This window comes from Cimex lectularius, unplaced genomic scaffold, assembly GCF_000648675.2.
Source record: "Cimex lectularius strain Harlan isolate CLEC.00 unplaced genomic scaffold, Clec_2.1 scaffold329, whole genome shotgun sequence".
NCBI lineage: Eukaryota > Metazoa > Arthropoda > Insecta > Hemiptera > Cimicidae > Cimex > Cimex lectularius.
Genome location: NW_019392912.1, coordinates 149729 through 221817, shown reverse-complemented (window position 1 = coordinate 221817; position 72089 = coordinate 149729).

Genomic DNA, 72089 nt, shown 5'->3' with positions numbered 1-72089 from the left:
TTGAAACTTTTTTGTATTGAAGGAAATAATTTTTTCAATGATTGTTTAATGACAGAAGGTTTAGCTTGCTTGAACACAACTTATATTAATTTTTAAGCACAAAATATTCTGTCTCACATGAGAAAAATCAAATGTAAAGACCAAATGTATTTTCCGAGAGTGTCTGTAAGTGCAGGGCTGAGTGATTGGAGGGGTGTAGGCGTTAATTGAACATCAATACCACTCTTTCGCGATGCCTGATTTGAATTTTAAAAACGCTCCTTCTTTTCCCCTTCCAAATAATTGCCCTCGCCATCATTCTACGGGAGAGGAAACACAAATTGAAATGAGATTTTTCCCCGTTTTTTTTCACCATGCTCTCTCCACAAGTCGTAGCTCCAAGTCGCCCCTACCAATCACGACGATAGTTAATTGTACGGAAACCAGGATATCGGTCTAATCCAATTTCCCTCAGTTTATTCCTCTCTTTTCCACGGCTAATTTCCTTCTACAGACAAAGAACAAAAAAACCAAGCCCAGCCTCTTTAAATTAGGGAACGGTTCTATCTTTGCCGATTCCCGAATAATTGTTAAGGGATCCGCCCGCGGCTCCACCTATCTCCATCCTATTAAAACTTTTCAAATTCGCCTTGAATATTTTCTTTCTTTAATAACCTTCGCCCTAACCACCGTGCAATACACATCTTATTAACCTTCCAACTGTTATTGTTAGGTGTTTTTCCGAAGTTAGGCCCCTCATAATAACAATAGTCGACACACACGAAAACACACCCGCCTGGTATAAACTTCAAGGTATGATACCAACTTTCAACCAGAGCCTTCCAGCGAGGACTATGATGTCCCTCATAAGCGTATAAAATTGTCAACAGACAAGCTGCGATGTACGTCATCCTCTGGCACTCACCAGCACTTCTTCAACGGTAAACTTGTAGTTCTTGAGTTGGACTTCATCCAGTCTTTCTTCCCAATAAATCTGTTTAAATTACGAGAAAATATGTTTTATCGTAATTCTAAATTGTTATATACAATGGGTTAACTTACCCTTCACGCAATCGAAGGCTTATCAATATGAACGCTGGAGAATTACTTTTTATATACCTATTTATATTGTGATCTATTTTATGAAGGTATTTTAACTACGAGGTTATACGAACTCTCGGGATGTCGGTGTCTTTGAAAAAAGCCCATTTGAAAGAATGTCGGGTTCGAACTTTGCACCTTTTCCTGCCAGCAATTGTCCATTGCGACCTTAACAAATATATTGAGGAAAAGACCGTTTTTTAAGTCTAAAGTAAGGAAGTGTGTTTTCTGAGAGTTGATGAATACATGTTGAACGGTATACTTTACATATTCAGTTAGTAACTGTGGCGTGAAGCCACTTAAACGTAAACCTGCGAGGATGATAACCATCTCATTGGGTTTTGATGTTTTAGAGAAAGCGTGATTTGAAATTAAATAGAATTAATATCAATTTAAAAAATGTTAATTTGAAATTAAAATGGATTAATTTAAAATTAAAAAGTGGTAATTTGAAGGTAAAAAATGTTAATTGGAAATTAAAATGGGTTCGTTTCATGCAAAAAAAGAGTTTAATTGGAAATTAAAAGTGATAATTTTAAAGGAAAGAAATGTTAATTTGAAATTATAAAGGGTACATTGATGCAAAAACGCGGTTTATTTAAAACTAAAAAGTGATAATTTGAAGGGAAAAGTATTAATTTGAAATTAATAAGAGTTCAAACAAATGTGAGAAGGCTTTATATGTGGGGCGCCGGCGATGACCCTGGTAGTTAGCCGGCAAAAAAAATATTAAAAAAAAAAAAAAATAAGAGTTCATTTGATGCAAAAAGTGGTTAATATTTTGAAATTAAAACGGCGTAATTTGTCGAAAAAATGGTTAAATGGCGCGATAAAAGCTATATCTAAAAAATCGATTAAATTATCAACAAAAACAACACAGAATGTGGAACAACTATAGAGTATTTCATAATTGAATATAAAAGTTGGTTCCCTAAGAGATGCGAGAAAAAATAAGCAGTAATAAACAGAAACTGGATGCAGTTTCTCTAACTCAATGAGAGAACTTTAAAGAACCACATACCCCAAAAAAATCGCCATTGCTTACGTATTTTTCATCTGAAACTGAGGTCGTTTATAAATTCTTTTTTAAATTTTTTATATAATGAGTTACAGTAAAAGAACCTGTCGTTCCAACTGATAATAAAAGCTTTGGAAAACTTCAGAAAATCACAACGTATGACATATTAAATCCCGCAAAACCGTATATACTGTGAATGAGGTTTTAAGCGAAATGGAAGATTTAATTTGTATTGATGAAAAAACTTTTATAACATAAAAAACTGATTACTTCCTGCTTGTCCCTTAATCCTTAGGGTTATCCTAGTCTACATTCTCATATGTGTCCTTTAGATGTAGCTTGAAAATAACAATAAGAAAAATTATAATATGGGAAGTCTATAAATTCATAGGTAAACTTAAGAATTTCAAAATATTTTATAATAGATGGCCATATAAACAATTATTTATTTTTATATTTCTTACTTATGTGTTGTTTATATAGTGAATGAAGTAATAATTTTGTTTATGACTTTTGTCAAAATTGGTACATTGAATGTTTTATTTCAATAGGCATAAGTTTTCCCACGAAATTGATAATGACTAACCACATTTTTTCTATTTGTTTTTATTTATTAGTTATGTCTTTTGAAATTTTGTTTGCTCTACTGACCACTACTAACCTAACCTTTTAAACAAGATGCCAATGCGCTCCTATCAGATAACTAATTGTAAGACATTTTTAACCCAGCAAAATAACAGAAAGTGTTCAAACAGTGAACCTAAGCGTTTATGAAAGTAAATGTGATCCTTTAATTAGGTAAGGGTATGGAATTCCATTTCTGCTTACAAATTAAATGTTTACCTGAAAATGAAACGGGAGAAATAGCTGGGCTGTGCCCCGGGTAGAAATTAAATTAATCCCCATAGCATTTTTTGCAAATAGAACCCAAGGTGGAGTTTAAAAGATTTTTCATAATTTGTGTTTTACACGGTTTCTTTTCCCTGCCAGGGCTGCGTTCTATTTGACACACCTGCCAACAACGATTTTTCTTTTTTTGTACATCCATTTTTGTGGCGAGAAAAAATGTCCTATGTTTATCTGACATCATGCCAAATCCAGTGGCGACCGCGCTGAAGAAAAAAAAACGAATTATCTCACTCGAAATAACCGAATTTCGGTCAAAAACGTTAGGTATGCCAGTTTTTTTCCGAATATTTGCTCGACGCCAACTAAAAATAAATAATCAATTTAGCCACTTTACGCGTAAACAAAGCCAAATATGCTAGAACCCAAAATATAAAGTATTACATCTTCATTTTCCATAGTTTCCCTAAAAATTTTTTTTAAAGAATTATAAATGATTTATAATAACAACTAAATACACCTATTTGTTTTTGTACATAGCTAACATTTTGGAATAAGAGCGATAATTTTCTAATGTACATGTCTATTTATTTATTTATAACAGAAAGAATATACAAGAGGAGTAGTCAAAAAAAGATACATAATAACAAAAAGAACAAATGAACAATTAAGCAATAATAACAAAAACACAAGGCAAGTAAACATTTTAATTTAACTTTAACTGAATTCAAGGAATCGCGAAATACATCTATTTCATTAGAATAATAATTCAGCAATCCCATTATCCTCGGTAGGGGTGAATTTAGTCCATATTCTGTTTTGTAGTGTGGAACAAAGAACAAATTATGGTTCCTAAGTGGTCGCTGAGGCACACATAGCGATAAATGTAAGTTCAGGATATCAATGGCCCCATTCCACAATTTCCAACCCCGAATGAGATCGGCAAAAATACGGCGGGAGCTAAGCGACTCAAGACCAAGCCAGTTCAGTCTTTCCAAGTAATTCAGGTGTGCAAGACCAAATCTGAAGGCCATTATCCTGGTTGCTTTCTTTTGTACTCTTTCCAAGTCGCTAATCTCACCAACATAGTGAGGGGACCACACGACACTTGCATATTCCAGATGGCTACGAACGATGGATTGATATAATATTTTAACTGCCAAGATGTTTTTAAATTCTCTGGAAAACCTAGTAATAAAGCCAAGATTGCGTAGAGCCTTACCTCGAATCTGTTTGATATGGTCACTGAAATCACCCTTTCTACTGAAAATGACACCAAGGTCGGAGATAGTGTCAACCTCTTCCAATCTCTGCCCATCAACGAAAAGTCAAAGCAATCAAAGTCACGAGGTCGGATATTTTTAGAAAATTTAATTACCTTGCATTTGTTAATATTCAAAGGAAGACGATTCTGATCCCACCAATTATTGAAGCAGTCCAGTTCCCTCTGTAAACCAACACAGTCGTAAGTAGAAGACACTGAATTAAAAAATTTTAAATCATCCGCCAATAAAGAAAACTTACAATCTTTGAATATACTACAGACATCATTGAAATAGGGGTGAAATGTCACCCCCTTATTTGGAAAAATCACCTATAAAGTTTAATAAATCGTAGTGTATTGAATGTATATACATTTTTATCTTAATTGTAATTAATTTTATTTGATCTTTAAGGGCCCAATTATTTTTTTTCAAATGCTGAAATTTTACTTTGCTTGTTAACCAGCATATTTAAAAAAATCATACCAAAACACAGAACAAACAGAAATGTGCATATAAGTAAGATGGAAAATCTATACATCAAAAAGCAGTAAAAGACAACATGGAAAATCAATAAAACTATATATATGTACACGTGACTTTAATTGTTTTTAATAATTCAGCTAATAATCCTTAATAAATAATCCTTTTGACTCCAGTTTGCACATGGGAAACTATAATTTTGAGGTGAAAGAAGCAGTAACCTTTTTAGGTGTACATCTGGACAGAAAGCTGAATTGGAATTTGCATATTAAGAATATAATATGCAAATCAGAGAAATATATAAATATTTTGCGAATGGTATGCCATAATAACTGGGGATCGGATCCCGACACAGCGCTTATGTTTTACAAAACGACGATACGAGCTAATTTGGATTACGGTTGTATGTTTTATGGGAACGCAAGTCCATCATTGCTTAAGAAACTAGATATCATGCAAAATAGGTGTATTCGTTNAAAATAATAATAATAACATAAAATAAAATAATACGAAATTTAAATGAAAATTTAATTATTACATTTAAAAATCATTAAAAACTGGCTGTGGCTAAATAGCTGATGCCAAAAAAAAAAAATAATAATAATAATTCAGCTCCGAAAATAATGTCTAATTTGTTCGTAGTCGGATATATTTACACAAATTGTCCCATTTCTGTCCATTAAGAAGGCGTATGAGTTTTTTCCTGATAATTATTTTATCCCTATTTACCTTACTCTAATTTTATTAAGCACGGGCATATTGTCATAAAATGCTTAAAATTTTCAGGTTTCTTTCCGTTACGCATAGAGCCAAGATTGGAGGGCACGATATCTTCGTTATATTGTTTATGGTTACGATTTAACCAATTTTCTTTAAGTGTTTTCTCAAGTACCTATTTTTGTAAATGAAATATTATTTACGTGTTGTAAATGAGATGGGGAAATCGTTTAAACAAACGAATGCTCACTTCTCTCTTTCACTTGTCCAGTCCGATTATACTTTCTAATTATGAATCATTCCGCTATCATAATAGCTGCTGTTGTTTAATATTCTTATTGAAGTCTCTGAAAATTTTATAATTGTTAATTTGTGCAAATACAATGGGACGATTATTAATGCCCTGAGGTAATTGTATTCAAATTCGGCGGAAGCCATGTGTGAAGAGTCTTAGCAGGCCGCTGAAAATTTGAATAATTGTCGAGAACGGCAGACGCCCTGCGCTTTCAAGCTTAACAAGTGATTTTTGAGACCCCTCCGCGCTACAATGTCCCGCAGCCCCGTTCCAACATCCGTCCCTCATTTTAATCCCAACTCGAACAAACTTCCCATAATTTGCGAAAGGCCAAAAATATACGCCGAATGAGATTAACCTGGCAACATTTTTGTAAACAAAACGCTCAAAAGGTTACATTGAAAAATGGACGAAAATTTGGCGGATTTTTGTACATACTATTTAAGCACAATGCTGTGATGTATCAGTTTTTCCTACCACAAGTTACAAGAGAAATGGTTCATTTGTATATATTTAAGTATAAGAAGGAAAATATTATTTGTTAATCTACTACATCATGGATTCAAAAATTAATTATTTCATTTGTATCTTCATTTTTTACGCCAGTCTTTAACCGCTGACAGGCATGTTGTTTTTAATGCTACAATGTCACTCTCTCTCTCTCTCTCTCTCTCTCTCTCTCTCTCTCTCTCTCTCTCTCTCTCTCTCTCTCTCTCTCTCTCTCTCAAAACAATCTAATTATTATAATTCATGAAATGATAATTTAATTTGGATGAAACTAGCTAAAGCTGACCTACTTAAAAAATAAATGGACTTATCATCTTGTTCCAATCATTTCCTAAATCAGTGAATCTTCTGTCCATATCTTCACAGCACAGCGTTCAATCAAAATTCCAAAAATAGAATAGGCGAAAGTTTTTTATTGGTTGATATAGTATTTTACGGGGTCTTACGAAAATATGTTTTATATTTTTAATAGTAGAATATGAAATATTATTAATATATGAAACAAACATTTTAGTTACAGATATTATAAAGTGACGTGAAAGATTGTAAATAATCATTTCTTTTGCTTCTTGCTTCCAGTATATACTATAATCAATTCGAGTTATTATTCATTTAAGCAAAAGGCTCTTAATCTTAAAGCCATAATGGTAGAAACAAAAACTTCATTCTATTCAACACAGTATTTATCTATATAAAACTATTTAATTAAAGAAACAGTTTTAATTTTTTTTTAATTTTAAATAAACACAACTTTTAAACCTTTTGTTTTTGAAACAATAAAAATACAATGTATATGTTGATGTTTCCATATATTATTTACAATTATTTCATCAATTAAGCTAATTTGTATGACTTCAAGTTTTATTTATAATATATTACATTTTTATTTTATGTATGCTTTGATTTAAAAAAATTTCTTGTAAAAAGCGAAATATAATAGGATAGGAACATGTCTCCAGCCCGCAAAGTTCAGCCTCATCAGAGTGGGCCCAAAAGGCAAAATAAAGGTCATCATTAATTATTTTCTAATAACAATAGGAAAGAATACGTCAGATGTGAGAAATAAAACACTAATGTGCAAAACTGTTGTTCGAGGTAAAAGTACATCTATTGTTTGCATTGGTGTTTCAACTGCTCCTCAAATCTCAAAAAATTACAAATCCACTGATGGGCAAAATAACGACCCTCCCTTAAATTTTAATGTATTTAGGTTTATACATATGCAAAACATAGGTTTGGCTGTAAAAATAGAACATAAAACATTAAAAAGAAAATGTTTATTACCTAATTCAAATCAGACCCATATCAGGCATTGCGGAAAATAATAAATTTACCCTTGTATACCAGGGCACACAGGACAGACGGACAAGGAAGAGGCCGATAAATTGGCCAAGGAAAGTTTGATGACACCTATTACCCTTTTGTGGCTTAACAAATCGCCAAAAACGCGGATCTATTAGACATGAATGAATTAAATTAAGTCCTCCATTCAGTGAGAATGTAGCCCGGGATAGAGGGATGCACAAAAGTTCATCAAAGGACCGTCGCAGAAACTAACGGAAGAACCACTAAATCTAGGATTTGCTAGGACTAGAATGACAGTTGCACTACTGAATGAACACTGCAAACTTCGGAGGCATATGTATAGACTCAGAGTGGTAGAAACAAGCCTGTGCAGATATAGCCAAGAAGAAGAAGATGAAACAGCGGAACATGTCCTCTGTTGGTGCGAAGGCCTGTGTAGGCTGAGATTCCTAATTCTGGGAATGGAAAAACCAGGGCCTGAAGTTGAAAAAGCTTTGGGGTCTGGTAAAAAGCTTTAACTTAACGACGAGCTCTAGATAAAAAAATAATGGAGATACACAATAGACCAATACTGGTCGCGGGGCGCAGGCCGTTAATCCGGCTCCTATATAATTTAATGAAATCACTTAATTATATAAAAAACCAACTATTGAGTAGATAAAAAACTATCCCATAGACCCGTAATTACATTAGTTGTGTAATATGTGTATAGGGTGATGGAGGAATGTCGAGTACTCCACCACCCTAATTGCATGAGTGGTATGTAAGGAGTGAATTTATTCAAGAATGAACGTGAGTTTGGAGGACGCGAGGGTTTGGAACTGCAAGCGTTGGGTGGCATTTGACCTAGCAGCGGACAGCACCCCCCCTCGAAGACCAACAAATGTGTTCGATTGGGTTCAAATCTGGACCAAGCACTCAATTCTCCAACCTTATTCAGACAGTCATGCACAATATGTACTCTAAGGGGCCTGACATTATCCTGAATTAGCAAGAATCTCTCACCGATTGTTGGAAACATTGGAGGGGCTATTTCACCCCGAAACCGCCACGCTGTTTTGTTTTGACTTAAACACCATTTAAGATATATATAAGATATCTATATACAAAACGGTATAAGAATTCAACAATCTTAGTTTCGCAGGCAGCTTACCGTCACAATTAATCATTAGTTTATTGTAGACACGTAGTTAAACTCTGATATGAGCAATTAAGCCAACATTGCAGGCCTGAATTCTGATCGGAGAATTCAAAGGCGTTCGTATTCAAAACGTCTTTGAAGTACATTAGCCAAGGAATACCAAAGAACGTGTCCTGATTTAAGGTCACAGGGATGATTCACTCCCCTGCCGACAACAAAGGTATCTTCAGAAATTTCCGTTTCCGTGCGTTTTCCTTCATGCTAACAACCTCGTAAGTATTCCAACTTTCTCACGTGTCTTTCCTCTTTAGATCCGAACTCATTGTAGCGAGGCAGGTGATTGCTGATAATTGTACACGCTTCAGTATGAGGAGAGAATATGCCTCAATTATCTGATAACGTGTCTTCTTTAGACATTCTATACTCGAACAACGAGACTGACTCTTCTACCACATCGTTTTAACTAAAACGTTTTAAAAATTAACCAGTTGTCTTAATCTAAGCAGATGTGTTTAATGCGTTAACAATGAAGTAAAAGCACACTTATGTAAGACAAACATAATACACAAAACATCCACACATTTGGCTTTTAGCCGTCAGTAGTAGTCGCTGACGAAAAAAAAGGGAATTTTAAGGAATTTTAAAAGGGAAGGCCAGTGTTTACACTGGCAAAACGTTTTTTACAAATGTTAGCACTGGTGATTTTAAAAAATGCGTAGAGATGGAGTTTCCCTCACAGCTCACACTTCCACAAGCAAACGTAAAGTTATAGATATTGCACAGACCAAACATTAAATATAGCGAAATGCCGAAATGCGTTCGACAACACAGCCAGACACAGGAACAGATTAATACAAAGAAATCAGAAATCTTGTCGTGTAAACTCGAAAAAATCTGAAAAAATCTATGTTAAGCAGTTTTTGAGAACACCAGGTGTACGCTAGTAAGTTGATTCCCTGTATAATACAGGAGGGCACAAATAATATTTCATAACATATTTTGATAGGTTTGGTTATTGTAGATAGATTCACTCCGTTTCAATGTTGTAATTGTTGTAAGGGGTATAAAAGGATATTTTTGGTTGTTGCGACCAAAGATCATAATTTAAATTTAGTCCATTTTATGTTTCATGTTTTAAGTTAGTATGTTTATATAATCTTGTAAGTAAAAGAGTTTCCAATTTGATTTATAGGCTAGACATTCACGTCATTATTTTCTACAGTAGTTCTAATTTCGGTGGGCGGTATGTTGTAACCAAAGACAATAATTTCTATTTAGTCAATTTCACATTTCTTGTTGTATGAATGCAGAGTAAGCTATTTATTCCTGAAAGAAAGGAGTGGCCCGTAGGATTTTACAGACAAATTAGACAATTATCGCGTCATATTTTTATATACGTCAGTTCTACCGCATTCTTTCCCACCTAATCCATGCATCCCTACAAGATTTTTATCCATTTTAAATCATCTGATGTAATGATTGTGAACATATAATTATGGTTGGCGATATGTTGCGACCAAACGCATATTCTAAAATTATTAATGTTATGTCTCATTCTTTATAAATATACTGTAAATTGGTCAGTATTAAAAATATTAGGGTTACCGTTGGATATTACATGTCTCTACAATCAACATATAATTATATGTACAAGTTCTACCGCATTTTCCCTTCAGTTTACACTTTCTTACCTTCTCACTGCATCCTCACTACTTTTTGCATTTTAATTTTCAATTCATTGCGCTAGTGTCGGATTTTGCATCTCGTTTAGTTGTTCAGTCGGAACTCAATTCTACAAATAATAATAAATGTCTACCATTATTACGCCAAAATGTATACTATAATTAGGGACCTGGTGATCTCAGATCCTCTTTATACACATTATCATTTTCTCCTTATCTCCCTACAAATTTTTTTATACATTTGAAATATTATGTTGTAAAGATTGTAAAAAGGTAATTTTGGTTGGCGGCGTGTTGCGCCAAAAGACGATAATTTAAGTTTAGTTACATTTATGTTTCATGTACTATGTATGCAGAATACGTTATTCAGCATTAAAAGGAAAAATATTTACCGTTGGATTTTACAAGCCTAGACGATTATGATGTCACAATTTTTACCGCATCCAACCATGTTTTCACACTTTTCTCACTTTTCACTGCATCCTTACAAGTTTTTTTTATAGATATTAATTTTTAATTCATTGTGCTTGTGACAAAATTTGCCACTCATTGGAACACAGATGATCAATATGCAATAAATTTCTAGGTTTTATTACGCCAAAATCGGTGCAATAACTAGGGACCGGTTAATCGTGGACATTTAGATGAAAAATCACGGAAGTCTAATTAAGACAGATCAATTCGGCTTTTTTTGCTTTTTTTACGAGGGTTCACAACAGGAGAGGTCATATCAACCCTTAGGGAGCCGGTGTTTTGAAAAAAAGCCCATTTCTAAGTATGTCGGGTTCGAATGCAGAGCCGCTGAGTTCGAACCTGCGACCTTAACCTTACATTCATGAGCGCCGTGTGAACGCCTAACCGTTGCGGCCACCGACGTCCCTCTACTTATTGTTTTTCAATATAAAACAGTTTAGCCACCCGGCCGTATCAGATTAAATATTGAATAATTTAACCTACAAAAATTGTTATATGTAAGATTTACGAGGTTTACGCGAGTAAACAATAGATCCATTTCAAGAGGCACCGTGAATTATTATGATTTTGCTACGAACGTCAATAGATCACTATAAAAATATCGAAAAAACACACCCAGGAAATTCAAGTAAGGCAATGTGCCGAAAGGTAAAAAATTCTTTCGATTCATTACGTTAACGTTGTCATTATTAACGGAAAGTAATGTTTTCAGGAGCTCCTCGTGTCGTCTGTTTCAAGGGACGTATTGCATTTCCACACTTCGATAGCAATCTGCCGAACTAAGGTATACCGAACGTTTTAAAAATCCTGATGTCGTTCCCTCCTCGACAAAGGTAATATTTCATGCAGTCCCGTAATTCATAATCAGATTCGTTCCGTGAGGTGTCCCGTGTGTCAGAGAAGTTCCCGCTGAGCAATCTGAACAGGTTTTTCTCGCATCCTTTTCTCATTCCACCTTTTCACATATGTAAAAACGTCAGGACCGGGATCGGTTAATTGATTCTAAACGGAACCGTTCAATCTTTTCTCCAAGAGCTGGAAGAAAGGCGGCAGTTTCACATGTAACGCTGAACTTTAAAATTCGTAATAAAAGGTAGGTAATTGAGTAATAGAAACATACAGTACACTAAGGTAATACAATTCAAAATTTTCTAGATATTTATAACTAGAGATACAGACATATAGTTGTCAATCACAATGTTCCGGGAAAGTTAACCTTCCACGGTCTTTGAGGCGGCAAACAGCTTCAATACATCTTATGTTTCTTCCATGTTAGAATATTTGGCCTTGCAGGAAGTCAAATGGAAATAGCTAATATGAACATATGGACACGTACGACTCTTAAGTTTGAATAGTTTCGGAAAAATCGAATAGTGTTTTCTAGCCTTGGTTGGCAAGAATCACTTGCTTACGGTTTTTAGTTAGGAACGCCAACCAAAGTTGGACTATTGTTTTCCTCCAAACGTTAGATCTCACTATCCAGCTTTAGGCTTTTTATTGTCTTACATACCATTGAAAGTGGCTCCTTAGTTATAATTACTACATTCACCATTTCTTTGTCTGTGTCCAGCTTTTCTTTGCAAGGCATTCACAGTAGCATATAATATGTACCGATGTTTCCTCTTCTTCTAGGTAAAATCTACAGGCTTTTTCCTGCCACTCCCAATCGATTTTAAGTGCGTTTTGAGTCGACAACTTACTCTTTGGCGCTATAGCCCTTGCATGACTCTTGGCGTCCTCCAAAATAGTTTCCAAAGTTGATCGATCCTCAGCTTTATCATTGGCCAGCTTCATGAGGTCCTTTCCGACTTGTCATCGTAATCTGTCACTATTCTACTTCTAACTGGCCCATCCAGCGCTGTCTTCAATTAATTTATTGCATCCTTATGGTGCACGCTGGAAAACACGAAATGATCTAAATGAGCGAACAATGCGATGGGGAAGGCAGCATGGGGGATGGAAACCGTGATGTTAAGATTGGGCCAACTTATAGCACGAAAATTTCAATGGTTCCACACCCAGCAAATAAAAAGCATAAGCCAGATTGATTGGGCATCCTTAAGGCAGCAATGTAGTAAATTTAGTCGAGACTTTCTTAAAGAAATCTTTTGTCTGTCCCGGTCCTGAGATGTTGTTCCATCAGATATGAGTTTTTAATTTGATCCATTCTTGTGGCAGTTTAGAATTTTACAGTTCTGGTCCTCCTGTGCTGTTGAGGACCTCTGATTTGTATATCATCCTATTCGTTACCCTTTTTTCCTCGTAACTTAGGACTCAAAAACAAATCTTTCCCTATTACTACTCTTCCATGGGATTCACTTAGCCCCATACTTTACCAGATCTTAGGTGTGGCTTTGATGCCTGACTGCCAGAATATTTAGCAATCTTTTTTCTGTTCTTTTGACACTATCGACCCTCCAGAAAGTAATGAATGTTTCTTCAATAATTACTCTAAGTTTCTGCAATTAATAGAAGTAATCTGCAATATTTTCTTGGAAGCAGCGAAAAGACGAACAGGTCATTAAATCGTATCCAGTCATTCTTGCCTGTACATTCTTGTTTCTGTCGGTGCCGTAGTCGTTGCACTAATTTTTGTCTCCGCCGAACATTATAGTTATCTTAACAGAAATATAACAGATTTACCTTTTTTGTGAATTTACATGAGGTCTCAATTTACAAAATTTTGAAAACAAAAGACCTTTCTTTCTTTACAATATATTGCTATGCGTTTTCGCGCAGATAATTAGTACAGAAAAAAAGGAGATAAATTAGATCTGAAAATTACAGATAAAGTAGTATGCCATTTAAAAACATCTATAAGAATAACATGTAACGTAACGTGTAACCTAAAAATTGGTTGAGGGAAAATATGTGGACAAGGATGATTAGGGTCGAACAAACTACAGGCCAATCTATTTGCTTACACTGGTACTTAAAAATTTCCCCGACCAGTTTGGGGGGTTTGAAAATTTTTTAAGCTAGTCAATTAACCATGTCCTAATCACACTAAAAACCCCTATTGACAAATTAGTTTGAATTGTTTTAAGAAGTTGTTGATAAATTGAAACAGGCCGGCTGTTTATACTGCAAGCCCGTCATCGGAGTCATCTAGCCTCTCGCCCTTATTATTCAGCTCTCTCCAAACTTATGCCCTTTACCACCGTTTTAATTACCCGTCAACCCTTTTAACCCTTCCATTTTTATCCTATGTTTACATTTGTCATTACTTTTTATCAATGTTCCCCAAAAGGGTTATAATCCACCATTGATCCTCTCATTATATTTTTAATTAATATTTTCACCCCAGGGTGCGATTAAAGGTTGTTTTCATTGAATTTCGCCTTTCATTTTAAAACAATAAACACGTTTTTGCAATTCCGCCTTCTGACTCGGTGATCGTTATAATGGCCATTTCTTAAATCGTCGTCATTTGCTTCTTACATACAGGCTGCTCCCAATATGTATTTTGCGCATTTGAAAATATTTCGATAAGCTTTTTTGGTTATTTGATAATAATATGTCAATTTAATCAAACACACAATAGAAAATAGACAATTTCCCTATCGTTATATCAAAGCGCATCGAGTACCTGAACTATATAAAAATAAAAAATCAGATAGCACTTTGGTATACTTAAAGTTTTATAAAAACCTCACAAAAAGATATAATAAAGAAACGATGCAATACGAATCAAGTAAATATTGAAGCAAATGGTATTTAAGATGTGAATTGTGAAGGCAGACATCGTGTAAAGACTGCAGCTGTTTTCGGTACGTATGGGCTTTTTCGATCCTTTTATTATGAAGTATCTGACCTTAAATTTCCAGCTGGAAATGTTAATAAACATCAATTGATAAAATGCATGACCGCAAAGAAAACCGCCCCTATATCTAATTGCAAACCGGACAATAATTAGTTGAATTCGGTTGTGTTGTACTTTTGGCACTAGCCACCACCGTCATACTTTCTACTATATGTTTGTTGTTTTTTAAAGCCATTTCAACCCCTTTCATACGTATCATAAAACATATATATTTTTACATTATATATTTAAACATGTATATATATATTTTTTTTTTTTTAAATAGTAATCTAGGTAACTGACTCTAGTCGGAAGTACTCCCTTAACTCCTTGTTTTTGATGTACACTGTAGGGCAAGACTGCTTTTCGAATTGAAATGCACACTAGGTGAATTTTTCCTTTTTTCCTCATTCAGACATGTTATTTATTTTATTTTATTTTAGCACCAGTCTTTGGTAAATTCAAGGAGTTTGCTTGGTCAGTACCGGATGGAAGGCAGAATTACAGTGTCATCCGCATAGGTGTGTGTAATGTATAATAAATTCAGCAATGTAAATGGTAGATAGAATAGACGAAGGACCCTTGTGGAAAGCTGGTTATTGGTCTGGTATCCAAGTATTCGTTGTCACACCCCACTTTAAAGCAGAGGACAGTTTGAAAAGGATTCCAGGATAAATAATAAAGTGGGGGTAGGAAGCGATTAAGTTTATAAAGAATACCTGTGTACAAGACCGTTTCAAAATCCTGGGACACAAGAAAGAACGTATACAAGGAAATTCTTTGTTATCTAGAGTGAAGGAAATAGTGGTAACGATTGTGAAACCTTGCTGGAACGTGGTATTATGGAGACGGAAGCCAAATAGGGTGAGAAGAATTAATTTTAAGTGAATCTGACATGGGTTTTAAAGTTTTAAAAAGAGGCTGTCCAGGATTTTGCATATCACAGAACGAAGCCTGAAAGGTCTGTAGGGAGGTTTGCGATCTGTAGGAATGAGAATATTACTTTCATAAAAGAAGAAAGTGAGTGATACGTCGTAGGATGGCATTGTATATTGTATGGTATGTTGCATTATATAGGATGGATATTTATGAATGTCAGTAGTATAAATGGTGTAAAGGATCGAGAATGCCCCCGTGTGGGACGCCGGCTTGTATTCTTCAGATATCAGAGTATTTGTTGCGCACCTCTCTCTGAAGAAGATAACTATGATTTCAGTTTAGGATATAAGGATGCTTTTAAGTTTATATTCTAGCATCCAAGAAATTCTGGTTGTACTAAAAGTATATTTAAAAATAAATAAGTTTTCTTCAATTGCTCCAGTTGTTCGAAATTCGAATCCGGAGAGAAATGTGGCCGAGTCACATGGTTCGAGCCTATGTAATTATAAACTTAGTTTAATGGCCGATGAGCAGTAGGAGCAGCCACCCCTCTCACAATCCGAAATCTTATATTTCAATAAATAATTGCCCATTCTCCGAAGATTTTCCCGCTTACGATGCTAATTGCTAAACAGGATTATTAAAAACCATGGGAACGAGAGATAGATAGATATCACAGAGATAAAGAGATAGAGATAGAGAGAGAGTATTTAAAGATGTTTAGTTTTATTAAAAATTGAAATGAACAACTCATTTCTAATAAATTTCACCATGAGAGCAGGGAAGGACAAATATTTGCCTCCTTGAATAAATTATTGAACAATGGGAATAATCGTAAAATTTAAAACATTTAACTTACCAGGTTAAATAAATATTATTCAAGGGATAACTGGTGTTGTTGTGAAAAGCCCCCAAGCAGAGTACATAGTGCAGCTAATCTTGAATCCTCTCATTTTTAATGATGATGATGATTAGAGTGATACTGCAGTATTCCCCAAGCAGCCTATTACCATATTGTAATTTTCTTAGTGAAAATCAATTTACTCTATTCTTCTTTTAAGAACAATCGCTCATTGATTATTGATGCAGTTATTTTTCCCAAGTCATCTTGGTAACAAAGTCTCCACTACGCCGCATATAGGCTTTTTCCTCACTTTCCTTTTATGATTTATAAATTGGTTGATTGTTGAATTTACTTATGTTGTATAGGCGTTTCCTCAGATACTAGGGCGGTATATAAACCTTATCACTCCCCTGAGTTTTACTCTTTCTAACTTTAGTGATGTGTTTTCCCGTTCTAGTAAGGGCTCTGTAATCATGAGTTTATTATGTCTGGAACGTCTGGAGTTTGTCAACTTCTACTTTCGTTTTTTATGATCACAATCGCAGATAGATCCTATGATTGACCTTGCTATCCTGATTATAGGTTTTGGTCCTCTTGCAGATCCTTTTTGCCAGATACTAGGCATACAAGATATTGTCAGGTCATATTTTTAAAGGTTTTGGAGTTCATTGACTATTTTATGCTAATGCTTCTAGAGCTGCTTGGCAGGCTAACATATGAGGATTTGTTGGCCTTTTTAACACCTTTTACGATTTTCTATGGCAGAAATATTGATAGTATGTATTTTAGACAGAGGTGTTCGTCACTTTGAAGAGTTTAATTTCTCAAATTTTGGGTTTGTATAGAAATGCATTATCATGTCCCTTTGTTGGTTTTGAAGATATCTGCATACTATACCAACTTTATAAAACAACTTTATACAATTTTGCAAAGGCTGTTTTCCCTGTCATATAGTCAGGGTGTCTATTATATGTTACCATTGTACTTCCTACAATTTTAGTCCATCCAATTTAATTGCTTTTGGAGTCTGTTTAAGCTTTTCCTATGTTATCCTAGTATATTTGTTTCCAGTGCAGGTATAGTTTGCCTAAGGCAGTAAATCTGTCCGTGGGTCTTATCAGATGACAGTGGCCGGTATTGGGCCGTATCACTCTTCTTTGTTTTACCTTCTTACCCGCACCAATATGTTTGCTAGTGTTGATGAGTGCCTTTTAACCAAAAGTTTGCTATGCCTGGAACTTCAACAGTTCGCCCTTTTGATATGTAAACACATTCTGAGATAGACTATCCTAGTGATCTTAATTTTAGTTTCTGGGCGTATTGGTATTGGAGATCCTCCTATGGACAGTTTGCATGCTTCTTCATTACTAAAAATTAACCTGTTGCCCCATGATAATGACAGATTGTTACGTTTTTCCAGTCTTAGGTGGTTTCGGATACATTCCACCAACTATTTTTAGGTGCTTTTGGTTTTAGGGCTAGTTGACTGTCTGATCTTATGAGAAATATTTTTGTCAGTACAACCACCTTTACGATTATTTATAGGACTAGTCGAAGGTATTCTAGCTTGAAAGTGCGATGCGAATTACCCTATTGGGTTTTCCACAGAATATACCCAGTTCCTTAACTTATTTTAATTGCATTCGATTTTCTGGTTTTCTCCTTCCTCTCTGTAGTCTTTAAAAATTTATAGGATGTAGCAAAGGATTTTTCCGGGATCGTTGATGAAATCAGTCTTCATTTTTAGGAATGCATGTCTGATTTCATTTGTTGTATTTGTACGCCGGAATTGTTTATTCTTTATCCAATTTATTTGTATTGGGAGGTCACATGAGCTTTTCCTAGCTTAAAGAGTTATGTGTATCGACCACATTTTTCCCCCTGAATAGTTTTGATGCCAAGCTTTTGACATATTTTCATATCATCATTAGGGCAAAACAATCTTAACAAACAGACACAATTGAATTTTTAACAACTCTTTCAAATTTCTTCGAACAACCCTTTCCTAACACTGCCAAGGACTATAACACTATTGTTCCTCAATGATGACCTTAAAATAGGTCATCAAAAATCAATAGGTAATCAAAATAAATAATTGAATTTGTTTAATCTTCCACTTCACCATACCGAGATCCAGATTATCCGTGAGTTTTCCTAGCTTCTCCATGTTTACTTTTATGCTTCAAATGGAAGTAAGTTTAAAAGTGTTTCTAAGCTGGTGAGGTTGTAATCATTGTCCATGTGATGTATAGACACCATTTAACACTACCAAATTCCATCATACTAAAAAGCCATAGGATATGTATGTCTTATTACTTTTTCAAAACATCTATCTGGAATAACGGCCGTGACGATCAAGGACGATCAAACTGTTTATAAATATCGAAACCGGATCAGAGACAACAGACAACTTTTAAAATTTGAATATACCCGAACGACAAATCATATTTTTTATGTCCTTCGAAAATGATCGGTTAAAAGTAAGATTATGTCGAACAGCATAATTTACGGCCGGCTCCTCCGTCCGACGTTGAAGAGGAAACTCCATTTTTGAAAAATTTACGACCCGAGGAGGTTTGACATGATGACATATAATTCTCCAATATCTATTCATGGAACTGGAACTGATAGGGTCGTGAAACCGATTGTTCCACGCGAGAAACGCACACGCCTTTCTTTTTGCCTTGTAAATTGATATTTATTAATAACATAAGTAACAACAAAGATAATTCTTTTCAGAGAATGGTGAAGTCTAATACGCCGTATTTTTAAACTGTGCAGACAAATATTTATTTACACTAGAGCAAACAACGATGACAGCTATAATAGTCATGTTTGATATCGGTGGCACTGTTACGATGCTTATTCTTATTCAGATTTATGCAAAACTGGCGAGAACTCTAAAAAAATGGAATTATAATTTTGTCTTTTTTCCTACAGAGACTGTACAAATAAAACTTCGAAAACAAATTTTTTAAATATTTAAATGTGTACATTTTCTTTTTCCTTTTTATGACCATGCTGACAACGCTCTTTTGTAGTCTATCTAGTAGACGATTAACTTCACAAAGTTTCACAGCATTCTACTCGAAAATAGTACTTTTTTCGTGACAAAAAATAAATTATTATGTTAGGTACATAGTGTTACAGAGACTGTACAAATAAAACGTCGAAAACAAATTTTTTAAATATTTAAATGTGTACATTTTCTTTTTCCTTTTTATGACCATGCTGACAACGCTCTTTTGTAGTCTATCTAGTAGACGATTAACTTCACAAAATTTCACAGCTTTCTACTCGCAAATAGTACTTTTTTCATGACAAAAAATAAATTAATATGTTAGTTTTGTTTTTTTAAAAGCATTAATGTATATGAAAAAACCTTGCAATTATGAATAATAAATTATTAAATTGAAGGACATGGCACTCAAGTGAATAATGTGAGCATGAGGGAAAAAGGCTTGTAATCCATGCATATTAATAGACTCATTTATCGTAATACTAGCGTAATGTAGATGCATATCACTGCATAAAAGGTAGAAATAAACGTATGCGAAAAAATCCACATATTCAACATAATAACTAAGAACAATGAGTTTCACGGGTAATTACTAATCGCAATACTTTTCTGGACGGAAAAAAATGACCCCCAAATTTTTGATATTTGTCTATTACCATATAAAGGTGAAATTTACTAGCGTCCACTTTGATTTACTCAAAAATCCACCAAACAGAAAATTTAAACAGTATTTTAGCATAAGCTCTACTTTCAAACATTGAAGTAATTACAATTTCTGCCAATTGGTAAGAAAATTTAAAAACCGTAATCTTTGTTTTATCAGTAGTAACCCACATGTTCATTCCTGGATTCATCAAGTTCTTACGATTTTATGAAAATTGGAGAAAAACATTTGAAAATTAGTTCAGAAAAACGTTAGATATTGCAAAAATGACGCGTTATATCAAACCATGAGCCATTATTTTTGGTCATAAATGATGTTTGCTTAGCATTTCTATTTGGCTTAAAAAATTGTCATACACATTTATTAGAAATGTAAAAATAATTTAAGTGGCTAAGGGAAATATAGATAACTATTTATTTTACATGCTTTACTGTAGATTTTTTTTAATATAACAAATGTAAAAAATTCAGAATAAGAAAAAAACGAGTAATTCATGATAAACCATAAACATGCTCCAAATAACCAATTATTTGAGGAGTTTGGCCAATATTAAATTTCTGTAGTTTATCCCCAAGTATTATTAGTATTATTAAGGAGAGAGGACTATCGAGTACTCAGACGGGCAATGTGAACAAAGTCTGATATATATTTATTAGCGCGAATGGAGGGGCTCATCCACCATGACCCGGCGGAATATCGAGTAGCCTGGGATAGTGTAAATGATTAGTGGTGAGTGAATATAATTTAATAACACGAATGGAGAGGCTTATTGACAATTACCCCGAAGAATAACTAGCAAACTTGGGTAGTGTAAACTGTGTATTATTGTTATGTAAATTGTAATTACCCCGAGGAATATCAAATATTCTAGGTTAGTGTGAACGCTAACCAGACTATCATGTTTTATCTTGCTTCCTTTTCCGAGAGCCATTCCTTTAGGAACACACGTACAATTTGCAATCAATTATTCTGTTTAATATTTCTTTTCTAGATTGTTTTTTTTTTTTTTTTTGTAACAAAACCAGGTTGAAACTAAAAGATTTATAATCTGTGCATTATAATAACTATAACAATCGATGAAATCTAACCTTCAGCATTCTTTTTTTCTGATTTACTTTTTAGATATTTCATTTATTTGTTAATATGTTAAAAGGTTAATTATTTGGAGGAAGTGGGTTGTTGTTGGGTGTTAAATAATACATTTTTTCAAAAAATTCATTAAACCACCTTATGATAGAAGTATGGAAAAAAATGCCACCTTTCTTTCGTTGCTTCTTAATCATTTCTTTTTACTTCTTATTATTTATGTTCAAAATATGTTTAAAGGATTAATCGTTCATTATATCATTCTCGAGATGCAGAAAAAATAGGCTTAACAAGTGATATAATAAAACATCTAATAAAAAAATTTGTGAATGTGTGTGAATTTGTGAATCTGTAATTAGATAGAAAGTTTCTTAAGCCATCTCATGATAGAATTCAGGAATAAAGTACCGCCCTACTTTTTTCTTAATAATATAGTTTTTGTCCATAATATTTATGAAGTGAATATGTTGAAGGGCTAAACTGTTAGGAGGGGTTGTTGTTGCGTGTTGAATAATCAATCAGAAGATGCAGAAAATAATATGAATAATAAATGACGTAATAAACGATCCTATAAATTTGGGAACCTATGATTAGGTAGACAATTTCTTAGACCAATATATGATAGAATTATGAAAAAAAGTATTGAGAAGAAGAAAAAGGAATTGCCTAATGTGAATGTTTTCTCTGGATTGAATATTGCCAATAGCTTGGAGCGGTATTGCGAAAAAGGAAAACAATATGTCGTATGGAGATGAAATTCATAGTAATTGGGTTGGCTGATCGGTGTGAGGTAAACAGCCTCAGGCGGATTTACAGTAATTGCATGCGAGATAACCGGCAAAAAAATCGAGGGAGAAAGAATATAATGAGGAAGTGGAAGAGGCCTGTATTTATGGGGCTTAATACAGGAGAACACATTACCCGAGTGATTCTTCTAAAATTAAAATTGCCCGGGGCGGTTCAGCTCCCTTTTTCGGGTGACAAAACCAAGACAAAAAAATGCGAGTATAGCTTATCTGCTCGGAGTTTTAAAAATGTGCACAGAGGGCGGTTGTGAAAAAGAATTTCAACCCGTACATACCCTTGTCAGTCTTACATTAGTAAATAGACCATACTGCCCCGACAATATTCAACCCCCGAACCACCCTCGCGGCGAGACATCTCACCGTAAATTACCTATATAATTTATAGTGGACCACGACCTTCATTTTCTCATTTTTTAAACCGCGTCAAATCCCAGTCTTATTTATGTAGTAGCCTGATTCTAACGACTAATCCAGGATATAAAATGTTTAAAAATCTTTCAAAGAAACTGTAAGTTCATGAAATTTATCCTTTCTGTGCTCTACATCTTATTTCTACATGTACTTCGACTTAACAAATTTTAATTATTTACTTTAAGGCTTGAAATTTTGGAACATCGAATGTAATTCGTTTTATTACATTATAGATCTAGTCTGTTCCAAATAAGATATATTCAGACTACTTCAAACACGCTATCTATTGTGACTAACATCACATCCTAATAAGGGAAGATCATCAGTAAAGACCGGATTTTCGTGAGTAAAAATCACAAAGCATGCAAACAAAACCTCAAAACTTGCAACAAAAGGTAATAAATTAAATAATTCCTATTTAACAAAGTAAGTATAGTAAAAAGTAAATTAATTGGTGTCATAAAGAAGGTTTGACGTCTAACTACCCGTTGGGTGTCACGGGGGACGATCAAACCATCAACTTGCCAATAACTTCTCCATACTATTATCAATTAAAAAGCCATGCGCGCTATGACGGGATTAGAGCCCAGGACCGCTAGTGTGGCAAATACGCCCTATCCATTCAGCCACCCCTGTTTAACTTAGTAAAAATTTTATTTACCTAATGAAATTAATTATTGTCTCAACCATTGGTTATGTGTGTTAGCTTTTTTTTTAATGTAATCAACCGTTTATACTCATTTGTTATACTCCAAATGTACGAAAATACAATTAAATTTTTTTAGTAAATTTAAAAATATACAAGTAGATAACGACAATAAAGCATGTTTGAAAGTATATAAACTATGCATCAAAGAACAAATAGTCAATGAAAAATTTAATAAAGAATCAACTTATATTTAAAAAATGTGTATGTATTCGTAAAAATTGATAATAATAAAGTACAACAAATTAAATTTACTTCCGAAGTACCTTGTATTCACGCGGAAAGTCGAAAAAATAGTTGTCATCTAAAATCAAAATTTTCATTAGCATTTTGCGTTTCAGACCTTTCTGACAAAATTTGGTTACGTGTATGTGTGTCGGGCGGTCTGTGGTCATTCGTTGTAACCGGCAAAATCCCGAAAACATGAAACCAATTTTTATGAAATTTTCTTTGATGGTGCGTGTTGCATTCTGAATGGTGCCGTATGAATTTCATCGCAACGTATCAATGGTAACGCCTGCGAATGCGCAAACGTACAATCGCGTATAAAGCTATATATTTGAAACCATTTGTCGGATGTTTATGCAATTTTCAAGGATTATGCGTGTTGCTATTTAGATAAATTTTATTTCAAACGGATTAACATTTGCGCATACGCGTGCACAAAAATGAGGAAGCTATACTGCCCACCGACTTGGCAGAGGTTTTGTCATTGTAACCCGGACACATAGATCTGGAAGGTAACGATAAGGCTAACGAGCCGGCTAAGGGCTTAACCAATGCGATCCGGCACCCTGACGCTAGAAATGTAATAAAAAAACACGATTAAAAGAAAGTGGCAGCGTCGGTGGGCCGGTTTGGCAGAGAATCTCTCACTTATACAAAACACTGAAGATAGGTGGATCGGAGGATCTTACTTGTAGAAGAGGGGTCATCCTCACTCGCTTTTCTCTGGTATGTAGAGTTGAATAGTGAATTCCTTCACTCCATGTATGTGTAGGAATGCCACCCGATATGAGAATTGATCTTGAGCATGGCAGCGAGTATCTAGGTCCCCGGTTCCGATGTTGGAGGAAAGAGGTGTGTTCTATTATGTCTGATAGTTGTGTGACACTAACGTGTGTTGAGAGTGAATGTACTTATTGGCGTGAATATGTAGTGTGAGAGGACCGATGGCGGCATATTGAGTACCTCTTCGTCCCTTAATTAGCCAGTTACTCCCCTTACTTATGTAATAGGTGTAAAGGGTGATGGAGGAATGTTGAGCACTCCACCACCCTAACTGAGTGAATGATAAATAATAAAGAATGTTTTTAAGAGTGAGTCAGAGAGTGAATGGGTTTTGATTTAAGAATCGATTGCGTTGGAGGCTTATATGACCTAGCCCCCAAGGTAACCCTCAATTCCAACTTCAACATATAAGACCTACAAGACCAGACTTATACTCGGGAGGTGGGCGATTCTCGAAACCTGCCGGTAATTTATTATAAATTACAAGAGCTGGAATTGTCTGTGGACTAGTAGATGGAGAAGTATTAGGCTCAACTCTGTACACGCATGTATGTATCTACTTGTGCAGTTGTGAGTTTATATAAATCAGTAATAATTATAACATTCAACACTACATTACAATGCTAAATTTTTCTCTCATGTTATAACAGATAATCTGTCTTTACGATTGGCCCTGGCGCGCCAAAATAGGAAAACCCCGCCAAAGTTTACCCATGGAATTATGGGTACTATAATATATGAGTAGGCATTCAGTACCAGGACCTGTCCACAGGTTTGTACGTTTCATTACTAGTCATAATTCTTTTTCTGGAAAGACGTTTGTCTGGAATCATTGCACATTTTAAAGATCTTCCCTTTCCTTCAAGGTTTTCAAAAACTAGATGAACTGAGCGCTATATTAAAGATAAAGCAATAAAAGAGCGCATTCAATTTCCATCAACTATTCGAAACGCCACAGTTAACTTTTGGATGTCATAGTTATCTCAATTTTCATTTTAAATTTATGAATAATTAAACAGTTAAAAATTAAATTAAATTTCATTACGCTTTTCAAAATTATGAAACAAACTAATTGAATATGTTTTTAACCAAGTAGCATGTAAATAATTCCGATTGTTCCTATTAGTACATAAACCGCACCTTTGTAATTAGATTATATTGAATGCTTGGAAAAAGCTAATTATGATGAGCAAAGGCGAATGATTAAAATGAGAAGAGTGTGTATCAAATATGAACTTGTATGAATATCGTGGGTGGAGGTAATTATCTAGATTAACCCTCACGAGGGCGATTTAATAAATGCGGCCTCCGGTCGGACGATTTCTCTCCGGCGTGCGTACGGCAAAAGCCGGTAAACAAATTTGTATTAACCAAGGTTAAAGAATTTATGGAAGTCGGTCCCTAACCGACACAGGGAACCTTTTAAAGTCGAATGTATTCAATTAATTAGAGGATACAGGCAAATATAAACATAATGTTCTCGGAACTGATGGCTGGGGAGGGATTACATAATTATAATAATATTTAATTTGGTTAGGAAACGGATTGATATCGAGAGCATGCCTACACGGAATGTTGACAAATGTTAAAATGCTACCTGAATGTACACGGATGATTATTATTCCTTTAATATAATTATTTGGCGTGACGCAACTTGTAACCTAACAAAAAGACGTTTTACATGCAGAGTCAGTTTAACTTCCGTTCCCATCCATACTTTTTTCTAGAGGCATTTGAAGAATCAATGAGACACGTACATTTTTATTTTTTGTCTACTATTAAATAAGCAAAAATTGTCTTAATCTAAGTCACCAGGATAGCGGGATACGAACAGCGACAACTATTTCAACGAAAACTAACTGATCCTAAAATTCTACCTAACCGACAGATACTTTCACGTCAACAGTGGCCACTCTAACAGCCTGCATTCGCACAGAAGTATCTTAGGACCCCATCCTCTACACAGTACACCGCAGAAATTTGCAACTGATGATTACTGAAACGAATCATTTATGTGGATTCAACCGGCATTCTTTACTCTCGTAAAGATCCTGCTAGCTCAACCAGAAACGTTCAAATCCATATCACATCCCTGGAGCAGGATAAAACGGTGGAAGTTGGCAATAAACATTCAAAAATGTGAACATGTCACATTCCTCCTTCGGAGAATAACTTCCCGACCACCACAATAGTATCACCCTCCCACCAGCTAATGTAGTCCCCTACGTTGGTCTATATATTGAAAAACGACTTACATCGATACATTTTTTTAAAACCTGTACTTTTCGTGTTAATGATTAAATAAATATTTCAAATAGCATTCATATGAGATATTCATCAATGAAATTTTTAAACATTTTTTGACGGTGAACTCACCGGTGCAAAAGGATTTTTAAATTGGAGGAACCGTTCTCAAGTTATTCGCCAAAACCTATTTCCTAGCGGAAAAATGACGTCTCCAATTTATTCAACCAATCACCAATTTATCTGTATTTTAATTGATAGTAAATTATTGTTTCACTGTTGTCCAACTTCGTAACAATTTCCAGCAATGCTCTTTAAAAAGATCATTTTTGTAATTACAAAATGATAAATAAACTAATGAACAACTTAAAGTAATTAACGAAATACGATCAATAAACAACGGGAAAGACGTCAAAAACATTACTCTTCAACTTTTTCAACCTCTTTTAATCAACGCTTTCTTTTAAAAAGTAAATCCGCGAATTTCTCTGCGGCGAGCATCATCAACAATTTTTTAAATAAACAAAAAGATTTCACAGCTCTTAACACGCAACATTCAATAACAAAAAATAAACCCAATGTATAATCATATGTAAATCGTAATGTTCCCCTACCACTGATGAATGAAACAAATAGTATTTACGTCCAATAAATTGGGAGATAACACGGGATTACCATACAATAACAGAGAATTATCATTATTTTTTACTTAACTATTTTTTTGTTTATTCATTTACAATAAACGATTTCAATTTGGGCACTCCAGCAGTGCCAAAATTCCATTTGGTTCATATTACCTATTGTTAACACCGATAAAAGTTTTTTCATGTACGCTTCATAACATTACATTTGAATAGTTTGAGGTAATGCTGCCTTAATTACTTATTTATTGGACAAACAAAAAATTGAGCTCCGAACATTCGAAAGCTATAAGGTGAACTATAGTGCATAGGTTACATTACATTACATCTTATTAGATGAACAGTACCATCCACGTACAGCCTAATTTCATTTGTATTGGTAAATATCAGTTGGAAAATAATCATATATTTTTTTATAGAAATAAATAATTATATAAAACTCTTTCCCATCATATGAGCAAATCTGTCTTAAAAATTCGAACTATATTCTGTTTTAAGCAATGTTTATATGTCTAATGATAATAAATGGTTTCTCCATGGCATTACAATTTCCTCTTTTTATTCCCTAAAACATTCGAATTGTTTAATGCAAAACAATGTTAACCTATAAACGTTAAAATAGTTTTCAATTGACAGAACTAATATTTGGAGTTTTTACTACTAAGTACTTTGTGGATATTCTTTACGTAATATTCGATGATTTCCCTGCTAGATCATCACTCGGTAACGGCAAAATGTTTTCCCATCACTTAGAAATTCTTTATAAAGCCAATAATTAATAATAATAATAAGAATCCATCGGTAGAGCCAAAATTAATGCTGATGTAATGGCATGATGTAAGTTCTCTCACCCCCTCCCTATGACTTTCTCTGTCTGTCTGTCACTCTCTCTCTCCCTGTCTGTCTGTCTGTCTGTCTGTCTGTCACTCTCTCTCTCCCTGTCTGTCTGTCTGTCTGTACTCACTCACTCACTCTCTCACTCACTCACTCTCACTCTCGGTCTGTCTTTCTGTCTCTCGCTCTCTCGCTCTCTCTCTCTCTCACCCCGTTTTTCCACATCTCCCGCTCTATCTCTCTTAGATTAAATTCTGAGACTATAATTAAAAAGATTTCTCACCCCCTACCTATGACTTTCTCTGTCTGGCTGTCTCTCTCTCACTCATTCTCTTTCTCTCTCTCTCTCTCTCTCTCTCTCTCTCTCTCTCTCTCTCTAATTAAATCTCTAAAGTAATTGTAAAGTACTGAAAATTTTGGATTCAAAACGTAACGTTTTGATCGTTTGGACTACAAAACACTTTTTTTTAGTTCAAACGACTTATTTGTATTATTGTTGAGGGTAGTCAAAAATAATTGGAAGGAAATATGACTTCTTAGAATCGCGTACGGGACTACTTATTATCTCAGGTCTGGTTCACTTTGTCGCATCACAGTCAAAATCAAAGGGTTGCTGTTGAAACCCAAGGAGAAAACGGCCAGGTGGTATCAGAGGGTTCATTACCAGGAAAGAAAACAAAAAGATCAACCGTATAGAATGGCTTCCTTATACCGACGAGCAAAGTACAACTCGGAGACCTAACGCTTCTGATAATAATTGTTACTCCTTTGAGAAAAGTTTCCGACTGGAACTTTTTCTCCTCTAATTTCCTGTTTCTGGCTTCGTCTTGAAAAGGATCGATTAAAAGGGTAATTTGATTCACGCGTCCCTCGTTGAACGATCAAGTTGGTTTAAACTCAAGACTGTTGAAAAGTCAGACTTTGGAACTTTGGTTTTTAGTTTGCTTGCAAAAAATATTGCTATAATTATTGGCCGATCAAATCTTACATAACCCCTTTACTATTGAATAATAAAGTCAGAAAAAGCGAGTAAGAAATAGAGAGGCTGGAACTGTTCGGCTTATTGTACAGTTTCTAGGCCTAGTATTTCCTTGTGTCGTTTCGAGGTAATTACAATCTAGGAGTAAATACTAAGGAGAAATTTTTCTTTTTGCAATCTGCTATGAGCTGATCTCTCTCTCTCTCTTTCTCTCAGTGTCACTCCCACTATCTCACCTCTCTCTACCCGAGCTATCTTCAGATTTAGACCGTCATATGTTCACATTTCTCTTAATGATATGGAATTCCCATGGGCATGCTCTCCTTATCTAGACTCACTGATAACATATTGTCATTATTGTTTTATTAATGAACCTCCGGATTATTATGAACAGTCGTAATGAATCCATTCCGGTATTGGAGATGGTAATGGAAGTATTTTCATATTCCGATTAATCAGCCGGATCGTAGAATTACCCCTTCTCCCATGGGCGGAGATTCCCTCCGACATACGATTTCAATGTACCTATACGTTTTTAATGGAATTTCTAATATTAAGCCGAATATCTGAGATAATGAAATCTCGGGAAAGTGGAAGGGGGCACGCAAAACTTGATGTATCATCGAATCTTTTCAACCCTGGTCCTTAAATAATTCTCTAGTGTGAGGTTTTTTTTAGAAAATAAACAAATATCAACTTTTTAACGTTGAAAATTTTCTTAACCTCGTTTTCTTCTCTATTTAAAATTTACTTGATACTTGGAAGTTTGGTCGATTCAGTAACTGGTTTNTATATATTTTTTTAAGTTAACTAAAACGAAGATAAAATAGGCATTCTTGTTTGAAATGTTGTGGACCACAAAATTATTCTATTGTTCGAAATCATTTTGTTTTAGGGGTATAACTTCATTTTGTTTTAAATATTACCAACAGAGGAGTCTGAAATACCAATCATTTTGATTCATCTTCTCCTTGGTAATTTGTGTTTTTATGTTTTTTCCCTCGATCCCGCTTCGTCTGCTCGAATATCACATGCTATACGGGTTGTATATATTATGTAATTAGACATTGCCCATCCTAAATGGCCACATGGGCGTACCTTCCATTTTGGATTATGAAATATAACAAAAGGTCCCAGTTTCACGAGTATTGTGCAATTTCTTAAGCCGTGTTATTGGCGAGGTCGCTGAGAGGGCAAGGGACTAGAAATAATAAAAGAGGTAATTGGTTGATGGGGGTATAACCGTAAAGCCCGGGGTCCCATCTTCGGTCGACGTGAAGGTATAAAAGGGGGCCTGGATGCGGGGGGGACGCCTTTATACCTTCATTCAGTGGCTCACTAAAAATCGGCCCCGGGCCTCCAGTAACATGTTAAAAGAATACAGCGATTTTATGCCCCTTCTATCCATTCTTGGGGGGGTGTAAAGATTTGATTTGATCATTGGGCTGAGTAGTTGGGCTTTTAGACGGCCACCCCCTCGACAACGACGGAGCTCATCCTTTTCATCATAACACGTGTTGAGCACACGCTTCTTTGACTTCCCTCGACTTCTTGTCTTCTTCACTTCACTTCAAAACAAATTAATTCTTTCCGGGCGCTGTCTCCTCACATTCTCTACCACCCTTACTCACTCTCTCTCTCTCTCTCTCTCTCTCTCTCTCTCTCTCTCTCTCTCTCTCTCTCTCTCTCTCTCTCTCTCTCTCACTCACTCACTCTCTCTTACTCTCTTCCTACAAACGTTTTCAGGGCCTGCCAAAAAAGGTTTACCGTTATGAATGGTGAGATTATGCATGAGTTAACCCACAACCGATGAATTAGTGGAACATCACAAAGAAAACCTATCGATTTTCAAATTTAATTCGCAAGAGAATCCCCTAGGGTAAAATATTTATTTATACGGTGACTGCCTGTTATTAAAGAGCCCACCAGGCGCACTGCTGACTGTCACCACTACTTCAATAATGCTTCAACCTTTCAAATAGCGATTAATGAACATGTAGCATTTTACTATTAAAGCAGACTCGTCAGGAGCTCTCACAATCACTAAGGTTCTAGTACCCTACGGAAGCCACACTGGCGTGAAACAACGACCTGTGAGAAGTAGGAATTGAGGACAAACTGCCTCTGGTTTGTCCGAGGTCACACAGTCAGCGGTACCAGTAGAACCAGGACTGTAAAATTACGAATTGCCATTAAAAGGAGCCATTGCGGAAAGGATCTTTTTATAAACTCATGCCTAGTGGAACAACATTCCTGGACAGAGACTCGCAAAATAATTTTTTAAGAAAGTCTCACTTAAAATTATTAGAGACCTGCTGCATCATCAAACATAACATTGCCAACTCCGTATAAACTTAAAACAGTTCGTAGTGACAGAAAACTGTATATTTAGGTTGCGCTAAGAAAAATAGGAAACCTTAAGACACTGCGGGAGTGCCCTGGGAGAATAGAAGAAGCAGAGAATCATAGCAAGATCTATGCCTAGAGGGTGTCCCAAATGATGGTGACTCAATGATATGGAAGAGGATCTCCGGAAAATGAATTTTCGACTATAGAAAAACAAAACAAAGAATCCAACGCGTTGGAACACTTTTGGAGGTGGCCAAAGTCCTATAGGACCAGGGGGAGGAGTAAGTACTGCAGGACTCAATAAACAATTAAGAATATTAGGAGTGGTAACAGCCTGTGAAGATTTTGCCAAGAAGACGAGGAACCTTAGTTCATATTATATGCTACATTGTATGCTTGACAAGAAAAAGGTTTCTGATGATGAAAGACTAAGGCAGCGAGGGTTTTGCATTTCTCAAGCACTGCAGCATTCCCGCTTCTTATAGGTGTCCCAGTTCCTTATTCCAGTTCAATTGACCTGATCCTTCTTTTAAGTGGTAATAGGTAATAGGTACTGTCATTTCTGCAATTATTTGCCCTGTATGTCTCAATTGAGAGGATGCTCCGCATTAGAACATAATATGATGGCAGTTTCTTCATCTACATTGATAACCTACAAATGGGGTCAATCTTGAATATACTCACGCGGAGAGGAGTCACTCTCAACACTATGGAGTCTAATAAAAAGCCTGAAGATGGATAGTGTAGAAACTATGACTTGGAGCCCTATAGTCCTGTTTAGATGGACGGAATTCGACAGGCTTTTACCTAATACAGACCTAACGTGATGTAATTTGTCTGATAGAGGCATCAAAAAAGGAATACCACAGATGATCTATTTCGATCAGTATCTCGTAAAGTAATGATGTTATTAGTCCTAACATATATGTTCATAAAGATGCAACGAGGCGTATCATGAATCAACAATGATGACAAATTCAATTTGATTTATCTATCACCCACAGCTCAATCGAGTGAACCATTTTCACATTTATCGCCGCTGACGGGCATTTGTCAACAAACAATATTATCATACTGCGTTTTCTTAATCAAACGATAAATAAATTTGTTCCTAATTTTTTTATGTTTGTGCGGAATAATTTTAAATGCTGATAGTGCAGACATTACACTAACTGAGAGCTTAGCTGACATTAAATTGAAATTGTACGATACGTGCAAAGTCACGACTTTGATTAGCATACAAAACGTAGACAAAACATTTCTTCATTATGACTATCCTCGCTAATTGGTCGTATTCCATTTTTATGATAGCCTGCAAGGCGAACGACTTAAAACAATTTTACTGTTTAATCTCTTTACAGAGCAAAACCGTGTCACACTTTCAACGTTATACTATTTGCTAGCTTTGTTCATATTTGATATACCAAAGTGACATCACAATTTCAGTCATTACTTTTTGAAATTTTTGTTTCAATATTTATCCATTTATTTATATCATTTATTTATCATCCAATTATTTATATTCCATAAATAATTATCTGTTTTCTTTTAAAAAGGATTCAAACACTACTGATAATGTTAAGATAAAAATCACTCTGAATGAAGAAATAGAAATAAAATAAAGTATAGTTTTTTATCAGCTGTAAATCTTTACCGAAAAAGAAAAGAGCGACTGAGGGATGAAGAGCGACATCCTCGAACACCAGGTAGCACAGCGATAGCCGCAGGGGATGTTCATCCTTAAGAATTAAAACTATATTCCCCATAATTGATCATCGTAGCCTATTAGATATGAATATAGACCGTTTACGATTTTAAACGGAAATGAGGATAGGTGCCAATCGTCGAAAGGATCAGGAGCTAATCTCCAGGAGGAGGCCTTATGCAACAAAGAAATATGACGACAAAATATTTACAACTTGGAACACATGAGTAAGTTATTAAAATTGATTAGGATGGAATCACCAGCTTACTGCTGTTGTTTGGGAAAAAAATTAATCATGTCCATCTAAATTATAAAGGGTTCAGATCGATCAATCTGTACAATCTGTGATAATCGTTGTAACCAAACCTAGGTACAAGTATTAGTACAAGTACTACACAAATATATGACAGTGAGGTATGGAAAAGATAGTTCATCTACAGCCCTGGCTAGGTCCTAGCAATCCCAACTCGCGAAACTTTAAAAAATTCCTGTGGTACGAAATTTTACCAAAAGCAAAATCCTGATACACGTCAACAATCCCTCTCTCTCTCTCTCTCTCTCTCTCTCTCTCTCTGTCAGAGAGAGAAAAAGAGTGTGTGTGTGTGTGGGTATTGCGAAAAATGTATACGGGCTTTTACCCATTGACTTATACAAACAGATAAACTGAAGAATACACTTGGCTTGAAAAGGTAGACAAATCGAAATATGTTCTCTATGTGAACAAAATATTAACCACGTTCGTGCATATCTTCGGATAGGCGATATTAACGCCTAAAGAAATAAGTGAAGAGGAACACGGGAAAGTGCTAAACTACCTTCAAAGTAAGTGCACTTGTCGAAATTTGGAAATGAATAAGGGTCAATTCCAGTTTAGATCCTTTAGGTCGCAGTGGAAGAAAGGGACATTTGGTCACCAGTAACTGCAAACAAAAAATAATTATCCTCCCATGAAATTGAATTGATATAATTGTACTATTTCAAATGATACTTTTTTAAAACAACGATATCCAATACACAAAATAAATATAATCCGTTTATTATTCAATATCGTCGTTTCTGATTCCAGAGAAAGCGTGGGGTTGCAGGTGTCATTTTTGAATGGGGTGGGGAGGCGTGAAACTGGATGCAAAATTTATGTAGGTTTAAGGGGTGACTGATTCCTGTTAATCTGCAAACTTCACAGCACAAGGAAGCAATTGAGCGTGGAAATCTGGCAGCATATGGAATAGACCCCGAAACTCATTACGGAATATCAAACGTCCTCGGTCATCCCCCCGCCGAAAATGAGATAGATAATTCACTTCTAAATATTAATCTACCAAACGTTGTATCAATTACTTTGTATTAATTATTGTAGATATCACGCCTTAAGATACAATTTTTTTCTTACAAAACAAACTAAATTTGTTCATTTACCATACTATATTGTTGAAAATATTGTTCAAGCAATCAAAACATCAATAAAGGTATATTGTGCCTTATTGGATGTAGTATTATTTAGAATCTTATGGCATTTAGAAGAGAAGGCTGATTGGAAAGGGGTGGAATTCGATGTCAGAATATCCGGACTAGGGTCTTCCAATGAGATAAGCAGAGTTGTACGTAGTTTTATCAGTTTTGGATTCAGTAACCGGTTAAAGGAGGGTTTCGATTCCCTGTAAACTCAACCTTATCAAAACAACCGATGTCCAGCATTTCGAATTATTTTTTTTTAAATTCGTGTTAAAAAACATCAGTAAGTGTCGAATAAGAACTTTGAGTAAAAGTTGTGTTATTCAATTATTATTTCTGAAAATTATTTCCATACTGGTTTACACATGTGAGACGTAAAAAAGAAAAAATAATCAAATGATTAAATAACAATTGGCAAATATCTGACAGTTCTCATTCATTGTTTATTGAAGGAAAAATGAAATATTGCTTTTCGATTGAGAGGCACTAATCAATATGAAAATATTTTTTTAGATTAGGGTTTTATATCCGCTGTGAGATAAGAACGGGGAATTAAGTAAAGAGTATTTGGAAGGACTCTATTTAATTTGCAAATGAGACCAGATGTTGTAATATAAGAAAACTTAAAGTTAGAATTTTATGTAAATTGAAATTTCAAAACCTTTTAAATAATTATATAATTCATTTGTGAACGCGGATTTCTGAGTTTTCATTGAATTTCAAACACACTTCGCTTCATTTGATGAAATTTGTTGTCGAGAGTTGATAATATTTGAGGTTGAAGGAGTTGATGGGATCGGAAGTCAAAGAGCCGTTAATGTAATGATAAATAAATAGATTGATTAGCCCGGTTTCCCAGAGGCTACTAGTTAGTAGGCTTCCTTGTTACCGGCAGTCACTTGCAATACTAATTACATTGTCTGATACCTCATCCCTACGCGGCCTCGGCCGCACAAACCTCACCCTTCCACCCTTGGCAAGCCTGAGCTCTCCGATAATCGATTTCATCAGACACATGCTTGACCGCTTTTCGCACACCCCCTGACCAACCCCTCATACACAAAGCATCCCCCTTTTCCACCTCACCTCATCGACTGTACACCTAGCCATTACTCCTCGACCAAACAAGATTAACACACCGGCTGTCCCTCCTATAATCAAATACTCCGTTTCCCTGTCAAGACATCAAATTTGCTATTTTACCACTTTTAGATTGTTTATTTCCCTTAGAGGTTTCTGATAAATTCATGTGCAAGTATTGATGCAATGCATTGATATTTTGTTAATTAACACAGAAAAAAAATTGTTTATTTCAAATTATATTTTTTTTTAAACTGGTAAACAGCGCTAGGTCCTAGCCGGTTAAGCTCTTACCATTCTTTGTAATCAATTCTCATCTTATCGTTCTAATTAACTGGGACACATCTGCATCCTTCACACATAATCATATACTCATAATGTATGTAGTGTTATCTTTATGTTAATTACAATATATTTATGTTAACGTAAATAAAATTAAACGATCTGAAATTCATGTTTCAATAAAAATTATTTAATTATGATGGTTTGAAAGCAATGTCACCAAAACACCGGAAAATAATTGATTGACAAATCAAAATTTAACTAACAATTTATTACCTAGTTTTGCTCTTAACATCGCGTATTACCTCCTGTGGCCTCCCAGGTATTGATTAAATAACCCATCAGATTTCTATTTGTGAAACAAAATCCCATTCTTCAAATAGATCGGTATGAAGCGGTTCAACGCTTGCTAGATGCGACGAACAATATCTAACGACTCTTTATCATGTCCCATTGATAATTGTTCTATAGGATTCATGTCATATAACGTGCTGGCCAGTTCATTGTGCTAATCCCTACATACTCGAAGTAATGGGTGAGAACTCGAGCTGGATTAAAACGAAGCTGTCCTCAATAAATGGAGCTTATGGGACAAATTCCAGAAGAACTTCCTCTCGGGCAGTCAAAGATTCATTCTGTATGGCAATCAGTTCTGTACAGGCATGGACTATGCGACGATCGTGATTAACTACTAGACCATCATGGATGGAAGAGTACGGCACCCCGAAGACTTGGGCTATACAACAGACCCTACATCCGTCGTGGGCCAAAGCATCTGCCCGGGCGGGATAAAAATAATTAAAAATAAAACCATGCTTTAAAAAAAATTCAAATTTATTGTTTTGTCAAACCAAACAATTTAAAAACCGATTCACTCTCACGAAATGTTGGCTCTGAAAGGGTGAAATTGAACTGATTTTCTTTATTTTAACCTAAAGAGTGTAAATTGGATTAGTAACACTATAGCGATCAGCGACACGTTAACAAGTTATGTTTAGGTTTAAAGTAAATTATCAATCTTTATATCTAGTGATTATGGGAAATCAACAAATAAGTCGCGCTTCAACCTTTGAGCAGTTTAGAGGTGTTGTTTATCATCTCCGTCGATTAACGGTCTAATATCAACAAGCGCTACTGTATGTTATTTATCATTTCCTTATGCATTCTTAAGCCGCATTATTGTCTGTAATAACTGAACAATCAAATTGAAAAATTAATAACTTGGCATCCTCGGATGCTCAGTCAACATGTGCAAAAAAAGTGATGGACTAGAATACGTAGAAACACCACCGTTAAAACGACCACGGGAACACTCATCATTAACACAAGAACATGCGAAAATCCAAAAAGTTTCTGTTCCACCTACACTTCCATCTACTTCTTTGTTGTTATACCAGTAGTACAGGAAACTATATTTTTGGGTCTAACTTTAGACAGAAAACTTAATTGGAAAAGTCACATTGCTAAATAAGCAAATAAAGCAGAGCAACTGTATAACACATTAAAATGTATTTCTCCCATGACCGTCAGAGCAATTTTTGACATTGGAGCACCTTACTACGGTCAAGCAAGCAAAACTGCTCTGCAGAAATTAGATAAGATATAGTACAAATGTCTAAGAGTTAGCCTTGGAGCACTCCGGTCAACACCAATCGACATTCTTCTAGCCGAGACAAACGAACCCCCGCTTGAGTGCAGAAGAAAAATGTTAACTGGACGTTTTGTACTTTCACTTATGGCTAGAAAGACACAACTATATCGCAGCATTGCTCACTTGTCGTGTAAGGTATTGACATACAAGTATTGGATCAAAAAGAAAGAACCACCTTTAACAACCGCTTTCACCAATCTTGCTAAATATGGACCATCAGTGGAGTCATTATGTCCTTCACCATACTTTAATAAAAGTTTCGAACATATTCGACAATATTGTATTCCCACATACATATCCATAACATACACCTCCTCGAATAAAACCGAAGTGACTCAAAAATACCTTAGTGAACTGTGTGCGAGATTTCCAGAGGGCCATCTTATATACACCGACGGGTCACTCCTAAATGGACGAGTAGGGTGTGCATTTCTCGATCCCGTGCAGAATTACAGCGAAAAGTTTTCACTCCCACAGAACCTATCCATATATAGCAGATTGATTGCTATAAGGGAAGCTATGACGTATGCGAATGACAAGCAATTCCCAAATGTCGTCATATGTACAGACGGTCATAGCTGTGTTCAAAAACTTCGTAATGACAAAAAGTGGTTTACAGCGGACTACATTATCATCGAGATCCTTGAACTTTCAGCAATGATCAGGTCTAAAGGGCATAACGGTCATAATCACCTGGCCATACGGGGTTCAGACACAGTGAAGTCTTAGATAGCCTAGCCAAAGATGCCACCACAACGGACAACACTCTAAATGTAGCTGTACCCATAAAAGATCTGCATGCCATATTAAGGTTGCAGCAGCAGATAGATTGGCAAACCAAATACCTTTCAAACAACAAAGGTATATTCTAAAAAAATATGTTTCCCTTAGTAGGACAAGAGCTTTGGTTCAGCAAAGAAAACAATATAAACAAGGCCTTTTGCAAAACGATGGTAAGGTTACGATCCAATCACGGATTCTGCAAGGGATACCTCAACAGAGTGTATATAATTCCATCACCGTACTGTGAAGACTGTGGAACATACGAGGATCTTGAACACATTATCAAGCACTGCAGGAAACACGGGAATGAACGCTGAAATATGTTCGATAGACTATTTAATGCCAAAGAAATAAATCTACAACCGCCTTTTGTATACGGCACTTTGTTATCGTCAACCGAATTGGCTGTATATCGTGAGTTGTACAGTTTCCTTAGAAATAGTAATGTTACTGTGTGATTGTATAGAAGTGTATAAAAATATCCTAATATCTAGTTCTCAGTAATAATAATAATAATAATGCAATAATGTAAAAAAATGGCTGTATAAAAATTTTGGAGCCAAATAAATAAATTTAAAAAAAGTAAATAAATACAAATGTCTATATTTTGTCTATGCGTGTATTTAAGATATTAGGCTGTGCTATGTAAGTGATACAGTTTTAAGCTAGAAACATGTTTTAGTTATTTTATATTTTTATAAATTAATTAATCTTTTTGTGTAAGGTTTTGGTTGAAATGAACAAGTAAGTGTCACGAGTGGGATTCAAACCCACGACGTTCGATTAAAAGAAGATTAAGAAGAAGATTAATTAATTGAAACAATGATGAAATAATGAAGGATGAATAGACCACTAAATATAATGAATTATATTTTTATGTTGCATTTTTAGTCACAAAAAAAATAATCGATCATTGTTAGCTTTTACAAAACATTTATTTCTGTAATAAAAATGTAAAACTAACTTGGCCCCAAAAGGACCGGTGTTGAAAGGGTTTCTATAGAGAATGCTATGGGAAATTAATCAATTATCCGAGAAAGAGCTTCAAATTTGTATTGGCTTGTAAAACGAGCTTTTGAAACATTGCATTTTTAATTTGTACGTTCCATTATACAAATTGACGTTGCAGAGTACAACCAGGTGGAACAACTAAATTAACGGATTGCCAAACGTGTTATAAACGGTCGAACCTGACAACCCGAGGGATTTTTCCCCCTGGCGCATTTTCTCCCCACCATTTGTTTTTATTCAGTGTATAACCCTTTATTTTTCTATTTATAAAATGTAAACCGAATTATTTATAATTACTTTGAAGAAGAAAGGTAGAGAACTGGATGTTAAGTATATCGGCCATCTAACCCGTCTGGTATTTTCAGAGGACACAAATAAGGAGCTGTTACTGTAAACCACCTCGCCCTCCGCCGACGGCGTAAATCCTGTCGTCTTCTCCGGGCATTTGTTGCCAAGTCTAAGATCGCCGGAGGAAAGTGCCTTTATCGGAAAAAGGCCTTTTACGATTATTTCATGCTTCGTCTTTTTCGAAAACTTCAGGAAAATTTACTTTCAACGAACATTTAATCCAAATTGAAGCCAAAACAAAAGTGTAAAATAGACGGGTATTGTCTGTGTATGGGTCTAATATATGTAAACTATATTAAACGTAATTCGCATTACTAACGATAACTCTATAATATTTATTAATAAATACTAATTAACAATTAATAATATTTTATGATAAGAAACCAGTTATAGGTTTGATTATCATCGAATCACATCAAAATCTACCATTCTACCGGATTATGTGATTTATAAAGTGTATCAACTTAGAAGCGTTTTTTTGTAGAAAATTAACCTATGATAAAATAATCACGGTTTTTAAGCATAACTACCACTTTCAAACATTGCAATAATTATAGTTATCTACTAAAAACCTTATCGTGCTTTACTCATAATATGCAGTGAGTCTCTTTACTAACTAGTGTACCTTTTCTTTGGTTGGTTATTTTCTTTTGCCTTTTCCCGTTATGACTAAACACTATATTTAAAGTTCTTACAATTCGATATTTATAGATATACAAATTTAATATTTTAAGTGGTTTTTTGTTAAAATTTATTGATATTTACAATCTCAATGAGCTCTACTAGTTGGGGCTAGTGAGTTCCTACCTACCCATTTTACCTCTATCTGCGGCCACTTCTCACCTCTACCGTGTGTATTACACACCCCTACCAACAATAAAAGGTTGTACGGATTGCCCATAAAACGTAGTTCACGAATAATCAACATGCAGTCATGCCTGAGACTCCGCATGGAAGTGTCGGATCATCAATTAGGCAAAAACGTGCGAATTATATGACCAGAGGAAGACTATGATGGTTGGCTATGCGTTCAATTCTTTTGTAATGTTGTTGCTATGATCGGGAAAAAACTTTTCAAAAACTTTTCTCTTTTACCCTTCTCTGTTTTGGACCATTCATTCTACCACTTCCTCAAGTCGGAATTGTATATTGACCTCCTAACTTTATTTGCTATTTTTATCTGTTCAGCCATCCAGTGAAGGCCATGGTGGTTCAAAGCTATGCATCCACTTCTTTTTTTAGTGAGCATCCGTCCGCCTTTTCGTCCCCACCATGTGAGCTTTAAGCAATGACACTTCACCCCTAAATCTTTATTTGCGGTTTTTATATGTTCAGCCATCCAGTGAAGGCCTTGGTGGTTTCGAAGCTATGGTTCCACTTCTTTTTAATCTTTTTGCTGTGGGTGATAAGAAAACCTTTCTTCGTTTACCCTGTACGGTTTTGGAACATTATTCTTTTCACTGCCAAAAGTCGGAATCGTATATTGACCTGACATGATGGGCACCGCTGAGACTGACATTTCCAATAGTTCATTTGTTGTGGAATTAAGCCTTTTTTTGTGGTATCAAAGGAGGAAGGATAATATAAGGTTCACTGACTGAACAGATGATATTATATATGTACGTCGACAGCTTGACAATAACTTTAATTTTTCCAGTCCGTGATCCTTTTATGATCATTTATCATCATCATAATTTTTGGCTTGTTATTTACCAAGATGACTTTTCCTGATGTATCATCCTTTTGTAGCTGTAGACAATGAATGCGCAGCTTTTTCATGGGTTTGATCCATAGGTAATGGCCTTTTCTTAGCAGTTTTTCAATGTTGTACTCAGACAAGATTGCGAATTTTCTTCCGGTTTTAGTATTTTGTAAATTTTTCTTTTTCTTTTATTTTAAGATCGTTAAGCATCAAGTCGTACCAGTAGGACAGCTGTCGAATGAAATTATTCGAAAAACTATTATTGATTTTTGAGGCGACTACGACTAGGCTGCGTATTTTTTTTTTTTTTTATGTTGGGACTCTTTTTCAATGCTGACTCATATTGAAGAATAGCCTCAGTGTATTCTTTTCCACTGCCAAATCTCAAGCTCCCAGTAGTCTTTAGCTGGTCGGAATAACAGGTGTGCTGTTTGTTTACACAGACATCCTGATATGCCATGTCCAAATTTTTGGAGAAATCAACCGACAATAATGTTTGCCCATGATGATTAGAGTGAATCATTTTTTCTTTTGTAGTTCCGTGAAAAATGTTTTGGGTTGAATTTTACCTTGTTGCTCATAGACCACGACTAAATTATCTACAGAATATTATTTTCTTAGCCGTTAGGCTCAAAATAATTTTCCGCTCTTGGTATGACCAACACGTCACTAGCAATTACAAAACCTAATTAGTTTCTCTAATCTATGTAATTTTTGCTTAAATACATTTTTGTTGTTACTTCGCCAAATCACTGTTACTTGTTACTCTGTTATGGGGTAGTTGTAATAAGCATATATAAAAAAAATGTAAATGTCTATTTGCCCAGGTTTCACTCTACCAAATTTTAAAATCAATAATGATAATGATACGTCTATAGGATAACTTATAATAGTTGGATTTATTCGCATAATTTAATTAAGACAATCGGCTTTTAGTATTTAATTTGGTAATTAGGAAAACAGCGGTAGTTAGACGCGTAATAGTAAAAGTTACTTTACTGTATATTTTCACTCTTTTATTTTATAATTTAGTTTTAACAAAAGTGAGCGGGTCGCGCCGGGATGGCTTTTAACCCTTAACATCACAAAAGATCTAAAAAGCCGTTTCAGCATTTGAGCATTTGAGAAGCGGCGGCGTAAGAAAGGCGGTTCCCTGGTTTTTGTTAAAAGTGAAAGACAAATTTTCTCCAGGATTGGCCGTGTAATTAGTGAACTTCAAGGTAATAGCGAGCCTTTGCCGTTCTTTGCCGAGTTGTACATATCATTGCAAAGCGGATCCTTAATCTTGTTCAAATAAAATAAACTTCCTCCCGGCCCCTAATTTAAGTCATAGAAGTTTAATTGGCGATTGCGGTAGAAAACGATCTACCAACTTCTGTTCTTTGCCACCCTCTCGGCCACGCGGAACATGTTCGCATCTGCAGCCTGTAAATTGCACTGCAATTTCAATCAACTGAAAACCTTGTCAAGCTTAAATTAAGACGCAAATTGAAGATTTATGGCGTTCCGTTAAAAAAAAAGGCCGCTTACGATTGTACGTATTTTTTTAGTATGACATACATTGCGTGGTTTTTTAGGAAACCAAAGGGTACACTTGCAAGTGAACACCGTATATATTGTGAGGAAAACATGGGAGGTTGTCAGTAGATAACTGTAATTATTGCAATATACTTAAATAGAGCCTGTGGTGAACAAAACATGTTTAATTTTGTTGGATTGAGTACTTTTTAAGAAGACCAACGCAACAGTGGCAAGTGGACACCCTGTATATTTTGAGGAAGACATGAGGAGGTCTCTAGTAGATAACGTAATTATTGCATTATATGTAAGTAGAGCATAGGATGAGCAGAGCCTGTTTAATTCGTTTTTCTTATTATATTAAAAGTTTTTAAGAATATTAACGAAACACTATCACACGCCGTGTATATTGTGAGGAAAATGAGGAGGTATCCGGAAGATAACTATGATTTTAAAAGATATTTTAAACACCGTACTTGCAGCATTTCTAACTCGTCAAAGTATCTAATCCCCAAATTTCAAATGCATACAGAACTACAGCATGTTATTCACTCAAATATCTGTGGATAACTGTGCTTCTACCTTAACCTAAACTGGTTTCCCTTAGTGATGTATGGCAGAGTCAAGCCGTGTATTCATCCATAAAAGACACCTAACTAGGTATAAATCTCACCAATTAACTAATGCCCTATCAAGTAATAGTTAAGTGTTTTAAATTTGCCTTAAACAAATTTAATTAAATTTAATCTGTAAGTAATTCCTGCCAGACAGGAAAGTTTGACCGTTGGGTGACACGGGCAAAAGTCAAATCACTTTCCATTACTTTTTCATGTTATTCTCAAATAAAAATATGAACTATAACGTTATTCGGACCAGAACCTCCAGTGTGGCAATTATGACTTATATCTTTATTCTTCCTAGAGCTTGTAGAGAAATTTTTGAGCACTAGTGAGTCTGTGAACAAGACATCATCGCAAACATTCGACAACTTGGCGTTAAATTAGGCGATATTAGTTTTAAATATGGGAAGAATTATTTAGACAGGAATGATAAATAAAGAAGGCCAAAATTAATTTGAATTAAAAATATGAGCGCAACAGCGCAAAAGCGTATTACCAGAGAGTAGTAACAATAGTCATTATACGATCAATCTTTTCCCTTACTTTTTGAACCATTATTGTTTTCGTGGATTTTTTCCTGTCTAACGAAAAGGCAGCAACGAAGGTTTAGCGTATGAGGCTAGATTTCATGCATTTTTTCCCTTCTTAAGCCCAAAAGTCTTGAGCACATGGGCCAAAGAGCCCTTGCTCTTTGAGTCGTCGTTCCGCCTAATTGTTTAAATTCCAAATGACTTTTTTATCCGTCTGGGACAAACAGGCTCAATTGACTGGCCGCCATACGCTTTGAAACCCGTCCCATTAAACCGACATTACTCCCACATATCGCCTCATTTCCGCTGCCAATTGTGTTAAAAATGAAACAGTCATATTGCCCGGCGCGATTGGCCTGTACGAATAAGGGAATCAACTTTTTCAACGCTAATATGCTCTACAAAAAGCTCCAATAAATGTCAAACTATTCATAGGGGCATTTTGGCCGGTACTTACCGCTCCCGTCTCGAGACTTTCTTTCCATTTACGCCTGTTTATTTATTATTATTATTATTTATTTCAGGAGTATGGTATCGAGGTCTTCGTTGCTCAGTAATGGTTGTTCTACGTACCATAGCCTTTTCCTTATGCCGGGCAGTTCAATACGATGTCCTCTGTGTCTCTGCCTCCTCTAGATATAATCATAGTCTTTTTTGAATTGATATTTATTTTACTGAAGCATGTCTGCCTGAAGTTGGAATAAGATCAAAAACCCACGAGTGTAGACGGACCCATTGCCAGTTCAACATGCGTTCACCATCTCGCAGACAAGCACCCAGCATCGGCGGAATAAACGACATTGTTAGGTCTGAGTGATTTTCTTTGTTTTCAATACAAGACTACCGACTCTACTTTCCGATGGTTCACGAAAAAATCAGGCTGGTGTCGTAGGTACACACATGTGCTAAATGTGACTCTAAAATGAGTCAAAGCTCATTGCGGAGACATCCAGAGTGAAGTAAGTGATGCTTTACCAACGGAAGCAGCAACTAGCACAGACGCCTCATTTCAAGCAACGTTTTGTTACGTCCAGTATAAAAAAGGAGATAGCCTGAACTCTGGGTAAAGCAATGCTGTTACTAAACAAAACGACATCAAAAGGATCTTCTTGTATGAAATCTGCCAATTAGTTCAAATTGAATTATATTGCCAGTCAAGCACTGACTGGACATGGGAAAAATCCCAGCTTATTTCTACCGACCGAACATGGAGAATCCCAGTTGTACGAACATGTGAACATATATTTTGGATATATCCGTTACAAGTGTGGGCTAGTTTAGAAGCAAAGATCGATTGTTTGACCGGGGGAACGTGGCCTCAATGAGTGATTTCAAAGAATACTTTCTCAAGTTCCTTGATTCTATTAACTTTAATATTTTGTAGTCGTACTGTGATTCATGGTGATATAGGCAAAGTGTGGAAAAGAGTTAAGTATTGTGGAAACTAATAATTTATTGGAGCATATAAATAACGAAAATTATTAACTTTAAACTATTGAAAGTTTTCAAATTATAATTGGAGGTAGTTGTTTTTGGAACGATCAATTGAAAACGCAATAGGTGGGTTTCATGGCAAATTTAACTACAAACCGATTAAAAATCAATTAAGTAAAATAATTCATAATTGTCCATTTTAAGTTAAACTGTAATTTTTCAACATTTAGAATAAGGAACGTTTCTCTTGATTCGGCCCCAAGGCTTATTGCTGCTAATTCACAGCCTGGCGCCGGGCCCAACTTGTGTAGGAGGTCTGTCAATACCTCAAGTTCTATAAATCATGATAAACAGAGTGCGGATATTGTTTTCAGGAAGGCTCCACCTGTGGCTTCAGGATGTACGGTTTTCCTATAGGGTATTAATTATCGACATCCGAATCGGTTCCGCAACCCTTAGAGAAACACCCCCAACCCTATTAAACAAAGGTGTATTGAAAATTGACTAAATCCTCTGTTTTAAACAATCTATTAACCGGAGGTTTAACGCGGTCTTTAACTATTTTGATCAGATTTTTGTTGAAAGTAGCTAAAGAAAATCTGCGTGTTGAAATATAGCCGTTTTGAAAAATAATTTTGTTTCTTTTCAAGGTCACTCACAGGTTTCTCTGGTCTACCGTTTCCACTGCCACCTAATAGACCTATTGTTTAATTGACCCTGCTTTATACTCAAACCATTAGTCGGTACACAACTATCTGAATACCATAAGGTTCCTCTGCTAACTTTTAGTTTCCTTTCCAAACATATCTTGTTACCATTCTTAAGTGGGCGGGTCTGTTAATGTTTTCATTTTGTCCTACAAACCTGTATATACGTTCATATGTCACCCTCTGAATTTATTATCGGTGACAATCTGACTGCCACTTCCATGAAGTTGCCAAGTATGCCGTTGCGATGTTAAGACATTACAATATTTATTGATTTTGAGTCTTCTTGTCTAGAATTTATGGCTACCAATCTGGGGTTCCATGACCATAGGTATGGTACCATGTATACAGCAGGTAGATTTTTTTTTAATCGTTGCCCCATGTTTTATCTTCTTCGGCCCACAATCCTGGCCTTCACTTTTACGTTGTTTTTAAAATTGAAGAGTTAACGACCTGTGAGCATGTTGCCAGTCTTACAAAAATTATTGGAAAAAACCGCGGTAGCCAAGAGATTGACGTGATACACTCTCAGCTCATCTCAGCGGTCGTGGGTTCAATACCACCGTCACCCCTGGCGCTTTTTTCCACGTAACCCTTCTCCCCCCAACAAAAAGAGGGGATTTTACCTTTTATTATTTCACCTACCAACGAGGGTGGTAAGATAACTTGATAATAGACCACTTCCTTTGCTTATTAATTAAAAAAAACAATAGCCGTTCCGGCAGAACAGCACGCGTTAAGACGACGCGGCAGGCTAATAATTCAGAAGGTTGACGGGGTTGATAGAGGGGGGCGAGAGAAACACGAAATCAGCGTGTTGGGGTGGTTTCTACTAAAATTAGAGTAGGGTCGGATTGTGTAATTGTGTGGTGTAGAGCTTAGCCGTGTGATAACCTTAGGCCGCGTGTTTCATCCACTATCTCCCCACCTGTGGCCATTTCGCATAACTCCCCCGTCTCGTTTGGAGGGAATACCTACCCCAAACTACAGCCCCTTCCCTGGACCAGTTAACAAAACACAGGGATAATACTAATTTATCTATATCTGTCGGTGGTGAATCGCATGGTAGAAACATTTGCCCAGGATTCACTAAGATCCGGATAAAGGAGAAGCCGCACGGCAACATTTTAACATAAGGAAGTGAACAGTTTATTTATAATCAATGCAAACAATTCCTATGGTAGCTGTACATACTTTTCTCAAAGAGTTGATTCTTTGTTTATAAAGTAACTTCATACAGTACAATAAAAACAACTCGAATCATCAACGGAAACTTCCTTTTCGCTAATTTTCTAATATTGTCGTTATACAGTATAGACGTAATTACAAGGCAGCTAAACCATAAGAAATTACCATTGTGAAAAATTATCGAAATCTAAAACGAATCGAAAATCAAGTTGAATTTTCAAGAAAAAAAATTGTCTCGTCTGGAAATAGTTTCAAATGTCCAAAAATTTCGATGTAAAATCTCAGTACAATTTAATCTTTCAAGAGGCTTTTAAAAACATAATTGAAAATTATGTTTTACGAAATTTGTGATATCTTTTTTTATTCTGCCAACTTTTAATAAATTATCGAATATCAATATTAAGATTAAAATTATCATATTTTTACAATGTACCTTGTTTTTAATTGTGATTTCAAAGGACATCTTTTGATTTAGACTTACAATTAGTCGAAAATAAATTATTCTAAATCTAAACGAAAAACAAGTCGAATTCACACAAAAAATTTGTTTTCTCGCTCTCTTTTCTTCCTTTCTCTCTTTCTGTCCATTAACTCTTTTTCTCTCTCCTCTCTCTCTCTTTTTCTTTTCTCTCTCTCTCCTTTCTCTCTCCTCTCTCACTCTCACTCTTTCCCATTCTCTCTCTCTCTCCTTTCTCTTACTCTCACTCTTTCTCTTTCCTCTCTCTCTTTCTCTTTTCTTCGTCTCTCTCCTTTCTCTCTCTCTCCTCTCCCTTACTCTTTCCCATTCTCTCTGTCTCTCTTCTCTTTTATTCTCACTCTTTCTCATTCTCTCTCTCCTCTCTCTTACTCTCACTCTTTCTCATTCTCTCTCTCCTCTCTCTTACTCTCACTCTTTCTCATTCTCTCTCTCTTTCTCTTTGTCGTTCTCTCTCTCTCTCACTCTCTCTCTCTCTCTCTCTCTCTCTCTCTCTCTCTCTCTCTCCCGCTCCCACTCCATTGCATCTCCATCTCTGCCTTACCCTCTTCTCATAGCAATATCTGCATAATTATTCCCTAATGAGTAACTTACAAAGGGACGACCAGGTTGTTGAAAATCGTGTCCCACCAACAAGGTCGTCCCCTTGTCAGTTATAAAATAATTTACTCTTACAACGATTAGAAAAAAAAGAAAATCACAATGAATCTTTTATTAGTAGGTTTTTTATATACCTCAAATATTATGTTAAATCGTTGGTAGATTACCACGAACCTACACCTCGTCTTTAAAAAAAAAATTAATTAATTAATTGATTTTTGCGTATGTAAATGTGTAGTAAATACAAAGTACTTCATAATTGTTGATTTTTACCTTTTTCTCCAGCGTATATTTATATTTAACGAGTTGCATAAATATTAAACGAAACAGTCATGATTTATTAGTTTAAATGAGTGTTGCGTGGGATATTCATCACATTTCCAACTTGCCGTCGTCCCATTGAAAACATTAGGGGTATGCCTTGTTCACTCAATTTGGCGATAGTCGGGTAAAGGTTTTCGGTTAAGAGGGTCGGTGAACCACTGACTTGGATGGCGTACAACCGCTGGCATCCAGCCTCCCCAAACACCAAACAACCCCTGTCAATACTAATCGGCTAACATCCTCCCCCAACGGCGCGACGGCCCCCTTCACTTACACCGCACTCCAAACAGCTTCCTTAGCGGGACCGACACTTGTTGCCAAACCATTTTTCACCCCTGATAGAACCTTTCTATACATCTTCTACCTCGTTAACCCATTGAAAAGAAGAATGCCGTATTAATACGTCTCGTTGATGACGCCCTTATAGAAACTTTGTTCCTTTTTACCGATTCCGGTGCGATTACTTCAAAGTCCGAAGAAATCTCATTTTTGAAATGGACTTAAAATAAGGTTTTAGTTTGGCCATTTCCCTTTTTAATGTACCGTCTATCCTCACTGTTTCGTTCTGCCAGAACTTAGGATGAAATCTCACAATTTGATTTAGAATTTATGACATGAATTTGACGTTTTGTTTAGCCAGCTTCCAACGTTTTCGCAATGTTGACGGGCCACTGGCAGTTACTTTTAGTTACACTGTTACCACTACTTTCTACCAAAGATGATCATTAAAATAATAACTGATTAAACAAAATTCACCAACAGAGATGACTAGGAAAAATTTATAGTTTAATAATTTGTATAAATTAAGTAAGTTAAAAGAGAAGAATTGTTAATTTTGATCAGTTCATGAGAGACCTGACAGAATCGCCTTACACAATTGGCGTATCTGGTGCTTCACATTCACAAAGGTTTTGGGACTATAGTTTTTTTCTGACAAAATCCGCATGTTTCTATATCTGGTTTGCCTATGTTCTGTAGGCTATAGTTAAGAAGGCCAAAATATAGGACCCTAATTTTCCTCAAATCTTGCCTGCGAAGAGAGGAACACCTTCTTGTTTCTTTTTTTGTGATTTATGAATGTCTTAGCTTACCACATACCTGGTGCTTTTGTCCAATGTTTGAGTTTTTTCTTGACCCATCTTTCCAGCTCCAACTTTAGCAACTCTCTGTTGCGGATAGTTGAATTTGAGAGGGCTGTCCTTTCTTTGGCTAATTGGGCATCTTGTTCATTTCCTACACCTTCAAGTCCGGGATCAACCTTAATGTTATTATGACCTGTGTCCTCCTTTTATGGTAACTGGCAAAAAGGTAAGCTATTTTTCTGTTCTCTTTTTTTTGTGGTTTCTCCTGAGAATGTCGGTTTGTTTTTGTCTCTGTTTTGCTCATCTTCTATAGGTGGTACTTACTAGGGCAGGGGCTTATATAAGGTCTACAATTTTACTCAAATCGTGCCTGTGATAGATTAACGAGTTCCTTGGCTTTCCTATTTGAGAGATTTATGAATATATTGACTTTCCTTATACCTGTTACTTTTGTTCAGCGCTTGAAGTTTTCTTTGTCAAGTCATCTTACCAATTTTAGCACACTTTCTGGTGTTTCTAGTTGTGTTTCCGATCACAAGGTGGAGAGGGCTGTGTCCCTCTTTTGATAGTTGGCCAGTTTGTTCCGGAACCTACCTTAATGTTCCCTATCGCTGTGAGGCAAGTATGCATTAGTCCTGTTATTTTGAGATACGCTAGTTTCTGTCGGCTTTGTAGTTTATTTTTTGACCTGACCAGTCTGAGGTCTGTGTGGATAGTGTATAGCCTGTAGTGTATCCTGGGGTTTATTTCATAATCCCAAGCTCTTGCTTAGTAGTGCCTTGCCCTTTTGTAGTATGTTGCTTATATTTCATCTACATTTGTGTCTTTTATCCGGGTTATAGTATGTTTCATCGAAGACCTAGACATTTCATTTCTTTGGAAAAAGTTAAGGCTTCATCTTTTATAATGGGTGATTTTAGGTTTAGCTGCCTTATTTTGCAAGGGTATGAAAGATGTTTTATATTCCAGCCAATTTTTCACACCATTACGAGTGATTTATTATTATTTATTGATTTTTGACAAGGCAGTCTGTCTTCATTCGTTGCCATTCACAGTTTGAATGGTAAAACTTCCGGTCATGGGATCTGTTAGCATCGGAATATTAATAAAAACCAGAGGCCGGTTTCGCCACTAATTACACGACCACTTGCCGTTTGTGTGTGAACGTTATTTTTGTTTCCTGGCGGAATAAACGTCACTGGCAGATATTGTAGGCGGACCAAAAGGTGATAAACGGTTTCGAAAGTATGGCCAACTTTTGAGAGGCGGCTTGGTTAAAAAGTGCACTCGTCACTCCCGTGTAGCGGCCCTGTATAATTTCCCCCATTACAAATTCGGTGCATCCCATTTAAAATCGAGATTCTTTCCCCACCAGGCGTTGGGAAAAAAACCTTTGCGCAAAAGTATGTTCCTAGTTTTGATAATTTAACAATCCTTTTTTTAATCACAAAATAACTGTTTTTTAAGTAATGTTAAGTTGTTCACTGATTTCTATTATTATTTTTGTCTCAAGTTCATTTAATGGGTAATACTAGTTTACAATTTAGAATAGCTATTTATCCATATGCTATATGTTTAGTGGTCATAATTGGCCATATTAATTATTCCAATTAATTATTCTTTTTATCTAAGGTTTTTCGTTGAGAAGAAAACTAAGTGTCACGAGCGGGATTCGAACCCACGACCTTCGGCTAAATACCGCTGCTCGAACCACTTGAGCTATCGTGTCTTCAATCCCCTCGGACACCAACTCCCGCATCGCAACCTACGACCGTTCGAGTTTTCCATCTTTTTGCTGTATTTCAAATTTCGTGTAATCAGGATTCGATTTTCAGCTCCATATGAAGTGACCACGGGGAGTAATTATCGTATCTATATGTATCGAAGTAACTACAAAATGACCACTAAGCAAATATGGATTAATTTAATAATTAAAAAAGTAATTGCATTACTAACAGTTCCCCGTGGCCACTTCATAAGTCGGTGGGGGGGGGGGTCATAAGTTGGATTCGAATCCCGCTCGTGACACTAATTGTGCATCTCAACCAAAAAACTTCCATAAAAAGAATAATTAATTGGAATAGCTATTAATAACAATCTTTTGGGGCATAAACGGTAGCTCTGATATTATTAGCAGGTATCGAAACGTCGCTGAAGAAAATATGATCTAATATTATATATTGTGAGAACCGGAGCAAGGATGGATTAAAAAAATCGTTTTTCATAACCAGGATCCTAATGAAGCATACAACTGGGGTGGGGTCATGCCATATTTAATACATGTCATCAAACACAATTCCAAGGATGCCAAGATATTTATAAGCATCGGTCAGAATTCTAGGAAGTCACTCACAAAGTAAGGGCCTCCATGGTCTATTTAGCGTTGAAGACCTTTTTATATATTTGTTCAGTGCAACCAAAGTCTGAGGGATATAATTTGATTCGGCGTGTTTGAATTGGACCGGTTCCAAAGTATACAGCTCAGCGGTCAAAACCTGGTTTTAAAATTAATCTCATCTATCACAATTTTTTGTCCCGATTGTTACACAATGTTTAGAAACATTTTATGAAAAATGATGATTTTGTCCAATTATTGGCACTAGGGTAAACAATTTTTTGAAGAGTGATCAGTACCCGTATCATTATATTTATATACGGAGAGTCAGTCTATTAGTGTTCAACATGGTTTTCTCAAAAAGTACTCAATACAGAAACAAAAATGCATACATGATTTTCTAACGTAAACACTGCAACTATTACTTTTATCTACAAGAAACCTCCATATGGTTCACTAAAAATATATAGGTTGTCCACCTACTAGTGTCAATCCCTCGTTTTCGCAGCTAATAAAAAGCAAATAAAAAAGTAAGCAGTATTTTCTTAAAATAATTTCTAAATTCAAACATTGCAATAATTACAGCTATTTACTAGACACCACCACACGTTTAACTCACAATATATAGCATGTACAGTTATTAGACTACCCCGTTTCTGTCAAAAACTGCAACACCTAGAAGAAAAAACCCTAATGTGCTTTGTTTAGTTCATGATGTACTTCAAGCAGCTTTTTTTTCAGCATAACCTCTATTTTCAAGCTTTGTACCAAGTACTGTAATATACCAGAAACCTCTACAGGGTTTACTCATAATGTACAAAGTGTCACTTATCAGCTTACATTCTGGTTTATTCAAAAACTAAACAACCTAGAAAAAATAAGAAAATGGGTAAAACATTTTTTTTATCATCATCTCTATTTTCACACTTCGAACTAATTATTGTTATAAACAAGAAAGATTTATATATATTCCTCACAATATACTGAGTGCTTACCTAGTAGTGTCAAGCTCTCGTTTTCTCAAAACTTGTATAAGTTGAAGTAGTATTAAGTAGTACGATTGTACTACGTAATCGAAAATTAAGTAGTATTTTTTAGCATAATTTCTACTTCAAACATTGCCAGGATAACGTTTATTTACTAGAAACCTCCATGTTTTTGTCAAAATATACAGGGCGTCCACCTATTATTGTCAACCTTTTGATTTCTCAAAAACTACACAACCCAAAAACAAATGGGAAAAAGTGTTTAATTTTGTTATCATAACCATTACTTTTAAACTATGCATTGATTACTGTTATATACCAGAAAGGTCCACATGTTTCTCTCACAATATATAGGGTGTCCACATACTTGTTTACCCACTTGTTTTGCCCAAAACTACCCAACGTTACAAAAATAACAGTTTGTTCAGCATAACCTCTACTTTTAAAGTTTGCACTAACTAATGTTCTATACTAAAAACCTCCAGATGTTTTACTCAGAAAATAAGATGTAAACATACTACTTTAGCTTCTGATTTTCTAAAAAAGTACACAAACTAGAAAAGCCTAAAAAAAAAGTTAAACGTTCACTTTCACTTCTTCTTAAAAAATACTCACTCTGGAGAAAAATTGAAGAGACTTGTCTCAGCATAACCTCCCATTGCATAAATATACTGGCTGTCATTTACTGGTTTACCTCCTGGTTTTCTCAATCTTCATAAAATTAAGCAATTTTTTCATCATAACCTCCATTTTCTCACTTTGCATTTACAGATATTTACGAGAAACTTCCACATGTTTTAGTCAAAATATAGAGTTTCCACATATTAATCTCAACATCTCGCATTCTCAAAAACTACAGCGTAGAAAAAACTGGAAAAACAAATAGCATTTTTAATCTAACCTCTATTTTTTAAAAATTCCAATATTAACCGTTATTTACTAGAAACCGCTACATGCTTTATTCACAATCTGCCGGATGTCTACTTTCAAGTTTACCTTCTGATTTTCTCAAACATTAAACAGTCTAAAAAAAATTTAAAAATGTTTCAGCACAAGCACTTTTGTCAAAATTGCTATTATTAATGTTATCTAGCAGAAAAATGCCCATGTTTTCCTTACAGGTTCAGTTTCCACTTGCCAGTATTCAGGGTGGTTTTGTCAAAAACTACAAAACTTAGAGAAATAAAACCATTGAACATTTTTTATGGCATTATTTCTATTTTCAAACAAAAATTGCTATTACCTCCATGAAACCTATAAGCTAATATGTACTTTGGTATGCTACTACACACAAATGTTTAATGGTTGATACGTGGTTTTTCAGGTTCCCTGGTAATCGTACGTTCATAGTTCTTTCTTAATGAGATTATTTACTGCTTATAAATTTAACCTTTTTGAGTAATTTCTTGATTCGTAATACATATTTGTATTTTACCTTAACTGTATTGTACAATAATATTTTATTACTCATTTCTTTATCACGTAATAATGTTTATAGTTTGAATAGGATCCCGTAAGGCTTTCGTAATGCCCATGAAAAATCTATGCAAAGTGAATAGATAAGAATTAAATTCACTAATTTCGTGGTCCGCTTGACCAATTAATATATTACAGTTAATTAAGGTTTTTAGTTGAGATAAAAAAGTCAATGGCACGCGCGGGATTCGAACCCACGATCTTCGGCTTGATACGCCGCTGCTCCACCACTTCAGCTATCCGTGACCTCGATCCACTCGGACACCAACTTCCCATCTCGACCGCACCTCGTTCGAATCCCGCTCGTGCCATTGTCTTTTTTATCTCAACTAAAAACCTTAATTAACTGTAATAGAATGTTTGTTTTGTTGAAATTGAAACCCTACATATAGCTTATATTACGTTACATTAGTTATTCAAACCTCTCTAACTTTTATCATAAAAGTTTTGACAATGTCGATGTTATCACAAAAAAGTGTTTTTGTTTCATTTTTAGACAGTTTTTTCAAATTATTTATTTATTTTAAATATAGAATACTAATAAAGTTACTTTAAACTGACAGGTTCTGGTTTTTTAGGTTATACGATTGCCTTACTTTTAAGGGATGTCCTTAACCTTTTATGTTTGATTTTGAGGTTTTAAAATTATTTGTATTATATGTGGCCAAATGCTTATTTTCTTGTTTATGTATTTAGACCAAACATTTTAAGTAAAATGTAAAATAATCTTTCTGGAATCATTTACATCTATCTATATAATATGGTAATAATTTATTAGAAACTTGTACAAAACGGAACCAAGATGTTTTAAATTATGATTTTAATATAATTAACTTATTAAAATATTAATTATCTTTAATGTTTTTAATAACAGTGTTCAATAATTTAGTTTTAAAAAATGACGGACAAGGCCAAGTGGCCATAATGATTCTACGTCTACTAAGGTAGCCAAACTTGTTAATTTAAAACTAGGTTTAACTTTGCAAAGGACTCATTGAAACATATTTATTTGAGAGAAAAGACCCATTTGCGGAAAGCTGTGAATCACTTCGTAAAAAAAACACTGAAATGCAGTGTAGCGGGGGGGGGGGTTCGACACACGATAGCCCCAAGGATATATATTGCCATTATCAACCCTCTGCCCTTTTATTTAAATTTATTCTCCTGTGAGCCTTGTCAAACGCAGAAGGGTTAATTCAAAAGGCCAATTTTTCGGGGGCTCGCGGGTCGCACTTGAGGCCAAGTGCCGTATAAACTACAAACGGTCGAGTGTATGCGGAGCTAACATGTCATACTCGATGTGTCAACCCGGCTCTGACATCTCCCTTTTTATGCGGCCTACTTCCAATCACCTACCCTTGATACAGATCTGTTTCAATTTGCGTTCAGTGCGTGATTTCTGCGGCACTTTCTTCTACATTCGACTATTCGTTTCATCTTCCGACGAGACGTCAAAGTGAAGCTTTGCCTGTCGTCTTCGAGTGTGTCTGTTTGAAGGCACAACCTCCGACACATTCGTGCATGAATTATTCTTTAAAATTAGTATTCCAATTTGAGCAATTGTCAAAATAAAATTATTTTTATTGGGCCACACTGTTTTATTTTAACTTTCATTTTTATACAGCAAACAAAAGAAAATTATTTTACAGTTTTAATTATTTGTTGACTTAGTTTCATTGTAAAATTTAATGCATATAATAAAAATCATTTGTAACTGTCTTTATCCCACTCTTTGTCTGCCCGATTGTATTCTCATTTTCTCTGGCTTACATAACCACTCTCAGTTTATTCCTTGCCTCACGCTATGCTTCTGCCTTTTCTTGCATGTATGCTTGACACTTTATTTTAAACACTAAATTTATTTTTCTTGCGTACTTACTTAACTATCTTCCAAACTAGTTACTTTCCTGTTTAACTACTTACTGATATTCCTATTTACTTATCTATCTACTGCCTAGTACGTATTATGAATTACTAAGATCTATTGGTTACTACCAATCTATTACTACTAAGATCTATCTACCTATACTTACTGCCTAGGATCTACCAACCTACCGACCAATGTGCCTACCTTGCTACGGCCCTATCCACTTACATTGCTACGTATACCTTCTACGTGATACCTACTTTCCTATCTTCATACCAACCTACATATTACTTAAGACCTACCACCTGAAAAACCACTGAATATTTCTCCCTCTTTCTTTCTTTTTTCTCTCTCTCTCTTTCTCTCCCTTTTTATCTACATAAAATAACGATATATCCATCGATATCTCTGTTGGTCTATTCACTTGTTTATATATTGAGCTATCTATCTTTCTATCTGTACATCATCGATCTATCTATCTATGTATATGTATATCTTCCGGTGAAAAAAATAAGACAATTTCTGTATAGATAATTTATTTGCAAATATGTATATTATCAAATTTATTAGCATATAATTAATAAACAATAATTAACTAGAACTATAATTTTAGATTAAAATTGAAAAGGTAATTACCTAATATATTTTCATAATTATAATTAATTAGTTCCTCAATTTATGTTCGTTTTTCATGTCCTGTGCAGCCATTCTGAAAAAGCAATTAAATAAAACATCGGTAAATAAAATTAAAATTATTATTTTTTTCTCTCTCACGATCTCCAAATAATCATTAAAATTATTTGTAATATAAACCTTAGTAAATGTGAAAAGTCAATTCCCTTGAATTGTCTTATATAAATGGAAAAAAATTGAAATTTAGCAATTTGAAGGAATAATCGTAATTTATATACTTTTACTCTCTTTTGTAATCGGAGCTGTTTATAAGCTAATAGGAGGACGTAATTTGTGGGCGGACGAACAGTAGACGATATTCTCGTTATGCTTTATTTATGTTTTGTTTGTTCTTCTGTACAAATTAGTGCTCAAATGAACCATTTTTCAAGATTAAGGTTAAAGGAACGTTTTCGTTTTACGAGTTATCGCCGGTCGGTCGGTTATAAAGTGAAAGACTTATGCGCCCCGAGAAGAATCTGATCCGCAATCTATTTCTGATGTGTGCGGACTGCATATTCTAATTAGTTGCGTTGTAAACTGTCTGATCGTTAAAGTTTCATTCGAGACTTCCCCGAAACATTTAGTCCCTGATGTTACAACTCAACATTACACAAAAAAGCACATACACGTAAAAACCGGAAAATCACTTTATTGTTTGGATCACCAATAAAACATCATCTTTAGTGGCAATTGGTAAGAAAATGTGTGCATCGGCTGCGTTTCCGAATGCGCAATCACGCGGTGTGATTTACAGGTATTGGCACTCTTACAAAACCCTCTGGACAAATCATATTCAAGAATAAAACTATTTACATATTTTAACGGCGAATTGTCGTTATATAAATATAACCGGTTTAAACGTCTTACCGACTGAGCATGTGACACACTCCAAAGTCAACAAGACTATTTCTGTTCCCACTTAAAATAGTGATTTCGGATCACAATTCAGTTGCATTGCAACCGTCTGGAAGGGCCGAAACAAAATGAACCGAGTAATCTAAACCAAAAACATAAGTAATTTATTTGAAATAGGCGCTAACGGTAGATTTAAATAAGCAAAAAAAAATTAAATTGCTCTGGTTGGGCTGCGAATAGATAGACCATGATATTGGAAAAATTCTTTATCACTTGTTCTCGTTGTGTGTGTTGCTCAACTTTTTTATTTTTTATTTATTTTTTTTTTTTTAATGGTAGGCAGACCGAAATGACAGGAAAATGCCAAACTACAAAATAAGTGTTTTTTTGGCTTTTGTTTAAAAAACAACTCCATGTGCTTTTAACAAAATATTACTTATTTAAGGACTTTGGGTAATTTGCAGCCATCATAGGCATCGACATTTTTAAAAGACATAAGTATAACATAGGATATTAGCAACAACATTTTATTATAAGGCTTAGCTTTAAAATATATTAAATTTTTCGTTATAAATAGGTATTTTTTAAAGATGTGAACATTTTGCATCTATAAATTAATTTATTTATAAATTTATGTTTTATTTATAAGTAATATTTAAAAAAAGCTTGCCGATAAGCCGTATAGCAAAGATGGAAGAAGATTATATATTGTTTTTTTAAACGTCTACCTATGTTTTAAATGTTTAAATACGACTTTTTTATTTAGGAATCTAATTGTTTGGTGAATTTATCCTATTTTTCATAATATGCATTTATTAAGTAAGTAAATAAATACTAAAATAAATAAATATATATTAAATTAGAATTAGAATTGCGAGACGTCCTAGGAGGCCTCTGGCCTCTCCCTGATAGATCAGGGGGAGTCGCCCACCTTGGTGCATGAGCGACTCCGAGGTTGGGCCCTGGTCGGGCGCCATCGACTTCTTTTGTCATTTCGGCGCCCTTACGTTCCCTAAAACTAGTCATTCTCACACTCACTCATACAATAAATACATACATACTACTATATACAAACCCAATCACACATGCATATCCTCTGTCTGGAATCCGGGTCGGAGGGTACTCGATATTCCGCCCCGACCCGGTTTACCGGAGCAGCGGCGGAGCCTTGAAATAATATGCTGCACCGCCGCCCAACATACTTCTATTCTACCAGAAACTAAATCTAAACTTAAACCTATAAAATAAATACCCCTCTATGTACAACCCATAATCCCAATAACTGTTAGAAACCTAAAAAGTTTGTCCTTGAATTCGCTGCCATGCTCGAGCATTCTTCTATAACCTTCTATTTCTATTCTATATTTTTTCTATTTCTTCTATTTTTTCAGACCATTCCCCAGTTTTCTCTCCATTCAACAGATGGACATCTTCAAGGTTATCGAATAGTTGTAGACCTCTACAGCCAATGCAACATTATCGGATGAGCGTCATTCGGTGGTGGTTCATTTTCAGTGTGGAGTGGAATTTCTTAGTAGGCAAAAATGGAGTTACACATTTATAATAGGCGTTCACTTAAAATAGAAATCTACGTGACAGAAATGGTTGAGGAATATGTGGTGCCGTTTGCTCCTACAATTAGTGAGCAATTTTTGTTTATAATGCAAGAACAGCTGTCACCACTCGCCACTAGTGATATGCAGTTCCTTTGTGCTGTCAATATTTACTCCAAGAAAGGAGCCCGATTTGTACCTCATTGAGTACTTTTGGGGCCAGCTCGGACATTGGGTAAAACGAAGAAATAACACTCCGACAACGTTGGCTGAGCTGAAAGATACGATAGTTCAGATTTGAGATGAAATTCCCAAGAAGTGGTTTAATACTTAATTTTTAATATGAGCATGCTGAGAATATTAGAGTTTAAATTACATTTTTAAGTTTGTTTCATAATGTTCTTACACAAAAGTGAACCTTTTTTTATTATTACTTTTTATTGATTATTTTTATTTCCTCACTTACCAAATCTTTTAATAAATACCTGAATTAAAAAAGATATCGGTGTTAATATCACTGAGAAGGTAAACACATAAAAAATCAAAATTTCAAAGTGCGCCACTTTTTTTGATGAAGAGTGCATAGTTTATCAAAGTCATCATAATTAATTGGATAAAGTACATTATTTTTTATTTAATTTTGCTAGCATCTTTCATTGGGGGTATATAATATTTATTTTATTTTGAGGTTTAATATTATATGTATTTTATATTATCACTCCATATGTTTTAAAAGTTCTGGCTATTTTTTCTAACATGTTAATATAAGTAGATGAAAATAATGTTTTAATATTATTATCATTTTGTTTTTCATACTTGTAGTATTTGAGCTCTGACTTGGGGTATTAATATTTTTCGAATGTTTTTGGTTTTTATATTATTTTTAGTTTTAATTTTATTTATATTTTCAATATGTTTATACCAAAATTCTTTTACAGTAGTAGAATATCCATTAATCTGAGTATTTTTAAACTTTTAAAAAATATTTTAGAGTTAGTTCTTTTAGTTAACATAAGAAACCTCCCAGATTCAAGATGCGTCTTACAGAGTAAATGAGCGAGGATAGGCATACTAAACTGATCAAAAACGGCCTATTTGCTGGTTCTGACTGAATTTCCAGAAAAATTTCTTTTTTGATTTGACAAAACAGAAAACACTAATGTTTTTAGAAAGTAAATTTATTTTAATAATATTATCTGTTTAGTTTAAAACTTATGACAATGTATAATTTGCAAATGCCTAGGTAATCAAGACCCGGGATGAATAGATTTGAAGAGGTAACAAGGGGTTTCTTTTACTTTCTTTTTTACTCTGTGTGTGTGTGTGTGCTTCCTGAAGAAAAATACTAACAAATATAGATTATTCTTCAGAAGAGTTCGTCGCTTGAGATAGCCCTAATGGCTGTTGTTCTACAACTTCATTCCTGATAAATCGACTGCATTTTTATAACTCAAAGGCCGGCCAGTACTAGGCAACTTTCTTCTCCGACCAGCAAAAATTGTCCAATAACCTCTGACACCCCCCTCTAGTCAGAACCCCAGAGAGCCAAGAATCATTCCGTACGTGATCATCACTCCCTCGACTCAACCCTTCCTCTTTTTTACTAATTGTTAATTTGGTGCTTTGTTTTTAAAGCACGCCCTTTTTTTAATAGGGGGTACACTTCTTTTAACCCTTTCTCTTGCGTACATAGCGGGAAGACAAAAGACATTATAATTATGCCCTTACAACAAAAGTTCTCATAAATTAAATTATTTTTCCGTTCTGAGGTGGTAAAAACGGAAGGGCTGTCCTGTTAATTAAAACTCTCTATTAAATATAAGTAATTAATTTCTTTTTTATATATACATTGAGCCCTAAGATCACATTTCTTTTTTATAATTGAACGTGCGAGGGACAGAGAAAAGTTCTCAGAACTGTCACAGCAGAAGAAAAATAACTCAATTAAATTTTGCCTGCTTCAATCACAAATTCATGTGTTGGCATAACTTATGCCACCAAATATCAAGCGAAAAATTAATAAACCTAAATGAAAATGAGGGGGATCTTGCCTTGGTAATAGTAACATCCATAAGCCTGTATTGCATGCTATTGTCAATCCTTTTGGTAGGAAAAAAACAACAACAGTAAAATAATAAATTTTATATGTGTTTGTTGTTTGATCAGAATTTACAATTTTATCATTTACTGCAATCAATCATCACATTATATAGTTTTATATTTTATAGAAGAGTAAGCATGTTTATATAATTTATGATATGTCAATATAGTTTGTTCAATTTCATGTCATCCAAGATTTGAATTGATTTTCGACGGCTGCTGTCTTATAATCCGACAGTGACCTTGAAATGAAGCCATCTGTAGCAATTGTTCAATAATTTAAATCTTTACATGAGAACGTTTTTGCTGTACGTCCTTCCCTTCTGTTGTGATAATCCTTTAAATCCAACAGCTTGCTACTTTCCCATTACCCTCGAGTCCTACAGTAACATGGAAGGGAGAATATTTTTGACGAGATGAATATTCCCTTGTGGAAATTTTGGAAATATGCAGTTTTCCACGTGTAATATTGGGGTTATCCACTAGTCTGAATTGTTATTGAAATATCACAAATGTTTCTTTGAAAAAAAAAAAAAATGAAAGAGAGATTGGTTTTTTACATTGCAAATTGTTTTCTAGAGATTTTGGCTGATTACATAGCCAAAACTCTTATTCTGGAGGCGAATACGAGCTTTATTAAAAGAGTTTGAAGTTTGTATGTCTGTGAACAATGAAATTTAATTCTAGATCGTTATTGGTTTGTGCTCATTTTGAAAATGTTTCGCTCCAAGATGTAATGTAACAAGGTTTAACATATACCTATTGTCCGTTTATTAATTAGTCAAATGGACTAAGTGAGGAGGTCAACCTGAGACAACGCCCGCCCATTGAATTAATTAATATGGAATCAATAGAAATGACCTATCGCCTTCAGACCCCCCCGGTTTAACCCTGGCAGAATCTCCCCTTACAATTTTCATCCATCATGAAGACGTTAATTAAAAGGGCTTCGACCTTTTCGGATCGCCTTCCGTCCTATTAACGGTTTTGCATGGATCACATCACGTTTGACCTAAGTACCACTCCTAACTACGGCTTAAAACGCACTGGGGCGGATTCGATTAAATGAAATAAGCGATACGGTGTTGGTAATGGATAATCATATATTATACGTTTTACATTGGACCGTAGGTTCAGAAAACCCTACGATACTGCAAAAAAAATTGCTTTTAAGTTGAAAATTTTTGTTTAAAATTTGGTATTTGGTTTATATCGCTTAAGCCCGCTAGATTGTATATTTTGGGGCTTAATAGGCACAGAATATAGATAGAGGAAATTACATGTCTAGCAGACTGTCTCGTAACTGCATCATCAGGCTATTCAGTCCGAATGATTTCTATTCTTTTGTTGTTAATATGAAGCTTATATGTTTCAAGCCTGAGCTTTTCTTTTCCTAGGAATAGGATTCTCACCTTGCATAAGCTTTGCACCACACGATCTATGATGATGTCTTTTACCAGACTGGGGGGTAGAAATGAATGTCAATGAAAATTAATAAAGTTTATGGTTATAGGAAATGTCTTAAAGATAATGGATACAAGTAAACAGCTAATATATTCCACAAGGGAAGTCCGAAAACGTCTTGGGTGAATTAAAACTCACCTGGTCTCTTTATGTTTGAGTAAATCATTCAAAATTGCCCGTATCTATCAAACAGTGAAAATATACCCTTGTTGCAGACTCAAAATTCCCGCTATACCTAAAAAATCTAACATATCTAATTGTTACACGCCCTTTATGAATGTATGGATGAAACGTTTTGGAGTAACGAACTCGAATTAAAAAAAAAAAGAAATGAGTACTGCGAATGATAACAGGAGCTCACACACAATGATATGGACGTACCATTAATCGCGGAAATAATTAAACATTCATACAAAATACCGCATTAATCGATTACCATACATGAGAATCCAACAGCCAAGACTGCTACGAACACTATAGAGAAATTCAATTAATTAATCTTTTTATGCAAGGCTATGGTTTAAATGCAAAAGTTAGTGTCACGAGCGGGATTCGAACCCACGATATTCGGCTCAAACGCTGCGGCTATAACCACTTGAACTAGAATCCCGCTCGTGACACTGACTTTTCATTTCAACCAAAACTTTACATAAAAAGATTAATTACTTGAATGAAGTAATTTGGGCAAAAGACCACTAAATATAATGGACTATAGAGAAAGCTTCACTGCAAATACCTACATTTGAAATCATCATTAAAATAAAATATATAATGTGAAGTTTCTTTCCGTATCCAGTCTAATAACATATCCTTGTTAAAAGGTTGAGTGGGTGTGAAAGATGTGAGATTGAGAGAGGTAAAAGTGAAATATAGAGATAAATTAATCATATATCATTTTTTATAATTTAAATCATGACCTGAAAAAGACTAGTGTTTCTTTCACAAACCGTTGATTTAGTGGAACCGTTTTTCCATGTGAAAAATTCGGGTCAATTGGTGTTATATGCGAAAGAATAGAAGAGAGGAGGCAGCTGATTAGGTCTCAATCAATCCAGGATATTGGCCTGATTAATGTTTCCTTTTTAAGTCCAGCCGTTTGACATCATTCTGGTAAGGCATAGGTGTCTGGCCGGTTTTGTTTCTTTCGGTACAAAAGGTAATATTTTAGTTATGGAGGTAGCGTGTGGGGCAACACGCATGGCAGGATTCAGATTGAACAATTACCTTATGCTAATCACCCGGCCAACACACCCGTTTGCTCGTCTTACCTTTTTGCGCCAATTCCCAGATAAACATCACATACACGGGAGGCGAACGCGCACGTACACAAGCGCTTTCTCCTTTCGCACCGACACGCAGAAAATATATGTATTCAAATTGGAAGCCGATTGAATTGATGTTGACGAATATCACGTTACTTTCCTCACTGCGTCTGCTTGAAATCCAACTAACTAAACATTACGAGAGATATAATGCACCCAAACCTCCGGACCGACATCGAAAATGAAAACTGAACAGCCATTTAAAATTAAACCACAAATGCCTGGGTGTCATTTTTTCAAAAAGTGCCTGTTTCTATAATTCAATGTAGAGGCAGTTACAACATTTCTTGAAAAAGGTAAGAAAACATAACTACTTCATCTTATTTAGAATAAAAAATTACCGCACGTAGTAAATTGGATGATCCTTCCAATGATTGCAGCAGTCTAGGCAGTCAATGATACACAATGTTAAATCGTATGTCGTTCTCAAACAAATAGATGAATTAACGAAAAAACGTTTTATTCAGTTTGTAGTATGTTACAATAGTGGTGCATCCTGAGATGTTTTTAGAAGTGCGAAAGCATAGAACATTATATAACCTTTATCGGATTTTCCTATAACCTTTATTTTTTGTTATTTTATTTTATTTACAGTTTACAATTAGCGGGGATATTGTGTACAAACCGCTGACAGAAATCGATTATCCAGATGCCATATGTTAAATCATTGTAGTAGAAGTACTCAACCTCATCGGCAAAACATGCCAAAAATATATTTAGATATTTATTTAGAAATCGTGAGATCGGTCTGGTGTGATGTAGGTTTCAGAAAAACATTTTCTTTATCGTGCCAATGTTTCGATCTTTATTGAGATCATCTTCAGGGCTCAAAGTGTTTGTCTTCAGTGTAATTGTGCCATTCTTGCGTGTCATGTCGAGAGAAATATATTTAGACTTCGGCATTGTTACACTATGTAGAAGTGCCACATATGTTCAACGGTTATAAAACACATTAATGCAAGTAATAGTGAAGTTACAATTAAAGTTAATACAATTTATTTGTTTACTGTGCATATCAAAATTCATACTACTAGTTGTGTATATGGTTTTTTCTTTAGTTCACTACACTGACTCTATGTGCAGCACTTCACTCGGAGGACACCGGAGAAAGTGCCAACATGACACTCGGCATGATGGATTTGGATAAAGCTTTGGCAGTAGGATAAGCATAGCCTGGTGTTGACATTTTGGAAGGGAGATCGAGTAAGGAGCTTTGATTGTATACGCTATTTTGATAAGAAGGATTGGATGCGCTGGACATTGGAAGGCTTGGAGGAACTCCGCAGTACCATTCCTTATAAGCAGTAATTGCAATGAACTCTAGCATGTTAAATTTTGACCTAAAAGTCTTTGTAATTGTTTAATTCTATAAAATATAGATTCACCCATCTCAGCTTGGGTCTACAAAAAAATGGCAATTGAAACCTCAGTGGATCTATGGTGAAAGAATCCTTACCAAACGTGCCAACATTTTGCTTCAGTTGGAAAGAGCAAAACTCAAGGATATTATGGGACTATGGACCGGTCACTGCCATCTGAGGAAACACCTACAAAACTTGGTTATATTAAATTATGGCCACATTTATAGGTTATACAATGAGGAGGAAGAACTGCTACCCAATCATTTTCCAAGAAAGCCAAGGAACTGCTGAATGAAGACATACACTGTCGATAAACGTTTTTGATGAAGACACCAAAATTTCTGATCTTGGAACTCCAACTGTAATTTCTGAGATCACTGTGAAGCTTCACGAATCTTAGTTTTATTAAGGGAATGACTGCTGTCTTTACCAATCCCTTCGTAATCACACCTCTCTATCAGTCCCTTCTTAGAAGATATTTGGAGTATGCTAGTGTTGTTTGGTTTTCTGTCAATTGATGTGATGTGGATAGACTTGAGAATGTGCGACGTAAAGCGGTGCAGTATTTAGTGTTCAAATCTGGGTGGAAGACTTATCTAACTCCGATAAATTTAAAGCTGTTGAGCTGGATATGCTAAACCTGCGTAGAGTTGCTGGTTCGCTCACTTTTTGGCGGAGAGTTCCTAATGGTGTAATTGGTGCTTCTGAGGTGGTCTCCTCCTTTCATTTGAACTGTAGTAATCAGGACTGGATCAGTTGGCAAAAGGAATGAGCTCGTTGTGGACAGTGAGGTCAGTTACGTTCGTAAAACGGCTTTGGACTTGTCTGAAGACTTTTGATTGGATGCACTGGATATTACGAGGCTTGGAGGAATCTCACAGTTCCACTCGGACCAACCTGGTCGCAGTATTGTCTTGTATAGATTTAGTTGAGTTTGGACGGTCAAGGCAGATTTCGGTCCTAAATTTGTTTGTAGTTATCCAAGTCGTTGTTTTTGTAATCCAATCTCGTGGATGTCCGGTCAATTCCTGTTAGGTATAGACCTATGTATCTGGCTTGAGAGGAAGTCGGTAGTTCTTTGTTTTCATTGGGTACATTTTTTTACACTCTACACTTTGTCCCATTATTCGTTAAACGCACGGTTTTCTTGGTTGTTGGGCGTTGCTTGGATAGGATTCGGGTGTGAAATGAGAATTGCAGTGACATCCGCACAGGTAGTGATGGTGCTGGGAAAGTCAGGAGTGTAAATGTTAACAGGATTGGATCAAGAATGCTCCCTTGTCGGACGTTTGTATTGTATGTGTCTGAGCATTTGTGGCCCACCACTCTCTAAAGCGTGAATGGGAAGAGATTAGGTTTCTTAAGGATCCCTGGATGTCAAACCCTATTAAAAACCTGGGACACCAGAGCGGAGTAATGGTGTGAACCACTCTGAAACCCTGGCAGATAGTGAAATGATGGTTGACTCACCAAACTCCTGTAAGAGAATGATTGTGAGTGAACCTAGACGATAGGAGACGTTTTAAAATGCGGCTTTCGAGAATTTTGGGCATCGCAGGAAGAAGGTTGCTAGGTCTGTGGAGGATATGTGGTTGGAAGGTTGGCTAAACTTTTGGAATGAGAATGATTGCTGAATACTTCCATGAGCGCAAAAAGTGAGTCGTACATAGAGCGTAGTATATTGTTGTTAAAAGTACATCTACATGATGGTGCGAAAGCTATTGATGTGGGCGATGATTTAGAAATAAAACACAAACAATTACTTTTGTCAAGGAACAAAGTGCTCTTTTATCAATGATCGATTGATTGTTCGAAGGAAAATGCGTAAAATGCTGTAGATCGGAACGGCCCGATAAAGAGAAAGAGGCAGTTAGGGATATTATCTTATTTCAACGTCCATCATTATTCATTGCAATCGCTTCTTGTCAATCTATAACGAGCCGAGTGAGGGAATGGTGCATCAAAAGTTAATTTTCCACAGGAACAGTAATTGAGATCGACCATGTTTAAAGTCTCTTTCATTTAATTCGGTTCACGTCTAATCTCAGTCTGAAACTGGCAAATTACACTTTTTAATTGAGCGTCCTCTAAGTAAATTATCTTTCAATCTAAGACTATACGGAATGAATCTCTTTTTTCCCTTCACCGTTCTGCTCCTCGTCCTCTCGCTCTCCTGGGAATAATAAAAAGAGTGTTTCGGTCTTTGACGGTCGGGGGTGGGAAGGGGATCGAATGCTGTTAGGGAAGAGCGCCGAAGGACAAAATATAAGTAGTCCCCGTGTCGTACCAAATTGAAAATAAACGAGAGAGTCAGAGAAGGAAAGAGGAGAGAAATTAAAAAGAAGGGCTGTGGGGGAGTGAGTAGCCCGGAGCGAGCATGCCATTTCGTAATTTGTCAAATAGGAAAAAGTAAGATAGACAAGTGGGAAAGATTGATTGGCCAGTAAGAGAGCATATGTACTAGACCGTCTATTAATGTAGATTAGTGATGGGAGATAGCCCTACCACCCCTATTGGGAAATACACGCAAATTCACCATACATACACTCTTTTCCCTAATTAATACCATGCCACGCCCGAAATATTCAGTCAATTACATTAATAACATCATGCATAAGTTAAGGGTGGTCATTTGAAAGTTAAAGTAATTGGTAACCGTATCTTCTACCTTGCCGCATTACAACGTCGATAAACAATAGCATTTCAACAGCGAACCTAATTGGGCTAAGACTAAAAGCTACATTCATACATTGATACATATTCATTGGATACTGAGTCGAGTCGTCTTTTTCGTGCAACTCGCAAATATATGCTTGTGCGCTTGCATTTTTGTAAAGCTCAGATGATTAAATCTAAATCAGCACGGCGCTTTTCGCATTTACCAACTTCAACAGATGAAAATTTCTAAACTATAAAAGCGTCTGCGTCAACACGTACCGACACAACCTTCAAATTTAAACAAGATCAGGTATTTAACCCAAAAATTTAAAAAAACTTTCATTTTCAAACAATTTTTAAATTATAAAAAGTTCTATTTATTATTGAAATCTTCGAAAATAGAGCTTATACCAATAAAGTTGCTTGTTAATTTTTTTCTGTAATAGTTTGTGAAAAAACAAATGGTGACTTGCAGTTCCCACAGGATGAATTTTAATTACAAAATGGTGAATTTGTTTCTTGAAGATTCCTAAGAGGCTGGATTTAAAGGATGAATTTGATTCGCACAAGGGTGAATTCAAATTCCAAAAGAGTGAATGAATTTAGTTTTCAATAAAGATGAATTTGATTAGAAAATGAGCGGATTATAATTGAAAATGTGTGTTGTGTTTAATTTGGTAAAATGTGAACTTGATTGCCAAATGTGTGAATTTAAGTTGCAAAACGATGAATTTGATTTACGGAAAGGTGAAGTTAAATCGCAAAATCTTGAATTTGATTTGCAATAAAGAGGATTATAATTGATAATGGTGAATTTGATTTCCGAAATGCTGGACTTAAACTGCAAAACGGTGAATTAGCTTGGAAAAAGGTTACATTGCAAAACTGTGCATTGATATCAGAAATACTGATTTTCAAATAGTGATATATAGCAAACGGAGTAATTTTTTGGAATTGGGTTTATTTTAATCACAAAAGGGTGAAATTGTTTTCAAAATGGTAGAGTTTATTTTCAAAAGGTTGAATTGGAAAAAGCGGTGTTTGATTTGCAAAAGGGTAAATTTAAATTACAAAAATGTGAATTTGATCGCAAAGAGTCTATCATTGTAAACTGTGAACTTAATTGAATAATCTATGGAATTGCAGGTGTTACCCCTGCTTTACTCACTACCCACTCAACACACACTCGTCACTTTGTTCATCAGTTAACGAAGCATTATCTTTTTTAGAGGCTGGAATGGATGACACCCAAATTACTTAGATTTCACTTGATGATTAAAAACTGACGAAGCAAGCGGTGAAGACCTTCATTTGAATCACTTTCTGAAAATTTAGTAGATGTTACATGAGGAGCGACCAAGCACTGATGTAAGTACTTATCATTCTAAAGTAAAATCGATAAAGATTACTACAGAAAAAAAACCTTTTTGGCCGATTATATAAATGGGATTGGAAATTTATTTCGGAACTGGTCAGTTTTAAAGTTTGAAAAGACAACTATTTAAGGATACGACCCCAGATTCCGTAGCTGTGGGGTCGATTTCCACTGTGGCCTCTGGATTTTTTCACTATGCCCTTCCCCACCCCAACTAAAAAGGGACGAAAAGTGATGAAGGAAAAGTGTTTATGTTAAAAAATAAAAATAAAAACAGGTAGAATAAAGTATAATAGGAGAAATAACAAAGTTTACATTACGTTTGCGACAATTCCAATCAAATCTGTCACGTCTTGGCTAAATTGTGTCATCCCGAGACCGACCCTGTTTTAGGCTTCAATACTCGATGTCAGCGTTTCTGTTACACGGTTGGGAAAGAAGTAGGCCAGTGATGAACGGGACCGGAAGTAGCGAAAATATGGAAAACTTATCCTTCCATTATTATTATTATCATCTCGCTGAGTAGTTATAGTATGTAAATGTGCTTACGGATTCGGTTTTGACACTACAAATCTAAAATCCTAGTTGTTTTTAAAAATGAAGGTATTATAACCTTAAATAACCCATTTAAAATGATTATTTTGATACAGAATATTTATCTATGTATGGTCATCTTTAAGCCGGTTGAACGGAAATATTTTAAAAAATTAAATCACGATTGTGAGGATTAGGGTCTTACATTTCCTGGTACAGAAGAGTTTCATAAAGCAAGTTTCGACATCCTTACAAAATAAATAATCAATGGTTTTTCATGTATCGTTCAGTATATATTTAAAATGAGTGACGATGCACTTCATTTTTAGAAGAAAATATTCCACATCCCAAATTTATATCCCGGTTGTTTTCATGTAACGAGTGTTCCTAAAATGTGTCATTAACAGAAGAAAAGGAAAACAATCAGACGATGTCAAACTGTCCAAATTTGTCCAACCCTCCCACAAATCAATATGGAAAAAACATATGCCATTGAAGTTGATTAATCTATAGGGGTTATGTGGTTTAACATACATATTTGTGTCATTTAGTGTCGTATTAATTATTAATGGTTGATTGCTGATTTATACAAGCTCAAATCTGCACTTGCAAAGAGGCGTGTATGGAGTTAAGTCTATTATTTCTCGTAGTCAACTGGCAATTCCAGATTTTGTAATTTATAATAAATTACCGGCAAGCCATGAAAATTACCCACCCCAGTTGTTGGCTGTCCCGGGTCAGGTCTCATCAACAACTAGGTCAATTCAGCACCCAACGCATTCAGTTCCTAGATCCAAGCCCATTCACACTCGCACTCATTCTTGAATACATTCTCTCCTATTTATGTACCATCCATTCAATTAGGGTGGTCCGCCTTCACACGTATTATATAACTAACGTAATTGAGGGTCGATGCGGTACTCAATATTTCGCCATGGGATATCTCACAACACAAACTCACGCTAATAAATGCATTCAATCTCAACACATGGTAGGGACACAAAATTATCATTAACACATACAATAAACCAACGTTGTTTCCTCTAAACGTCGGTACAGGGCCCCAGATTCACTCTGCTGAGGTCAAACACGATTTCCATATCGGGTGGCATTCCTACACGCTCTCTTTATGTAGCCAAGGAATTGTACCCTTCAAGTAGGTGGAACACATCGAGCAACCTTTCATCCTTGCCAGACATATACAAGGGCTGTGGCCCAAATTTAAGTGTCCGTGCGTCAACCTGCATTGCTTTCTTAATCTGGTAATGATGACTCAGCCATGTTCTACGTGTGAGATCCTCCGAGCGACGATTTATGCTTTCTGAATGACTTTTTCTTGTTAGGACATTGCTATGTGTGTATGTATATATTGATGTGCGGATATTACTCTCATGCAGACCGTATAAATGTCCTTTCGGGTTTCGGTCGGTCGAATATGTGATCACTGACTACAATAATCGAAATGCTTAGTTGATTATCCAGCGGAAATACAGTAATTGGGAGATAAGGGTTAATTCAGAGATGTTTTGAAGGGTATAGCGTTATTGTCGTTCGGGGGAGGGCAGATCTGAGAATTCCAGTTTCCATTCTAGTTGGTCATCGCGTTATCGGTTCCACTGACCGTCCCGGAACTGCGAGGTGGAACAGATCACCGAACCCAGATAGGTTTGAGAAGACGGTTATCGTAAAAGCCCCGTGAAGTCTTACGAACGAGTCGCCAGTGAACTATATTTCGATCAATATGTTTAAAACGCCGTCATAAATTAAATATTTACGGTGCCCAATTCCTTTCACTTATTTTATTGTTTTTTTCTTCTCCTCCGAGCCGATAAATCCCAATAAATAGAGGCGTAAATTCAAATGAAGGGTGGCGACCGTGATAAAGGGCGTAGCCTCTTATCAAGGGAACATTGATAGACTGACATGCCGTCTAATGGCTCATATCTTTTTT